The sequence below is a fragment of the Engraulis encrasicolus genome, chromosome 2 (genome assembly GCF_034702125.1).
Source record: "Engraulis encrasicolus isolate BLACKSEA-1 chromosome 2, IST_EnEncr_1.0, whole genome shotgun sequence".
In the NCBI taxonomy this organism is placed as follows: domain Eukaryota; kingdom Metazoa; phylum Chordata; class Actinopteri; order Clupeiformes; family Engraulidae; genus Engraulis; species Engraulis encrasicolus.
Genome location: NC_085858.1, coordinates 49,252,183 through 49,322,826, shown reverse-complemented (window position 1 = coordinate 49,322,826; position 70,644 = coordinate 49,252,183). Strand labels below are relative to the sequence as shown.

The window sequence follows — 70,644 nt, the reverse complement described above, 5'->3', positions numbered from 1 at the left end:
CCCCTCAGGGCAGGGGTGGGCGGAGGAGTTTGAGGCTCTAACCAGAAGTGACAGTAAACAAGTTATAGATTAGGCATTTATAAGAAATGCATTTGTTCTTAGATTTAAGAGTGTTTTTGTATGACTGATTTTAATTATTAAAAAGCTGACTTTTTATTTCCAATGGGCAATATGGATCTGAAGACATACCCTTGACTAATCATTTGTAGATCTGGTGCAAATATTAGGAATTCTGTCTCAGAAGTGCTTGCCTGCAGCAAAGAGATACAGTCAAGGTCGATGTGTTTTTGTTAACTACGTCATTTTATTCATTTTTAAACTGTGGCCTCAGACCGCTGATTTGCTTTCTGTCTGCAAGGTGCTTACAACTGAACTCTTTTGACCATGGACCCACAGTTAATCTTGATGGATAAGAATTTTGCACAGACCGTCTCTGCTTGAGAACTACATTCAAATAGGATTTGTTTTTGCAAACAGTGAACACTTGCACATACTCATGTCTATTTCTGGCCCTTCAAAGGTGGAGAAGACGCGCTCACGCTATCGACTAAATAGGCTAATTTAACAGTTCTTGACTGAGTGCTGAATCCCACAAAAAACATAAATGAATGAATGAAGCGAAGGACAGCACTCTTCAGGTTTCTTCTTTGTTTATTCGCCCGCGTGGTGCGAATAAACAAAGAAGAAATCTGAAGAGTGCCGTCCTTCGCTTCATTTATTTCTGGCCCTTCTCAGATAACATTGATGACTATCTGCATTATACTTATGAATCTTTATAATGAACGAGGGGCCTCTATGTTATTTCATTCACAGCCATGATCTTATTAAGAAGATGCACGCGCTGAAGGACTCCAACTCTGAGCTGGCTACACTTCTTCTAGACCAGGTACGGTGCCTCGCAGGGGACAAACTTAAGTGCTGCACTTATGTAATCAGGGAAGGTAGAAATATTGTCCACACCTTTGTCTTACTTGGGAAGTTTCGCTCGGTGCGTAATACAAATACTAATACTAATTTTCTCTGAAAATAAAGAGAAGCCAAAACAAAAAGTGGGTTACAAACCTTTCGGGTCTAGCCCATCATCAGTGTTCCCAAAATCAAAATATGTCACCAGTATTGGGAGAGCTATCCCAATACTGGTGACGTATATTGATTTTGGTAACTCTGATGATGGGCTAGACTTGAAACGTTTGTAACCCACTTTTTGTTTTGGCTTGTCTTTATTTTCGGCTTTTAATACAGTTTCACTAATGTAATCAGTTGCACGATCAATTGCTACAGCGCTAATTGTATTGTTTTAACTACCATTGAATTTGTTAGCATTGTTGTTGTTTTTTTACCAACGCTAAGATAAAGGTGTCACTGCAGAGTGCAGAAATTAAAATCCCTCTCGCAAATTTGAATCAGCTGCTCACAGAGCACTCAAGACAGGTGAAGCAGTTACCCAGGGAAGTCACGTGTGTTGAAAGTAAACTGTGGCAGGGTGTTCACTTCCTAACCCTTTTTGACACCTGAGATTAAGTCGACGTTCATTAGAATTTAATATCAGTATCGGAGCCGGTTTTACAAATACGCAGACTAGGCAATTGCCTAGGGCCCCAGGAAAACTGCCCTCTATTGGGGCCCCCAACAGTCAGCCCCGCCATGGTAAGTGACAGCAAATACAACGCAAGAGGGCCCTATGTTTATATTGTGCCTAGGGGCCCCAGATGGGTAGAACCTCCACTGATCAGTGTGCCTTGTTTTGTTCCGTAGATCTACGACAATGCCATGATTGCAGCAGGGCTGAACGATGACCCCAGGCCTATGATCGCACGGCTCAATGACCTGCTCACCAAGGCCCTGGAGAAGCACTGACCTTTAACCTGGGTCCTCTCGTCCCCCTCTTATCCCCGCTCCATCCAGCGACCCCTCAACCCCTCAACCTCACACCCGTCCAGTGTTCCGACAGACTTCTAGCCACCTGCCCATACTGTATGTGGTGCCCAATGAACTACTAGGCCTTTTCCATACCCTCGAATATGATTGGAGCCTCTGCAGTCGCCATCACCACCAAACACTGCTTACTTCCCTCCCTGACGACAGAAGAGGGGCCCCCGACTAGTGTGCGTGCGTGTGTGTGTGCGCGCGCGTTTGTGTGTGTGTGTGTGTGTGTGTGTGTGTGTGTGTGTGTGTGTGTGTGTGTGTGTGTGTGTGTGTGTGTGTGTGTGTGGGGGTGGGTGGGTGGTTGTGTGTGTGTGTGTGTGTGTGTTGCCTCAGTGTGTCAAGACTCTGAAAGAGAATGTGGGAGCCTGCATCTGGACGTGGTTGAATATCTGAACTGCTGGATCAACTGAGTAGTGTTGCTATGACTAAGAAGAGGAGTGTGTATGTCTGAAGGATGATGTTGTGAAATGGTCACTCTGTCTGTCTGAGTCTGATTTAGGGTTATGAAGAAAGAGCAGCATGGGCTATAATGTGGTGAAACGTTGGCACGTAGCCATACTGTGTGTACGCGCTAGAAACTCTCTTAAGATAGACTGGATATTTTTAATATTTATGAAGCTTTGTAAAGTAAGAGCACTAATCCAGTACATCGTTAAGAGCCATTCATAGCCACTTAATAGCTGCAAAACTCTGAGATAAGCGTGAAATGTTACAGCAGTATGTTGGATGTGAGTGAGAGGGTCGCAGTTCAGAAATTCAAATGCACTACTCTGTATTCTAAATGCTCCCAAGCAAACGGTTCCATCGTGACTTTATCTGTTGTGTGAATGTTGTCTGTTCAGTTTTGTTGAAATATAATTTCTTGCGTCATGACAAAACAAGGGAAAGAGGAAATGCTCTTTCAAATGTGAGGCATTTATTCCAGTGTTGGGCGTGAACATTGTGAACCTGGGTATAATGAAAATATATGAACATAACATTACACAAATTATTGTCTTGTAATTATATTCAAATGCCTAATTAAAGTTTTCTTACAAAATATTACAATTTTTTATCTTCAATATTTAATTGTTCAATTATTTCCTAAGTATAAAATCCTTTCAATGACTGCTTAATGGACTTCTTAATGGCGACTCAAAATGAATCCCGAGGGCATTATCCGTTCATGAAATAAAACTGGCCCACTGTGACGACATTACATCAATAAGCCCATTTTGTAGCGTGAGTAATGTCTTCTGTGAAGGTCCTTTCGAGTCACCCAAGGACACTGCTGTAAAACGAGACACACTATAGCAAGGCTTTAAACAACATGGAGATAACCTCACGATCTCTATGTGTTTATAGAAGCAGAAGACACAACAGTGACGAATGTTGGCGGCAAGCAAAATTACACAGGAAAAGCAGACATGGGAAACTCAAAGAAAACAATTCAAGGTCGAGTTTCTCGTAGTTAATTCCCAGAATTGATGCTGCCCATTCACGAACATTGTATTTTTCGCGAATATAAGTAACATACTCTGCCTTTAAAGGCTGGGATGGAGAATGTGAGTTTTCAACATACTTACTGCAATGCACCTGAAAATGGACAGGGAAGTATGTGAGTTGGGAACAGTGTGGTTGGTGTAATTAGTGGGCAAGGTCTGTCTGGCCATAGGGATGCCGTAGAGTCCAAATGTGCAGAACAGGCTTCATAACAAATCCCCTGAGCCACACAGTACATTCATATACTGGATAATGAGTTCTGTCCAGAATAAGAGCAGAGTGATCTTTTCTTTTGTCACATCTCTGCTGACATGTGTCAGTGGGGAAATACAATGTGCAAATATGAATGAGGCTCAGCAAGAGTGGGGGTGAGGTTGTCAACATGAATTGTTATTTGCTCCACACTCTTCAAAATAGCCACTGTAATCCTAGCAAGGCTTCTCATAATATATTTTTGCAGATATTGTCACCCATATATGATGCCCTTGAGACATACATGAGTGAGTGCATGTGGAAGGTCTCCCTCTGCTGGCCAAATGTATACCACACCTCAGTTGACCTTAGAGGGCACTCTTGAGGAATGTTTATACTGCATGATTCTACAAGAATGAGGTCATTTTTTTGATATGTCTGAGCCTTGTACGTGTGCAAGACAAATCTCCGCTTGTAGTGCGTAAATTCCCCTCTAGACAAGCTGCCTCACAAATCACAGGTTTTGTTCTCTTGAAGAAGCCTGCTTTGCTAGTGACTGCATAAGAAATTCCAATTATAGTATGTTACTTGATGGATGGATGAATAAAAACAGAGCTTGTTTAAATACTTAGAACAAATATAAGGCTGATTATTTTTTCACAAAAGCTGCACTAGATATACTCCTACCACATATTACAGTCTATTTAAAAGGTTCATTTAGTTTAGTTTTAGTTTACAGTAGTTTATTTGATAGGGACAGATACATAACATGTAGGTTGCATAACAACCAAACAGCAAGCATCATAGCATTTATAGCCAAAAGCTAATTTCCAATGCTCGTCCCTTGAAGGGCTTTTAAAACAATACAATAGCAGCAATAACAATAAAACAATATTATCATAAGAACAGCCTATGCACTCATTCAGTCCAATCATTCATTTTATTCATTTCATTTATTTATTTCATCCAATATATGCACTGCAAAAGCCAGGCTCCTGAGCTGGAATGTGTTATTAGTCTCATTCCTCTAACCATTTTCACATGCTGACTAAGACCTATCCTTCCTGTTCAGCTGCAGGCGTTTCCAACGCCAACAAACAGGCCATCCGCCTCTCCCAGCCGGCCGCCTCCTTGGCTTCCTTAGGAGTCCAACAGAACAGAAGCCCTGGAGGAGGCCAAAGCAAACCGGGCCGGCTACCCTGCTCTAGGACAGAAATAGAATACCGCTATACTGTATTTAAGCAATATGACCCGAGTGGTGGGAGGGATGATGTGCACTGACATCCTCCCTGGTGTGGTTCGAAGGCATAGGCACGAAGGCATAGGCATTCGAAGGCATAGGCACGAAGTGGAAGGCTGAGTGCCGTCGGCAATCTAACTATTGTATAATCTAACTATTAACTAACTATTAACTACTTACTACTAACTATCGGATCTAACTATTTTATAATTATTGGATTATATATTTATTATATTTATTCTGGTATTTTGTTGGCAATTGAACTATTGTATAAAAGCAATATGACCCTCGTGGTCGGGATGATGTGCACTGACATCCTCCCTGGTGTGATTGCCGACGGCACTCAGCCTTCGGCTTCGTGCCTATGGCCGAGCCACACCAGGGAGGATGTCAGTGCACATCATCCCTCCCACTCGGGTCATATTGCTTAATTATACAATAGTTAGATCCGATAGTTAGTCGTAAGCAGTTAATAGTTAGTAATTTGATATAATACATCAGGAAGCATTATGAGTGTAGCCGTAATGCATTGTGACTAATTATGATGCGCATTATAATTCTTTATAAATACGCTCATTATGCACTATAGAGTGGGCTTTAAGTTAAGCGTACGTAGGCTTACATTTATTCACTGCACCCCCAGCGTCAGGGACTGCACTGCATGGACCCCTTGTGTTTGTCATCATCATGGAAACTTTCCATATCCTGTTGCATAGTTGAGGACCACAGAGAATAACCAAAGATAAACAATACACTCCCATGCATGTATAGCTAATGTAAACACCACTGGTAAACATTTATGAAAGAGATACTGATATTGTACACCCATTGGTAAACAAATACCTTAGCGCAAAAAGGACATCGGACCAGTCTTTGAAATTGCCATGTAGCAGGAATACTGTACTCTAATTTAATCACTGACCTCTATTCATAGTAATATACGTCATTGAATTTAATCATTGCTAAAATTATCTGGCCTACTACGACCAACCCCCCCCCTTTAAATGTTTAGACAGGAGATGTACTGTATTTACTCACCCACCCATCTGTCAAAATATGTACCTTTGATGTTGTTTCCTAGTTCTGCAAGGGTTTCCTACCTATTGTTTATCTTGTTGTGCTGCACAGACATCACAACAAAGAGAGGGTGGGGGGGGGATGCTGCTGTGCATTTTTCCTTGAGTGGCATAACACCGTAGTTCTATACAGATATTGCACTAAACATAGTTGGTGTCTTCCTTTCTCGAGAAAAGCAAAACCCCCTTCATTTGAGCCCTGGGAAGTGTCCTTGAGTATCTTACTAATGTTATTAGTTGTTTAATCTATCATATTTTTCTTGTACATACATTCCAAATACAGTATCTGACAAATTAATAAACAGCATCAGGGTACATTAGTTATATGGGGCTAGTATGCTGTCATTGTGGTGTTCCTACAGTAAAACTGTCATTTTGAGTGCTAGTAAACTGTGCTAGTATGAGTTAGTATGTGGTTGGTTGTTGTTTGTTGCTGTAACTACAAACAATATAAAATAAAATAAGATAAAAAAAAAGCCAAACAGTGGCATATGGAGGTGGAGCTTGAGAATGCAGCTCTAATGCATTATTGAAGCTGAGCACTGCACAGGAGCATGCTGCGTGCTGCGTGCCTCAAGGCAGTCTGTCTACTAGTCTCAGCCTTAGCCTCAGTCCTGTGTGTCTGTCTGTCCACCACCGTCTGTTTTCTTCTCTAAGGACACGGTGTTCTCGTAGCCCGTGATTCGAGACAATGCATGCAGCAGGCTAGTGAGGGAGCTCGAGAGGGAGTTTGTGAGTGCAGCGTAGTGTAGTGTAGATGCGCGGACGGGCAGCCAGAGACAGACAGACAGACGGGCATGATGGGCCACGGCAGACTGCTGCAGAGCGATGCAGCACAGCACAGCACAGCCAGCCACACTCTTATGTAACACACACACGACAAGGGAACGCACACACACGCTGCCAAAGAGGGAAGTCTTTCTCTCTCTCTCTCTCTCTCTCTCTCTCTCTCTCTCTCTCTCTCTCTCTCTCTCTCTCTCTCTCTCTCTCTCTCTCTCCTCCCGCCCTACCTTCCTGCTCAGAAAGAATTTTTGCCCCCATCAGATAAGAACATGACTTAAAAGGTGGGGTTGCAGGTATGACATCACGTTTGGGGAACTCCCCCAGGGTTCTAAGGTTCTACATAGACTCCTATGAGCCTGCGGAACCCCCAACGTGATGTCATAATAGTACATTTTCTTAAAATGGTCAACCTGTAACCCCACCTTTAAAAGAGCCACATTATCCCTTTTTTCTGTGGGGCCATCTACAAGGGGTCGAACAAAATAACTGTGACACCTGTGATTTTAGTGTCTTTAAGTTCCTCTTGCGTCCACAGTTAATCCGGTTGGACGTGGTTCTTCATCCTTCTTGGTGGTATGCAGACATTACCTTGGATACTGTGGCTCTTGATACATCACAAAGACTTGCTGTCTCGGTCAAAGATGCAACAGTTACACACGTACCAAGAATTTCTCCTTTTTGAACTCTGACATGTCACCCATAATGTTGTGTGCATTGCAAAATTTTGAGGAAAACTGTGCTCTTACCCTGCTAATTGAACCTTCACACTTCACTTTACTGGTGCAATGTGCCATTAATGAAGATTGGCCAACAGGCTGGTCCACTTCAGCCATGAAACTTCCCCCACTAAAATGACAGGTGTCTCAGTTATTTTGTCCAACCCCTGTATCTATTGTAGGCACATGCTACATTTGCTACGTTTACATGAGACATTTACGTAATTCGGAATTAACTGACTTTAATTCTGAATTAAGTTTAATTCCGCTTTTAAAACGTCATGTAAACACCTCTTAATTCATAATTAAAGGAAAGATCAAAGTAAACTTGACGCAAATGTTTAATTCGGAATTATGAATTCGGAATTAAAAACATCAAGTAAACATAGTGACTGACACAAGACAAAAAAAAAGGTAGCTGCAATGATGTGTGAGTTTGTACTCGGGTGTTATTATTTGGCAACTTGTAAGACAAGATCATTAACAATGCATTGCCATTGTTACACTATTGTTACATTGTTGCAGTTAGTTAACTGTTACACTGCAAAAGCATTGTTCCTGCAGGATAATGAAACAGTGATATGATTGCTACACAAGTGCTACTACAGAGAGCATGAATGCAGATTATCCGCCCTGCAAGAGCACTGGTTTTCTGTGTTACAGTGACCTCTCTATGTTACTACAGAAGATGAATGCAGGTGACCCTGGCAAGCGCTGTCATGTACTAGTGTAGTAGGAGTAGTAGTGTGACCTCTATGTGACTACAGAGAATGTGAATGCACATTACCCTCTCTGCTAGAGCTGTCATATAATGTATGTAATAGTGACCCCTATGTTACTACAGAAGAAGAACACAAATTACCTGCAAGAGATATCATGTGGTGTATGTAGTAGTGACCCCTACTAGATGTGCTTGTGACCTCTATGTTACTACAGAGAACATGAATGCACATTACCCTCTCTGCAAGAGCTGTCATATAATGTATGTAATAGTGACCCCTATGTTATTATAGAAGAAGAATGCACCCCTGCAAGAGCTCTCATGTACTACTGTGTACTGTAGGCTATGTAGTGTGACCTCTATGTTACTACAGAGAACATGAATGCACATTACCCTCTCTGCTAGAGTGCTGATGTATTGTATGTAATACTGACCCCTATGTTACTTCAGAGCACGTGAGTGCAGATTACCCGCCCTGCAAGAGCTCTCGTGTGGTAGTGACCCCTCTCAGCCCTCCACGGCCTATAGCAGTGTTTCTCAACGGGGACCGTACAGCCCCCCAGGGGGCGTTGTGGAGCTCTAGGGGGGCGTTGAGAAGAATACAGCTGAGAGCGGGCGGTACTTAGTTGCCATTGGGTGGGCATTAATCCATTTATTTTTGTAATACCGGAGGGCATTGTCAGGCTTATGATGAGTTCAAAGGGGCGTTGGGAGGCTTACAATGAGGTCAAGGGGGCGTTTGTTCAACAAAGGTTGAGAACCACTGGCCTCTATAGCCTAGTTCCTGTGCTCGTCTCTGTCCAAACCAGCTCAGTTCAGGAAGCTGTTGCTGTTACAACACTAACACTAGCACAAGAATAAAAACTCTCCAGAGTCTTCCCTGACATCACGTGTTTTAATCACGACCATATGGGGCTATCTACTTATCTACCGTGAAAAAGCCCAGCAAGTTCGTCCAGCTGAGCGAGGCGAGCCTGTGTAGTGTTCTACCAGAGATTCTTTAAGTATATAGAGATATGCCAACATAATAGGTTGCTATGGGCACCTAACATGACCAGGTTCCGGTCTGCCTAAAGGGGCGTGTCATAATGCTCCTACAATGAATAGAATAGTCCTTAGGTCTCCCTAGGTCTGCCTAAGGGGGGCCATAATAGAACCAGGAAACAATGGGCCAATGGAACCTCTCTCTCTCTACTCTCTCTGGTTCTACTGTGGGCGAGACCACAACGAGACAGATGATGGTGAGCGAGGAGTTTCTTGCCTCTCTGGCGTGGCGAGGCCAGGCCAGGCCAGCGTGTGTAAACATGTGTACTGTATTTTTCCTCTCTAGTCTTTTAAGTAGACGTGTGTAGTCTGCCAAGAATACAGTTTTTAAATGGAGGCTTGTTCTGTAATGGCCCAGCCAGGGCTGGACTGGCCATCTGGCATACCAGGCATTTCCCGGCGGGCCCTGCACCCTCATGGGCCCCTATTTTCAGAAAGGTATAAAAATAAAATAAAAGATAAGCCCACAAGGGTGCGGGGCCCACCAGTGATTCAGTTCTGCGTCGCTAATTATGAGGGGTGCCCCTTTAAGCCGAAAGTGCCCGGGCCATACTTGTCGCCTGGTCCAGCCCCGGGCCCAGCCCTTTGTCTTTTGTCTCCCTCGGGTTGCTGTGTTTGTCCTTGCCCAACCTGGCAGCTACCCGGCAGGGAAGGACGACGACAAAGGGGTCAGTTGTCCCGGGCCCCGGACGAGAAGGGGCCCAGAATTGGGTCCCCATTACATTGTATATATTAGGTTGGGGGTGGGGGGTTGGGGGGGCTTTCAAATAACATTGTCCTGGGCCCAGCCAAAGCTGTCAGCGGCCCTGTGCCCAACATTCATGTTACGCTTAGCAAACACCCACACACGCATTACACAAACGCGCGTGCGCACACACACACACACACACACACACACACACACAAGCTCGTGCGCGCGCATTACACACACCACACACAGGTGACGGAAGCAGGCGTGGGCGCACTGTTGTGATGTGAGCTGAAAACTCAAAGGTCTTTTATAGGCAAGTGTTGCCGCTTCTGCGAAGGCCGAGGGAGAATTAAGGACACCCTCCCACCCGCTTCACTACTACATGACCCAGTTCTGCCTCCGTGTTTCTACCTCCGTGTTTCTGACTGTGCGGCCGGCTGTGTATTGACAGGCCTGCTGTAGACACCCAGTCAAAATAACATTCTTTCATGTCTTAACAGAGTTCCAAAACCCTTTGAGGCTTTGATGCCGCGTTACATACTTTCACACTCTCTCGCACACAGCTGATAACAGCTACTCTGACACAAGCCTCTGGCTTTCACCCCCGCCCCCAAACCCCTCCGCCCCAGCATCTTCAAGGCCCAATCTCAAATCACCCCTTGGCCCTACCCTGGTACACAGGTACACAGTTGGAGGGCTAGCAATGTAGCACTGCAAGACAAGTCATCCCAGGTAATGTACGCCTGAGCCCTGTTCGAACCTCATGTTAAGTCATCAGCCCCACCCGGCTACTCGTGCTGCTGGAAGTCAATTATAAAGCATATTTTAAGTGCACTTGAAATTCACCACTGCTAAGCCTTCAAAACACAAACATAACGGCTGTAGTAGGAGTCTTGCCAAACAGAATTAAATTAAGGTAAAAAGCAGGAAAAAATATTTGGATGAGGACTCATGCTACTCAGTACCAGTTCACACCTAGACTAATACTGGCCAACCCATTACCTATAATGTCTGTAACAGTGTAGGTACATTCCATTATCCAAATGAAACGGAGGCCAACTATAGGTAGCAAAAACCGTTAAGAACAGTCGGCCCAATCTTGGCAGAATGTCGGCACTGTCGGCTGAGAGTCGGCTCGGCTGGAACACTGGTTACCGTGACGCAGCCAACACTTCATAGAACACTGAAAATAACTGTCACTTCATGCAGTAACTGAGCCAACACTGAGCCGACACTGTCGGCCAGGGGCGTAGCACCAAATTTGGGGCCCTAGGAACAACCTCTTCCATGGGCCCCCCTACACACACCCCAACCTAAACAACCCTAAATCCCCCCCCCCCCCCCCGTGCGCGCGCCTACCTCCTGATATTGTCATCCTTCTTGCCTTCCTCAGAATACCCCTCTATGCTTTCCTCTCCTTCACTTGAATCGTTTCATCTTCAATCATATGACATAATAGACATACTAAAAATATAAAATGTCTTAATCTTTCACATTACCAGTTATGAAAAGTAGGCTATCATATTCATAGGGATGACATTTAATCACTTCATCACTATGGTGTGTGAGGGGGAGGAGAGAGACTGACAAATCTCTTTTCACAATGCTTCCAGCCTACTGTTTCGTGCACTATGGACACACGAGACATTGATATGTTGAACTGTACTTTCTTCAATGTGCATCGCTGAACAGAAACACAGGCGCTCGCGCGCACATTCGTTCACTCGCACTGCCCCGCACGCACGTCACGTTTGCCCGTATCAGTGTTTGGGAGAGCAAGGAAAAGAGAGTCAGCTGTGCCGGTAGAAGCTGACTTCGAAATGTCGCCTTAACCTGCGGTTAAAGCAGAGTAGCCTAAATAGAACAAAAGTATCGCTGTTTGGATTTGATGTCGCTCAACCTTTGAAAGTCAGGGCACCCCGAACCTAGTTAGGCTATAGCCTAGGCTATTTATTTCTTTGAAATCATTATTTATTAGGCTACTACATATACTTTCAGATTTAAATGGGCCAGTAACTATTTCACAGTAGTAGCTTGTAATTTTCATGAGCAACTCTATGCAGATAGGCTACCTGCTCAGCACGGAGGTAGGTAGGCTACTCTGCCTCTTTTCTTGCGCTATGCAAACAGGGTCATCTCTTGCGCTTTGCGCAGATTAGAATGGCGTCAGCAACATTCAAAACGCAGACTGGTGCCCCGTCAAAATCTCGTCATTTATTTTACCACACTTCATCTATAACGGGCGTTGTCAGATGGTCAGAGGACATGGCAAAGTAACCAGAGCTTTGAGACCGCAAAATAAAAGCAGAATGAAGGTTCAAGACTGACAGCTGTTCGCACCGCCACCTTGACATTGGCAACTGATGAATATGACGTCGACTAATATCGACAGAATCAATCTGCAAATTCGATGACCAGGGCGGGCAGCATTGCACCGGTTGAGAAACCGCTTTTCTTCAAGACTATGATATTAGCTAAAATAGGCTCACCTTCTCTCAAGTTCACACCATTTGCACCTGCTGCGACAGGGGGCATCTTCACGTTCGTGACATTTTCTGAAATTGAGTGGGATTCATTTTACAAATAGCCTTTGCTATAATTTGGATATTTGAACCAACATCGACCCATGTTGGTCTTTTGGGACACTTGTTATGAATATAGGCCAAAGACAAATATGGGTTCACAATGATAGCCAACAAAATGAGATTATTTTTTTCATTTGACATCGGCTATCACAGAAGGCCACACGGAATGGGAATGGGATAGGCTAGTTAGGTATCCTACTTTGTAGGCTGTAATTTTGACATTTGGGCTCACCTTTCTTGCAAGAAATCAGCTGCAGTTGCTTTCCTTCATTTTGTTTCCCCTGTCTCTCTTGCCTTTCTATTCTTTTTGTGAAAGCCTGGTGTTTTAGAAGTCTTTCATTGCTAACCGCCCGCGGCGTTTAATGCCTAATAATAATGACGTGAGTGAGTGTTGATTCCGCATATTGTACAATCAAAAGTCCGCGAGAGGGCGGACTAAACCAATGCGTGATAATGGGGGTGTCTGATATAGAATATAGCCGATTTGCAGGCTAGTATATCCAATTCAACAGATGTATTTCCAGAGAACCTTGGAATTACATAAATTACCAACATGTATTGACATTATTTTTAAAATAATGTTTAAAAAAATGAAAGAAGAAAAATATTTTCCATGGGAGGGCCCCCGGTGGGCCCCCCAAGTGGTCTGGGCTCTAAGAATGAGTCAGGGTTTTCCCCCCCTGTTCCACGCCGCTGCTGTCGGCATACAGTAATAGGACCATGATTGGGCCGCGGACAAAGCCAGAATCGGGCCGACTGTTATCACTCGCGAAAAAAGGATCGGGCCAACAATGGGCCAGATAAAATTTGCTATCTCAGAGTTCGGCATGAAACGTTAGTAAAACCTCCCTCCCGAAGCCTCAATATGGTGCGGTAGCCTTAGGCTACCGGACTGGCCCTTTAGCTCAGCGCGCTCGTACTGTGACTCCCATTGCCGAACCAATGTAGTTGATGAGGTGGCAGGTTCGCATCCCCGAGGGGGACGAACCGTGTGGGAACACCTCCGTCACACAAACTCCTGCTCTCATCTCAACTCAGCGCTTGTGGACTTCCACTTCGCTGACTCCCTGCCTCCGTGGAGGAAAAAAAACTAGGTTGCAAAGTCATCACAAGGCCAGACGAACAAGGAAGAACAGGAGTTTAGATAATGGAGTGTACCCTTATGCCTCTTTTCCACTGCCAGTTTTCTGGTAGGCCTACAGCTTGACACAGCACAACTTGGCCGCCACTTTTTGCTTTACGATTGAGCCGTTTTGTGCCTATTCGAAAAGCAAAAAGTGGCGGCCGAGTCACGCTTTGTCGAGCTGTAGGCCTATCAGATACCTGGCAATGGAAAAGAGGTATTAGTTTCACATTCAAGTCCATCTAGCAAACTGCATCTGCATGCACTCAGCTGTTCCTTTCCTAGAAATATGTGAAAAGCTATGCATATGCCATCAGAATCAGTGGCTTGACTGTGGAGCTTGGTGCGACTACCAAACAACACCCAGGCAGCTAAAAGCTCAAGATGGTTAAACCATAGTGTAAACAATGTCTGAGGAGGGACAAACTGAGTCTTTAAACCCCAGGACAGGACACAACATGTACAGTACAACACATTTCAAGGATTATTTAGGTTTTCCCCTACGCATGACGATTGGTGTCTTCATAACAACAGAAAGTTAGACAACACAGCAAGAGAGGATTTAAAGTGTCACGGTTCATGTATACCATTGTTTATTGTCACAAACAGAACATTGATAAATTAATGAAGGCCATCCACAAATATTGTGGAAAGTGGTGTCTATGATCAGACAAAAGCTGTCTCCTGTTTATCTGTCTTTACAACTTTGAATCATGAACAAATGCATACTGGGGAAAAAAAAAAAACATCGGAACCTTCGATGCTTGACGACTGCATCCAAACAGTGCTACAAATGAGAATTCATTTTTATACTTAAGATTTCTTGTTGCTATAAAAAAGAATTATTAATACAGGCCATCATACGTCATAAACCAACTTTATCAAAACCCTTACAGTAGCTCAGAGGTTTCTGACAACTTACAGAGATAACCAAGTCATTGTTATTGTTGAAAGTATTTTTTTGGGGTGACAAAGTTTCCAATGGCCCAGCCAATCAGATATCAGTATCAGTGGCCTTTGGTGCCATAGCAACTGAAGACATGGTCATGTTGGTGATATGAATGCCTCAAATTTACACACATGCACACACTCTCACACACACACACACACAGCGCATGATTTCACCTTGAAAAAAAGCCAAACTAAAAAAAAATTGTGTAAGGACACCCGGATCGGTCGACTGATGCAGTGTGCGCAGTAGTGAGAGAACTGTGAGGACAACAATGCATGAGTACACATATCCACGTGCCCGAAAAGTAGTCCACCAAGAAAAAAAATCCGACTTGCGCAATCAAGTCCATCACTTTTATTTTCTTACTAAGGAAAAAAATCTAAAAAAAACAAAACATGTTCTTCTATGCTTTGAGGCACCCTGTGTACGTCCTTATCAACCGTGCACATCTTGCCCCCTCCCGCCCGCCCCCAACCCCACCCCCTCAAAACCCTGCCCGCGTTGTCATTACCGGCGGCCATCTTTGTCTTCATCAGTGCTTATCCACATTGCAAGAAACCTCCATCCCATCATCACCAGCCCTCATCCTCTCCGCTGAACACCATTCCACTCCTCAAAAGAGGAGAACCGTCCCATCCTCACCCTCACCCCCAGTAGTGTGTGGCCCCTCACCCCCCGGGGCCCCCCTCATCTCTCCGCCTCCATCGCCATGGAGACCATCTGCCCTGGGCAGGCTTGTGTGGCGGCTGCTGCTGCGGCTGCTGCGGCTGCGGAGGCGGAGGTGGGCCATCCCGGCGGGCCTGCCTGGGGGGCGCAAGGCCCGGCTGAGGTCCACAGGCCCTGGGGAACGGGTGCTGCCGGGGGGCTCATGGCCCAGTTGACCTGAGGCGGCGGCGGCGGGGAGGTGGCCATCATGGAGGACATGGAGCCGCCGCGCGGGCTGCCGGCCGAGGAGAAGCTCTCCGAGGCCTTGAGGCGAGAGAACATGGTGAGCGCGTCCGGGAAGTTGGGGGGCGTCGCTGGCGTGTTCGCCGGAGTGCACATCTACAAGAGGGAGAAGAAGAGGAAGATTCAAGAGTTTGTCATTGTTAAAAATACTGAATTACCAAGGTAACCAATTAAAGTGCAACAAAGCGAAAAGTGGTACCAGTGCTTGATAGCCCCCTACCCAGTCCCACTTAAAAGTGCAACAAGTTAAAAGCACCTTCAAAAGTAAACCTCACCCACTAATACACACATTCCGAAGGATAAAGAAGACGAAGAAGAGGGGGAAGGTCATAAGGAGGATGTTTCATAGAGCGTTCCATGTATTTTGTGAATTATATACTTTTTGACTCAATATGGTGAAAGTCTGATCTGGCCATCTAGTACTTTTCCACAGCAAAGGTTGTGCTCATGTTACCACAGTGCTAACCACTGAATAAACTGACATCGGCCCCAGCTCCACAGTGGGAGTCTCTCCTCTCATACGAGGTGCAAATTACACAATGACGATGGAGATCCGAGGATAAAAGGAATTGAAGTAAAGTGCACTGCTGCAACCTCCCCTCAATTGCTATTTTTACCTCTTTCTTGAAATTGTAAGTCACCACAACCACTACACTTCAGTTATTTTAATTACCAACATGGACAAATAGCCACTAACTAACAAAGACTATTGATATGGAGGAGACTGTTTGGGGAATCTTGCAGAATCAATATGATGTAAGGCTCTAAGCTGTCACGTCTATGTGCGCTGTCACGCCCCTTTAGGAGACTAGCGTGCTTGAGAATGAATGGAGTTCAATGGGGAAAATTCGACCATTTAGGGATGCCCCACTCATCTCTTTTAAGAACACAGGAATGGATTGGACCTCGTAGCATTGGTGACATGTAGCACAATATATGAAGAGTTCAGATGCAAAACCCCCTGCAAAAAGTGCCATTTCAGAAAATAATGTTAATTCATTTTTATTTAATACAAAGCTATCAAAATTGCAATTTTTAAAATTTTATTTATGTAATATAACTATTTATATGTATTATCAAGTACATGAATGTAAACCAAACCAACAACGGGTTTCTCTAAAAATATAAAAGTGCAGGTCTTCAGAAATGGAGTTAGGGGGTTTTGCATCTGAACTCTTCATATCTTGATGCCATACAGAGAGTCTCTATCTATAGCAGGGGTTCCCAAACTTTACCACGTACAGACCCCCCTGTATCCTGGCAGAATCCAGCCAAGCCCCCCTTACATGGGTCCTGAAACTGTTTTTTTCTCTGGTCCCTCTTTCACAACCATCAGCTAGGTCTGTGAGTCAGTGTCCCACTGGGATGTAAAACAACGATAATAGTCATACTGTTAAAAGACGCAATAAAACATACTTCTTAGCTAATTGGAATACTGTAGTGTTTAGATTATGTTTGGGAGGCTATGTGTTGGTTATTGAATTTTTCAATTATTTATTTTGGTTTGCTATACTTTTTCTGCCCACCTGCTACGGCCCCCCTAGCAACATCTCTTTCCCCCCAGGGGTCCACGCCCCCCCATTGAAAACCGCTGGCCTAAAGCAATAGCAGCTGCTCCAATGGCATGCCCCTGGGTGCTGCTAGGAGACTCAGTTCTTCCTCTTCCTGCTCCCCGTCTCCTCACGGGGAATTTGGGCTAAATATGTTCCTGAAAGACGGTGCCCTCAAAGCAAAACAGGGTGCCACCATGCCAAAGCAAACACGACCCAGGGGAAACTCTCCATTCTCCCTTACAAACCAGCAGTCCAGTCCGGACTGGCACACACATCACATAACATAACCAAACACTCATGTTCCCTGTTTTTAGAACACAGGATATCCTTGAGTCTTTCGTACAGAACTTGCTTGCTTATGTAGGTGATCTATGACATGTTTTCTGTAAAGAACTACTAACGGGAAACAGGTGGTCCTTTTTTCTTTGCCAGGAGAGATATAACCAACAAAATCATTCGGGTACATGAAGAATATCAAAACATGGTTACAACACTAAGAAAACACTGGGCTTTGCTGGTGTTTTAAAGGAGAACTTGCGTGTGCTTCCGTTGTTCCCCATTTGTGCATGTATTACGTAGCCTTGGTTTATGTATATGACATGTCAACCAAAAAAAGGCTATCGACTGGAGGGGACAACCGTATTCCATAGAAAAGAGGCTCATTACTTCACTTTACTCATTCCCTTTTCCTGAAAACGTGCAATTGAAATTCCAGCCGTTTCACACTTCTCCTCTAACATCACATTTATGATCTTTGTAATCTATCAACAACTGCCGCTTTCACAAAGCAGTTTGCATTTCACCATCAAAACATGTTTGGCCAATTACGCAAGGTAAAACTTTCTAAATCCCATTGTAGAGTTAGTGGAAATACACCCACACTGTCACAGAGCACTGACTACAGAGCTAACACCTCCATACTGCATACTGTGATGTTAATTTTTTCAGGGACAGACATTTTCTCCTCTCCTTCATTTTCACACCAGTGGGTACGTTCCAATATGCAGACTCCTTTCTTCCACTTGTGCTTGTGGCCTTGCGTTTTGCTGATGCCCTGCCTCCGTGGAGAAAACAATGAAGTTGTCAGCCTAGCCACAACCATTTTTGGGGGACAATTCTTCATTCACCATCCAGTTTGCAAATGAGAAAATGACTTTACAATTGAACTTTTGCAAGATATTGAAAATACAACGCTGTTGTCAGTGATGTCATCACAACGTATTACTTCCTGGTACGAGGCCACAAGCACAAGTGGAGGACGCAAGTCTGCATATTGGAATGCACACAGTGTCTGTTTATCCCTGTGGAGTCGCTCTCAGGTGCAGAAGCTCTGCTACAAAGACACTAATCATAACGCTTGACATCACCAAGACACGGCCTTCAAAACACTAAACACTTGAGCCTCGAGCAAGAAAAAAAAGAAAAGCAGACATTTTGCCAAGAAAACACAGCCGGGGCTGTTCACCACCATGGACCTTTTTTTTCTCTCCTTGCATCTGTTTGAACAATGATGTTTTAGCACGGTTACAAATGCCCTCCATTTTGTTAGCCCAAAACAGTGTCTATTCACAACAAATGAACCATTGTTTTGTAAGCTGCCCACAACACCGTACAAAATTGGGTTTGTTTACACCTGCCTTATCATTACCAAATTTTGGAATGGTAGTGTAAATAAACAATGTGCTCTAAGGCCATACGCTGATTTACAACAAAAACATTGAGAGTAACAGTGTTTGTATTAACAATCCCCAATAGCAGTCACATACAGTACAATAAACTACTCTTCCCTTTCCACACACCCCTATGCTGACCTACAAATATTGTTTTTATTTTCTGTAAAGAAATCTCAGAGGACACAGGCATGTCATGCTGTTAAAGCACACGTCTGTCATGGTTGTGCAACACAAGCTCACACGATAGAAAAATACCATGAACAAAAACACAAGATGAACAATGGTACAATAGGTAGTGTTGAGCGTTCAGAAGGTCTATGCCAGTTCCGTACAGTATGTTTCTACACGAGCGCGCCCGCCCACACACGGCGCGAGGTCTGTGTAGTATCTAATAAATGAGAATGGCTGGGAGGTTTAACTGCACACAGCACAGCACAGCACAGCAGACCGAGGGGGAATACCCGCCATCACCCTGCATTCAGTGTCACATGCTAACTCTCCTCACTCCAGTTCCTCTTCGCATGAAGACTTCTATCGTAAAGACTTCCAGGTCAATGACTACACACACAAAGACACTGAATTAGCAACACATGACCTAGAAGTGACACGCAAGTTTCAAACCTATTAAGATGAATTCATGAATAAACACATAACATGATGGCATTTGTCTATGAATAATCTAAGTCTCTACCCATGTCAGGACCACAAGACCACATACACCTCTGGTAAAACTAAAGTCTTGCCAACAAGCCATCCTTTCATTGGGTCACAGCGTAATACTTAACTTAGCTTTGACACATTTTCCAAAATAAAGATCTATATGACCAGACAAGTACTTGCCAACAGGAACAGATGGCAAATAGTTTGTAAACAGTTTTGGGGTGTTTGTGTGGCTACGCTCCATGCATAATGAAGCACAAAGAAACAGGAAACAGTAATCCCATGACTAGAGTAGCAGATTCAAACTGTGTCACTCCACAAATCCTCCTCGTTTGTTGTGACAGGGACATTTTAAGCATGCATTGGTTTCCTTAAAGACCACCCTTTTTTCACTGATGCGGTCACTTTAAACTCTACTTGTTTGTCGCGTCTGATAATGAAAGTTATTGGCTCGAATGAGGTCGTCTCCCCATTTCACTCTATTATCATGCTATTCACTATGTTAGCAATAATCGGCTTCAACGGGAAAAGCCATAGATGGCTAGTTGCAACAGTACAGGTTGGTGTAATAACAGAAAAGGCAAAATATTGTTATTCTAGAAATATTTCTGACTGACCTGAAACAAGATGGGAGTCAAACAAGAGACCACTGATTGAAGGTGTAGTTTGATTTTTTTTAAGTGATAAGAGTCATCAGCAGACATGAAATACATAATTAGTTGGTTTCATTAGTCTATAACCACTTTGACAGTTGTTTGTATTCGCTTTTGTTTGGCTCAGGAGGACCTATGGCGTGAGCATCTGATAGCCACCGTCAGGCACAAGTCACACATTTAAGCTTATGCAGTTATGCATACTGTCGCTGCACTTTTCCTAAAGACTACAAAGGGAGGTATTCAATCAGTGCATATTAATCACAATGCATACTGATCATCCACCAGCGCACTGTTGGCCTCTTCAAAAACAGCTACTTTGCTTAACTTAAATGTCCGTTTTGCAGACCTATGAAGCCAACAAATCTGTATGACAGTGTTCTCTTCTGTCTGTTCATATTATTTTGACAGAAGTATCCATATTCTGCACAAAAAAACTATATTTACAACTTATTATTAATGGCACATGCTGGATTGTAAACACACAGTTCGTGGAAATTTTGTGGACCCAGTTCAACAATCCATGATGACTAGCCCATGAAATTGCAGTGTATTGTTCATGTGGTTTGCCTTGGATGGTTGTCGACAGTGTGCATCAGCTATGTGGACAGAACTTGCATCAGTTCTGGGATGTGAGTTGGAAAGAAGTGTGAGTCAATAGAAAAGACATACAGTGAGTCCAATATGTATTTGATCCCTTGCTGATTTTGTTGGTTTGCCTACTAACAAAGACATGATCAGTCAATAAATCTTATGATAATATGTATTCTAATATGGAGAGACAGAATATCAAAAAGAAAATCCAGAAATTAACTGAAGAGAATATATATTAATTTATTTCCATTTCATTGAGCAAAATAAGTATTTGATCCCCTGCCAACTGATTACAGTTCCGGGCCCACAGACCAGATGGGCACTTCCGATCAACTTGTCATCTGAATTAAAGACACCTGTACATACTAACATGCATAAAAGACACATTGAATCAGCAGAATCAGTCCATAGTATGAGTGAATCAGTCACACTCCAACCTCACCAGCATGGGAAAGACCAAAGAGTGGTCAAATGATATCAGGGACACGATTTTAGACCTAAACAAAGATTAAATGGGCTGCAAAACCACAAGAAAGAGACTGGGTATTAATGACCCAGCTGTTGATGCATTTCTTCCAAAATGTGAGGAATACAAAATGACTATCCATCAGCCTGTCTGGGGTTCTATACAAGATTTGACCTTTTGTAGGGATTTGATAATCATGAGAACAGAAATAAATCACCCTAGAGCTATACGGGATGAACTAGGCAATGATATCAAAGCTACTGGGACCAAAATCACTGAGAAAACTACTGGTAGCACTTAATGCCACAGAGGTTTAAAATCCTGTAGTGCACACATGGTACCTCTACTTCAGAAGGAACCTGCGCAGTCCCACTTGAGGTTTGCCAACGGACATCAGACTGATTTAGGATAACATAAGGAGGTGCTGTAGTCAGATGAAACCAAAATCAAGCTGTTTGGCCTTATCACAATTCAATGTGTTTTGAGAAAGAGTACTGCTGTCTATGATCCCAAGAACACCCTCCTCACCAGCATGCATGAGAGTGGTATCATTATGGTTTGAGGGTGTTTGTCTGGCCAAGGCACAGGACAACTTCACATCGTCAATGAATGGATGGAGGGAGACATGTAATGTGCAGTCCTGAGTGCAAACGTCCTTCGCTCCACCACTACACTGATGGGTGGGCCATTGTTGGATCTCCCAACATGACAATAATACACAACATACAGTCAAAGCAACGAAGGAGTGGCTCAATAAGAAGCATATTAAAGTCGTGAAGTGGCCTAGACAGTCTCCAAATATTAACCCTATAGTAATTCTATGGAGAGAACTGAACCTCCCATTTGCCAAGCTACAGCCACAAACTATTAATGTTTTAGAGATAATGTGCAAAGAGAAATGGGCAAAAATAGTTTCTACTATGCACAAACATTGTCATTAACTAAAAGAAGCATCTAACCTCAGTGCTAGAAAACTAGGGCTTTGCCACAAAGCACTTTATCTTCTTTAGCTAGAGGGGTCAAATACTTATTACCCTAAATTAAATACAAATAAATTAAAATATATTATTTTAAGTTATTTTCTGGAATTTCTTTTTGATATTCTGTCTCTCCATGTTTGAATACATATTATCATAAATTTATAGACTGATCATGTCTTTATTAGTGGGCAAACGGGCAAAATCAGCAAGGGATCAAATACATATTGGACTCACTGTATTGGTCTTGTCCAGTGAACACCCTATCCCTTGTGAAACTTTTCCCTAACTTTATCATTACTGACTTCTACCAATTTGGCTCCCAATGAGTAGTATAATTATGCTGCCAACAGTCTTGTTGGGCTGAACGTCAACACGAAATGTATTTTTTTTTAACGACGACCCATCTGTGCCTCATAAACCCCACAGCCCTTAATTATGGCGCAACCATCACAAAGGTCAACGTGTTCAAAAATGAGACAACACGCTACAGGCTCAGAACACATCTTTGATTAGAATGTTTTTGGCAGGCTGTTCTTCTTCAGAGAGGGTTTGCGGAGTTCCATTCATTGCGCTAAATGCAGCAGTAGCCGCGGCGGATGTAAACACTAGCAGTTTCAAATGTTCTCTTCGTTTTCCTGGAATCACCCTCCCCCACAAACCAGAACACGTATGACAGCTTGTACAGCCATTTAAACACCAAACGTGATAGCATAATGCAGATTCTTAGTCAATTGTTTGCTATTGATTCTCCGTTTTGAGAAGAAAGACGCGTTTAATGTTTTCGTTAGAATAAAACTCGGGAACCTTTTCAGAAAACGTGGTCGTGTCTGTGTTTATTTTTGTCTGACGCGTGCTCCGCAACATGGCGGACAGTGACGAGGGTTTTCATTTTTGGAAGAATGGGCTTTTACTACTTATTCGTGCTTGCAATCCCGAGCACGACTAACAACACTTACAAGCACCTACATAAAACACAAATAATACAAATGTTATGAGACAAGACTAAGATAAGCCATGCTCTTACCATTTGGTGGTGATTGTACGGTATATTCGTTTCTTGAAAGAATGTGCTAAGAGCAGTCTGCAAAATCCAAGAAAAAAATAATGTTAGAATAACATACTGCCGTTGCACCAATACAACAGGCCACTTAACCTGTAAGACAAAATACAATGTTGATCTACAGTTATAAACAATAGTTAAAATTACACCAATACCTGTACCACCATTTCTTCATGTTACAACGACTGTTATTTACATTACATAACATCAGCAGATCAACGTGTGACTGCCAGTCGCACGTTTAGTTAATGGTCGGGTTGATCAATTTTGCTTTTAAAATGGGAGTGGATCCAACTTTACTCTAACGTTAAACCGAAAACATGTTATTCCCAGTGTTTGTTAAAAAAAATGAAGCATTCCATGGAATGGATTCAGGCTTCCGGATTCTTCACAGTCAATGTAAACAGATAGAGCCAGCATAGCACGTTCTCACCTCAAACTGCCAATGTGCCGCTTGTAAAAGCTGCTTTGCTTGGTCTGCCGCACAACCAGCAGTTAGAACAAACTGATTAATCATGACTTGGTGTTTTAATTCGTCCATAATTCTTCTAATGTTGTATCAGCGTCAGGGCGTAGAATCGAAACTTGCAGCTCGTGCCTTTTCACCCATCCACCATTGCCGGTTGAAAACAGCGATATGTTTCAAGTAGGCTAGCAGCAGTGTCCTCGGCGCCCCCTGACTGACAACTGACTGCAGCGAACCGCAAGGACCATTGTGGTAGGGCAGGCTTGTCTAGATATTTAGAAGCCCTCCTTCCTTATCGGGTTAGGCACAAAGTAAAGCAACAACAAATGGGACCATTTGTGTTCTTAATTAGTAATTAATTAATTAGTAGACCTGTTACTTAAAAAATGTAGTAATTATAGAAAATGACAATGAAACCTTAAGCAGAACACAGTAGCCCAAATGCCACTACAAAAGCACAAGCTAATTATGAAGTATATCGTTAGCAGGAGCGCTACAATCCACAGCAGAAGTCCAATGTGCAGGTTTCAGAAAGAGTCGAAGACGAATAACTCGCGTCAGCCTCAAGGCATATTTATTTTAAGTATGATAAAACACACTGCTCAAGAGCGGTTGGGTCATGGCTCAAGGGCACTCAAGAGAATGATCGATCCCAGAACATTCCTTTATATAGGGGGTGTGACGTCACCAATCATACACATCTCATATTAAATAGGTAACACCCCCTTGTGGCGTGGAACAGATCAGTACTGGTACAGAATACACATTAGTCAATCATACATATGTCAACACTCCCACTTATGAGTGACTCGTATCCTGTACAGCTTTTAACAATCAGAATTAACACACAGAATTAAATCGAAAACATTTGTAGTACACACAGTACTCAACATATTTACAACTTGTCAGACGCTAGCACCAAACATGACTCCTGAAAACTACTGCAATTTCACCTTTGAGACAGGTTTAGTCATAGCACCTGCTACCATTTCATCTGTAGGACAGTACACAAGTGTCATCTTCTCATCTCTAGCTATACCCCTTCGCCACAAATCTGGCCTTGTACTGCTCACGTCCGTCACCACCCTCTTTAATTGAGTACACCCACCTACCTCCCACTGTCTTTCTGCCCTCTGGAAATTTGGTCAGGGTAAAGGTCTGGTTCTCTAGTGACTGCATTTCCTCGTCCATTGCCCTCTTCCATTTACCTGCTTGTGGTGATGCCATAGCCTGCTTAAAGGTCAGTGGCACACCACACACTGCTCGGTAACAGTAGTCGACACTGGTGAGTGTACTATCTCCATCACCATCACTGTCTTCCTGAGTTGAGTAAGCACTGAGGTAACTCTGGGGCTTACGCTCTCTAGTGGGGTACCTCCCACTGCTTGGGGCCTGTGGTGTCACCATGTGGTGCTCCTCACCATCATCCTCTGGGGATTGTGGACTGTCAGTCTGGGTGTCTGTGCTCTGAGCACTGGGCTGTGGTGCGTCTGTCTTGTCAGTAGTTACAATAGGGTGAAGCTCTAAGTCCTGCGTCTGAGTCTCACTGTCACATGTGGTTTTAGTGATAAACTTAACCAGTCTGTGCTTCTGCACTTTTCCCTTGGTGGGGTTGTAAACTAGATAGGCTGGGCTGCCCTTGTCGTGCCCTACAAAGAGCCCCTTCTCACACCTGGGATCTAGTTTACCCTTGTCTTGTTTGTACGCATAACACTCGGACCCGAATTTGTGCATCTGTGCTAGATCACACTTCTTCCCTGTCAGTGCTGTGTACGGTGTTGTGCCAATGTGCTTGTTAAAGCATCTGTTTCTGGTGTATGCAGCTTCCTGAACGGCATAATGCCATAAACTCTTAGGTAAGTTGCTGTCAATCAGTTTACACCTTGCCATTTCAAAGAGAGTACGTCCTTCCCTCTCGGCTATGCCGTTCTGGTGTGGGGAGTAAGGACAGGACGTCTCGTGTCTGATTTTGTTCTTTCGCAGGAGTGTCTTAAACTCTCTGCTGGTATACTCGGTCCCGTTGTCTGACCGGATGCATTTCACATCGCCATAAGGCGCTACATCTGCCAGGAATTTTTCAGTAGCCTGTACGGCATCACTCTTCGCTTTCAGAAAGTATGTGAAAACTACTCCTGTGCACACATCTGTGAATGACTGCATGTATTTGTAACCATCTATGGAACCATTGGTCACTGGACCAGCTAGATCAGTATTCACCAGCTCAAGTGGTGTTTTCACCTTTTCAGTTGCATTTCTGTTTCTCGACTGAGTAAACTTCCCCTCTATGCACACATGACATTCTTTGTCAGGCTTACGCTTTGCACCTTTTAATGTGCATGCCTACTGTAACATCTTGCAGTTTCAGTATGTCATCGTAATTACAATGCCCCATTATCTCATGCCAAGTTTGGATATCATGGCTAACATTGCACACATCACTCTCATCACATTCGGTCGGCAAGTAATACATTCTGTCACACACATCAATGTTAAACCTTGCACCATTAGGCGCCACAAGAACATTGTTACCTTCTTCGAAAAGTACCTTGGCACCGTGTGCAGTGGCACACTTCACGGAGAAGAGTTCCTGTGGGAACGAAGGGATGTACAGGGCGCTCTTCAGAGTCACTGTGCATATTCGTCCGTCGCTGTCAGTGAGACACACCTGTGCGTCTCCTCTGCCTTCCGCCAACCCGAATGTCCGCCTCCCGTCGGCCAGCTCCATGCTGTGGCTCTCCGGCTTGAACGAGCTGTCGAAGGACTTGAACCGGCTCCTGTCGTTCAGCATGTGGGATGTCGCGCCTGTGTCGACGATCAGCCCTCTCTCGATCTGCCGCTGCTGCGCTGGCTTGCAGGTGTCCACCCGGAATGTGAAGTCGTCTTTCGCGGGTCCCCGCGCCTCGATCCGACCACCACTCGCTGCCCGACCGCCACTGCTACCACCGCCGCCGCCGCCACGACTGCTGCCGCCGCCTCTGCTACTGTCACCACTGCCGCCGCCGCCACCACCGCCGCTTCTGCTGTTGCTGCCACCACCGCTGCCGTTGCCTCTGCTGTTGCCACCACCGCTGCCGCTGCTACCGTTGCCTCTGCTGTCGCCACCACCGCTGCTACCGTTGCCTCTGCTACTACTGCTACCACCGCCGCTGCCGTTGCCTCTCCTGTCGCCACCGCCGTGGTCTTCAGCGCGAGCACACCTGGACCTCTGTGTGCGCTCGGTCTTCCTGCAGGCTTTGTCGCTGTGGCTGGTGCTTTTACAGGAACCGCACCAAACTTTTCTTGCGCAGTCATCTTTCCGATGTCCCTTCTCTCCGCACCGCCAACACGCCATCTCTGTCGAAGATCCGCCGACGTTCTTTTTCCTCAGGGCTGCGCGAGCCTTCAGAACCCTTTCTCCCGCCAACTCGGCTACTGGCTCAGCATCCTCCGAAGCCTCGAAGTTTCGTAGCTTAGCCTTGAACTCTGCTAGCTTCATCTCCGCTACGCCGTGGGTTACCATCAGCGAAAAAGGTTTGTACATTTCTGGTAGTCCCCGCATAATCATTGCCATCATCAGCCCTTCACTCGGTGCCTCGCCTGCACCTCTGAGCGCTGTGAAGATCTGCTCTGCCCGGATAATGTACTCTGTCACAGTCTCTGTTTCAGCTTTCCTCAGCGATGTCAACGTTATGTACAATGAAACAATTCGTGGCCTACCTTTGCCAATGTAGTGCTCTCTCAGCACTTTCAGACTCTCACGTCCATTATTTTTACAGTCTCTGAATATCAGTCCAAGACTTACATTGTCGAGCAATGGCGCCAACGAGCAGTAAGCATCAGCGTTCAGCTCAGCATCCTTGGCTCGTTCCTCAGCCGTCAGCGGTTCACCAGGCTCGTGAAGAATAGTGTCTTTTAAACCGACACGATGCATACAGCACAGCATCCGTTCCTCCCAGAGCTCGTATTCTTCAGCCCTACCGTCAAACACCGGCCACTTTGTCTTTTGATGCGCCATTCTCCTCAGCTTTCCGTTAGCGTTCCCGGTTTTAGCGCGCTAACTAGCTACCACACTTTTAGCTGACTAGCTAACGTTCGCCACTTTCCGTTACTGCACATTGTCGTCGATACTGGGCCCATAACCTGTTAGCAGGAGCGCTACAATCACCAGGAGAAGTCCAATGTGCAGGTTTCAGAAAGAGTCGAAGACGAATACCTCACGTCAGCCTCAAGGCATATTTATTTTAAAGTATGATAAAACACACTTTTATCATACTCTAAAATAAATATGCCTTGAGGCTGACGCGAGGTATTCGTCTTCGACTCTTTCTGAAACCTGCACATTGAACTTCTCCTGGTAATTGTAGCGCTCCTGCTAACAATATCGTTTTAATGATGTAGTGACTATTTTTTTTCCAGCAACCAACATAAAATTTCGCTATCACATTGTTTGAAAAGCATCTGATTCGCCTGATCCATCAGGCTAACCAGTTGAACCATTTATTGACCCAACTTCATATCTTAGAAACTAGAAAAACTCGTAAAGTAATCCATAAAGTTGGATTAAAATCACACGAGTTAGATGTTTACAAAATCATAAACATTGAGACATTAAATGGGAGGTGCTCTGATGTGTGTTTTCTCTGGCGTTGGACTGGATTGGTCATCTTTTCCTACGTCCCCAACCTTTCAGCAAATCACATCGTGTCGTGTTGAAAATACGGCACTGGCTGCTCTAGCAGACTGGAGGAGTTGTTGGATAGCCCAGCAGGCTACTTAACATCACACAGACAGGACGAGTATTTTCTCCGGCTGACTTCCAAATTATATGGCATGAATTATAGTTTTGTGTCGATCAGTAACAGAAGCGCCCTGCTACGAACGACAGGTCGGGGTCTCGAGAAGCAGAGAACAATTTACGCATTTTGCCTCGTGCTAGTCTGCTCACTAGTTAGCCAATCCATTATCTGGCTAGCTGGCTAATTAGCTACTTACGTACCTAAATAATTATTGATGTACTGGTAACCAGCAGCACGTAAGTGGGTATTTCAGTCGTATTGTGGCCTAATTGTAAGCCATTAATACCTATTACAAGGCACTTACAGCTCGTGAGATTGTATGCGACTAGATCTCCGCATATAAGGTATAGCTGTTTAAGTGTTTATGCTCACGAATCAATACTTTGTGGTTATCCTGTTAGCCAAACAAGTTAGCTCTCGGATACTAGGCTAGCCTTGTGCTAACGTTTAAAGGTAACCAAAATCGCACTCCGCTCATAGTTTATCGTTGGCCTCGGGTTTCCTCCATTGCATTTGCAGTATTAACTAAAAATAAAACACAATGGGCTCAATACTAAGTCGGCGGATCGCTGGCGTTGAGGATATTGACATCCAGGCTAACTCTGCATACAGATTCCCACCCAAGTCTGGTAAGTATTCAGGCTAACGTTATTTTGGTACCCGTTACAAGCATGTCAACTGTATATTTTTCTCCGAATGCAAATCAATTACCCTTAATCGTTCATTCTGATTATCTCAGTGACTGTTGGTCGATGACTGTGTAGTTATTTGATCGTATGTGATGCAAGAAAACTACATTGCTAGTGCATCGCTAGCAATTTTGCTGTTTTCACCATTTTTAAACAGACCGTTCTTTGATATTGCATTCAATGACAACATGATTGGATGACTGACTTTAGCCTTCTCTCTAAAGAATAGGCTACTGCTGAAAACTACTCGATTGTGCTTTACCATTTCTGGTGTGTGTTCAATGTCCTCAAGGAAACTATTTTGCCAGTCACTTTTTCATGGGGGGAGAGAAGTTTGACACACCACATCCAGAGGGCTACCTGTTTGGGGAAAATATGGATTTAAACTTCCTTGGAAACCGTCCAGTCCAGGTGAGGACAGACTTCCACCTGCAGAATTATGAATATGCCAATTAGATTATCACTATTTTAAATGGCATGCTTAATTTTTGCCCTGTAGTTTCCATACGTCACACCAGCACCCCATGAGCCTGTTAAAACTTTGAGAAGTCTCGTCAACATCAGGAAAGACTCTCTGCGTCTTGTCAGGTGAGATTGGTATTTTTTGGCTGCTGTTTTACATATAGGTTTATCGTTAGTAACAGCCCTGGCTGCGCAGCCCTGACTGCACAACCCTGGCTGCACACTGTTGAACCTCTGATTGTTGGAAACAACTGTCAGTCAAAGAATGAGCTCACATGGTTGACTGCTTAGCATCTTGCCCCTCCTCACAACATGAATGTTTGTAAACGAAAAACCTATATAGAGTAGATGTGAAGGCAGCAGTGATTTCCAGAATTGGTCGAATGTTGTGATTTGGGGACTAAAGCTTGATGGTGTTTGTTTTTCTTTGGCTCTATTTATAATGTCAGGTACAAAGACGATGCAGACAGCCCCACAGAAGAGGGTGCTAAGCCCAAGGTCTTGTATGGAGTGGAGTTCACCTTCGATTCAGACGCCCGAGTGGCCATCACCATCCATTGCCAGGCTTTTGAAGAATTCAGCAATGGGATGGCTGTGTAAGTGTCACTTTAGTGAGTGTACATGTCTCATGTGAGGATGTGTTCTAGCCTGGTAAACCAGACTAAATGTGAGATTAAATGTGTAATTTAGTCTGACCCGGATGAATGACGCATCGGAAGATTGTCGATGAAAACAACCCGTTGTTTTTCAAACTGTGCCTGTGCCTATTGGCCAACGCTTTGTGTCGTCACACCCTCAAAACCCTGTCCGCTTAGCATCCAAAGATTCAAAACGAATCAAAAGGTGTTCTGCTATTATGTAGAGCTTCTTATGTATCCAAATAGTCAGTCTAGATGCCATGCTTGCATATGGGTCAGGCAAGGTCAGAGATAGAATGTGGAGGATAATGTAAATTTCTTGTTTCCTATGTTTGGTTTGAAGGAATAGTCGAATGATATGCAATGACATGGTTTCCGACAGGTATACTCCAAAGGTTCCCACCATGGCTTCTGAGACGGTGCACTACAAGAGAGGAGTGAGCCAGCAGTTCTCCTTACCGGCATTCAAAATTGATTTCTCTGAATGGAAAGAGGAAGATGTGAGTACACTTGTGTTTACAATAAGTTTACTCTCACTGACTAGTCATATGAATCTCTTATTGCTTCTGGTGCTGGATGGCAGTGCCTACATAGACAGTATGTCGCCATGTCACAATGGCCATGCATTTTCAGATTGGGGCCAATGTGGCGGATAATTCTATAATGGTGAGGTTGATGAAGTGGAAACCTTTTGTGTGTGTGTTTTCTTTATCAGCTGAATTTTGACCTTGATCGAGGTGTCTTCCCCATGGTCATCCAAGCAGTGGTGGATGAAGGAGATGGTAAGCATCACCAAACTGTGCTTTCCTCAGTATTTATTTACGATGACATCAGCATCACCGAACAGTGCTTTCTTCAGGATTTATCAGGGCTCTAAATTAACACCAGCCAACCGGCCAGATGCTGGTGAAAAGTCAGTTTGATTGGTAGAAAAGAAAACATACTAGCCACTTTAACTGAGGTTGAGTTTATGTTTCTCTGATAAGATTCAACATCTACTTGCCAAATTGGCTAGTGATGAAAAAGATTACATTTATAGCACTGGTATTTACTAGAGATGCACCGGATCCTGATTTTTAGGATCCTGCCGGATACCGGATCCACTGCTTAAGATCCTGCCGGATCCGGAACCGGGTACCGGATCCTACGAAAGGGTTGAAACACATAGCCTACTCACACACGTGGGCCCTTTTTATCACGTTGGCTCAAACTATTTTGACTGAAAAGCCTCGGCTACCGGATCCGGATCCTGTGAAATTAAATTATCCTGCCGGATCCGGAACCGGATCTTGGATCCGGTGCATCTCTAGTATTTACAGTATATCACGAAAGTGAGTACACCCCTCACAGTTCTTGCAGATTTGTGAGTATATCTTTTCATAGGAAAGCATTACAGAAGTTTTACTTTGACACAATGATTAGTGACCTTTTAACAACATATTTAACCACTTACATTTCTTGTTCACTCCGAACACTAAATACAGCCATTAATGTTTGAGCATGTACTCACAAAAGTGAGTACACCCCAGATTAAAATCCGGTACAGAAGGGGCTGTGTTGGCTTGAATTGTCTCAAAATGAAAAGGCATTAAAAGTGAGGTCATCAGTGTGTGTTTCAACCTGTCTTTGCATTGAACTTTTACATTTTGAGTGTGCACCTGGCTTAAATAGATTGGTGTGAGATTTGAATGCAATCCTATGGAGAATACCATGATCTGCTTCAGTAGTCACAGTCAGGGGTCTAAATTAACACACGCCAACCCGCCAAACACGGGTGAAAAATAATTTTGGCTAGTAGAAAAAAATACCTACCCGCCTATTTGGCTAGTGGCGCCCGAGTACGGTGAAGTATGAACGGTAAACCGCTGCTATGACAAACGTTAGACGGCGAGATTTCCTACATTACCCATGGACACTAGCGTCAAGACGTAGCCTCCCACCGTGGGCTTTCCAGTGCAGCGATCGGCAACTCCATGCCGTTGCGCGCGACAGGATTGAAAACATTTCAGATGACCAGCCTGTCAGCTACGCTCACACTATTCTGACAGGCAGCTCTCCTCCTATGCTCCCGTCACTTTCGCTGCAACCTTTTTAACGTCACTACTGCTGCTACTAGCATGAACCGTGCTGTATCAGGCTGCCTTTTTGAAGCTGCGAGGGCCTGGCCATTTCAATAACAGGACTAACGCAGATTATGCATAGAGCTACTTCTGTAGGCTATGTTTTGTGCGAGTGATGAGAATGTGGCGGGGGTTAGAGCAAGGTTCTCTGTGTTGGTGAATGCCAGTAGTAATTGTAACAGTAGTAGTAGTGGCGTTAAAAAAGTGGTTGTGGAACGAAATTGCGACAAGGGCAGAGGAGGACAGCTGACGTAGTGTGAGCGTAGCTGTCAGTTGTCTTCTGAAATGTTCCGAGTCCTGGCGCGCGCAACTAAGTTGGAAAGCCCACGCCATCGGAAAGAAAAATAATAACAAAAAAACCAACCAATGACGAAGCTATGGAAGTAACAAATGAAGCGAAGATTCCCGTGATATTATTTACTTTTAGTTAAACTAGGCTTCTTGTCATTTTGTTGCGCATGGTAGATAAGAGCTCCTCCTCTCTCCTCTCCTTTTTGTCTCATCTCTGCTCCTTCCTTGGGTGTGTGAGGTTTAGTGTTTGGCTGTGTTTGATTACTGTAGGCCTATGTTAAGGTCTGTTATGTGAGTGGCTTGTGATATGATTCACGGTTTTCAGAGGAATTGAATAAAAACGAATGAAATTGATCAGGCCTAAGTAATGAAAGTAAAAAATAATGCAGAAGTAAAAAAAAAATAATGAAAAAATAGCCTATAATATGCTTATTACATAGGCATAGTATTCATGCCTATAGTGTAGGCCTATCTGTGTTGTAGACAGTTGAACAAAATGACCATAATTTAAAAAAAAAATTAGCCTAAAGCATAGTTTATTTTGGCTAAAAAAAAATGGCTAGTTGAACTTCTGTTTGGCTGGTAAGAAAAAATGTCCACTAGCCAAATTGGCTGGTGGTGGAAAAAGTTAATTTAGAGCCCTGGTCACAGTGCATGTTGATATGCATGTTTCTTTTAGGTGTATTTCAGATTGCCAATGTTGACAGCATTCATGCATCCCCAAACCATGTCAGTCCCAATACCATGCTTGGCTATTGAGAGGATAAACTTTTTTGTAAAACTCACTTGTTTACCACAGCACATGCTTGACACCATCTAAAGTAAATTTGTTTATCTTGGTCTCTTCAGATCACACGACATGGTTCCAGTGATCCATATCCTTGGTCTGTTCATCTCTCTTGAGACCAAGATAAACAAATTTGCTTTAGATGGTGTCAAGCATGTGTGGTGGTAAACAAGTGAGTTTTACAAAAAAGTGTATCCTCTCAATAGCCAAGCATAAGGTCACTAATCATTGGGTCAAAGTGAAATTTCTGTAATGCTTTCCTATGAAAAGATATACTCACAAATCTGCAAAAACTGTGAGGGGTGTACTCACTTACGTGATCTACTGTATGATGACTACTTGTCGCAAGAGTGCTGCCTTTTTGGACATGCTGTGTAACAAGAGATTCTTTATTTACTGTGTTTGTGTTTTTTGTTTCCACAGATTGCCTAGGACATGCACACGTATTGCTCGCAGCTTTTGAAAGGGTGAGTTCGCTGTGGGGTTTGTCATGTGACATGCAGGGGCGGTTGTGTCTTGTAGTGTGGTTGTGGTTCATGTGGTGTTCTCTACTAAAAAGCACAGTTTGTTAGGAGGAATGGGTGTATCTACCCACATGTCCTGTTTCTGCAGAATTAGTATGTGGTGCATTTCCGATGTAAATATAGACCATTTGTTTTCTCACTCGTTAATTCAAAAAGACCACAAACGTCAGTGTTCATGATGTACATCTTTTCTGTGAGACATTAGCCTGACCACAAAAGCTGTTGTTTTCAGATGCTGGAATCTTGAAGTACTGAAAAAAACAAGGCATTTTAGTTGCATTGCTCCTGGTCAGAAGAATTGCACATTATGAAACATAGTATGACTCTTAAACATTCGGCTCTCCTCTCTGCATTTTGCTCTCCCCTCCATATCCTCTTTATCTATTTATAATAAGGTGACCCCCTTTTTAACCTACAACGAACGGTTTGAGCGCCTTACAAATTTACTGATTTAGATGTAGGTTCCCTCAAAGATGCTGCCACGCAGTGTAAAAATAGCTGCTTTACCAACGTGTCCCATTTTTGCTTGACAGCACATGGACGGGAGCTTCTCTGTGAAACCTTTGAAGCAGAAACAAATTGTGAGTATCTCAAAACAACCCCATTCATCGTTTGATGTGATGTGTGTGAAGTTTTTGAAGTTGTTAGTTTCATCACTGTTACCTGTCCTGTCTTGCACTTTATGTCAGTCTGTAAAATGTCAGTCTTGTATATGTCTATGTTCTGGCATGGCATAGAGAGAAGACGTAATTTAATTTTCCTTGTATGACTTGTGCATATGAAGAAAGTGACAATAAAAGCTGACTTGACTTTCACCCCTTAACTAACTGTATGTTTTGACAGGTGGACCGGGTGAGCTATCTGCTACAGGAGATCTATGGGATTGAGAACAAGAACAACCAGGAGACAAAGGTGAGCACACAATTACAGCTTGCAGCACAGGGGTTGGACAATGAAACGTGAAACGCCTGTCATTTTACACCATTTCCCAATGTTCTAGCTTTGGTAGTGCGTGAAACACCCATTGATGAACTCTGCGGCGTATCCAATCACTAGCCTTTCACGCACTACCAAGGCGAGAACACTTTACATTGGGAAATGGTGTTGGTGTGGGTGGTTTCATGGCTAAATTGGACCAGCCCAGGTGGCCAGGCCAAGTTTCATTAATTGCACATTTCACCAGTAAGAACAGAGTGTAAAAGTTCAATTGGCCTGTTGTCTGCCTTTTTAGTTCAAGTTTAAGTCAGTTTATTTAAAAAAGGACAATTTGCATTGAAATGCATATTTGGGAATAATGACAATAGGCCATCTTCCGTACAGTATGTCAGAAAAACGGCCTAGATTGACATGCACAATGTCTCATTGCAGCCCTCGGATGACGAGAACAACGATAACAGCAACGAGTGTGTGGTGTGTCTGTCGGACCTGCGGGACACCCTGATCCTCCCCTGCAGACACCTGTGTCTCTGCAACTCCTGTGCCGACACGCTGCGCTACCAGGCCAACAACTGCCCCATCTGCCGCTTACGTATGTCAAGTCAAGTCGGCTTTATTGTCAATTTCTTTACATGCACTGGTCATACAATGAATTTGAAATTACGTTTCTTACTTCCCCTGCAGACATAGACTTTAGGTGTGGACATAGACAATTAGACATAGACAGTAAGCATACATTCCACCTAGAGTACCTATACAATACCCATACAGACATAAAGTGCAAGACTGGGCAACAACAGACATGCATAGCACGTACATTAAAAAGAGGTAGTGTTGTAAGACAGAGAATTTACACACAGAATCCCTTTGGCATTTATTCAACATGGGAAAAAAAACGTTGGTAGATTTTATTTGCTTCTGACATGTTAATGATCCTTTACTAAACGCAAATGATAATTAATTACTTGATTTTTCCCCAAGAAGATGTATTGAACGTAGTACATTTATGAGAAAAAAAAAATCATTTTCTTGTCTACACTGGAATGGCAGACATGCAGTGACTAAAAGTGAGTTTCATCTTCTGTGTCTCTCAGCGTTCAGAGCGCTTCTGCAGATCCGGGCGGTCAGGAAGAAGCCTGGAACCATGTCTCCGGTGTCCTTCAGCCCCGTGCTAGCTCAGACCATGGACCACGACGAGCACTCGGTAAGGAGACCTGCACAATTCTTACTAAAGGATTTTAATTGGTGTACTTGTTTTTAATTTAATTTATATTGGGATTTTCGTGTATTGGCAACTTAGTCAGTGGTGTTATTTCACTTGTGATCTGTGGTGTTATTTCACTTGCACAAGAAAACGCTTGAGCATATGTATCCAGTTACCTCGGTATATAATCAGTGTGTTTACTCCATGTGCTCAAAGCTCCGACTCGGTTTTAATTTAATTTATATTAGGATTTCTGGGTAATGGCAACTTGTTTAAGTGAAATAACACCACATATAACCAATAAAACGCTTGAGCATACGTATCCTGTCACCTCTGTATATAATCTGCTTGTGTTTACCCTATGTGCCTCCTCCTCAGAGCTCGGACTCGGTTCCTCCCGGCTTCGAGCCCATCTCTCTGCTAGAGGCCATGAACGGTCTTCGGCCCGTGTCCCCCGGGATCCCCTCCGCCCCTCTCTACGATGAGATCAACTTCTCCTCTGCAGGGGGAGTAGGTGCGGACGGACGGCCAGTCAGCCCCACAGAGCTGCCCGGGGACGGTGCTCTGCCGAAGGGCAAAGTCAGCAAGTCTCCGGACAGGTAATGTGTCCCCACACACGGTTGAAGGTGAAGATTGTGCAGGACAAAGGCTGACGGTAGTTTCGGAGAAAGCGGTCCGCACACGTAAAATCCTTTTTTGTTTTCTTTTATTATTTCATGGCTGGATTACGTTTCGACTTCAACAGTCTTCATGAAATAATAAAAAGGATTTCAATTGTGTGGACATCTCTCTGGAACTAATGTCCCCACGCAGCTCTGCGATACCTCATCTAACCTCCCTGGCTCGGCTCCAAAACTGAAACGGCTCTTTTTTTTAACAGGGCTAAATTGCCCTCTTCTAGCAGCACACTGACATAGTGTTTTGTGGGGGAATTTAAAGGTGTGTATGTTTTTAAAACAGTTATAAAAAGTTAAATTTGTGTGTCTTCCATAACTGTGCTGGTACATTTCTATAGTAGGGACACATTCATGACATCAATAACCCAATCTGAATAGGTACAGGGGGTGGACAAAATATCTGAGACACCTGTCATTTTAGTGTGGGAAGTTTCATGGCTCCAGTGGACCAGCCTGTTGGTCAATCTTCATTAATTTCACATTGCATCAGTGAAGTGAAGTGTGAAGGTTCAATGAGCAGGGTAAGAGCACAGTTTTGCTCAAAATGTTGCAATGCACACAACATTATGGGTGACGTATCAGAGCTCAACAATGAGATGTTCTCGGTGTCCGTGTAACTCTTGCATCTTTGACCGAGACAGCAAGTCATTGTGATGTATCAAGAGCCACAGTATCTAAGGTAATGCCTGCATACCACCAAGAGGGATGAATCATACCCAACAAGATTAACTAATGGATGCAAGAGGAACTAAATGACACTAAAATGGCAAGTGTCTCGGATATTTTGTCCACTATGAATAACGAATTGTGATATTCCCATTCTGACAGTCCAACGCTGGGGCTCAGTACCCAGGAGCTGTTTTGCTTTTTGCACTGTAAATCAAGAAGTCTGGTTCCTGCAGTAGGCCCCTAGCTTGACTGAAGGTGATTAGATAGAGAGCATGAGGCGGAGAGTAGGTACAGTATGTGTGCTGCTAGGGGATATATGATGACACTGCTGTTGGGGGTTGTCACCTTCTCTGCCTGCCTCCCACCCCTGTGGTCAGCCCTCTGGCCTGTGTCCAGTTGAGTGGAGCTTTGCTACCCCAAGGTGTGCATTCCAATATGCGCACTCCTCCCCCTCCCTCCTCGGTCTGTGCTTGTGGCCTCGCATTTCGCGGACGCCACTCCTCCGTGGTGAAAGCAATTAAGTTTCCCCTCTCTCTGCCCAGCCACAACAATTTTGGCAGACTATTCTTCATTCACCGTACCGTTTGCAAATGAGAAAATGAACATTAGAGCTGAGCTTTTGCGAGGTGTTGAAATACAATTCTGTTGTCGCGGTCGGTGACTTATTACTTCCTGCTACGAGGCCACAAGCACAAGTGGAGGATGGGAGTCCGCACATTGGAATGCAGGACACCAAGGTGTGTTTGAGAGCTCCTGCCCAGAGTCAGAGGACAGCACATCCTGTATTCATCAGATTGATGACTCTGCACCCGGCCGGTGACTCATCCTCATCCACATGACACTGCAGAGCCACGTCCTTGTGCTTTTGGAAGTGTTGTTGTACTGGTGTCACAATTCTCTTTCTTTCTTTCTCTTTCTTTCTTTCTTTCTTTCTCTCTCTCTCTCTCTCTCTCTCTCTCTCTCTCTCTCTCTCTCTCTCTCTCTCTCTCTCTCTCTCTCTCTGTTCTCTGTTCTCTGGTCCTTGTCCCCCTCTGCAGCACCCTGCGGTCCCCTTCCTCGCCCATCCAGGAGGAGGATGAGGAGAAGCTGTCTGAGCTGTCCGATGCCCAGCCCCAGGCCACCCTGTCCAGCTGCAGCCCTGTGCCCATAGAAGTAGGCAGTGCATCTCTCTCTCTCACACACACACACACACCCCTCTACTCTCTCTCTCTCTCTCTCTCTCTCTCTCTCTCTCTCTCTCTCTCACTCTCTCGCTCTCTCTCTCGCTCTCTCTCTCTCGCTCTCTCTCTCTCTCTCTCTCTCTCTCTCTCTCTCTCTCTCTCTCTCTCTCTCTCTCTGACACTTGCTCGCTCGCACACAGACACACACACACACACCACTAAAACTGGGTTGAGGAGTGTGTGTGTGTGTATTACAATCTGTCTTAATTCTGTAGATGTTTTATTTATTATCACTATGATATTGACAATTAGCATACTCTTCCCCAAAGGATATTGGCCCTTGTTTGTAGATTTCAAGGTCCTAATTCTCACCATGTTGTCACCCCATTTTCCTTGTTGTAATTAATGTGTGGTGTCTATCGCTTTGCTATTTCACAGTGATTAAACTGGATAGCAATGGCAGACCACCTACATGAGGAACTCGTGTTCCCTGATTAAAAAGGTGTTCCCAAAGCAGACCAAATTGGAAACTCTGTGCCACCGTTTGGTACCCTATTTGTTCTGGGCATGCAGCAAACAGGGTTGCGCTCTGTGATGAATTGGTCTGTCATTGCTGTTATTACAACCCACCACCCTCCACCCCTCCTATTATACTAGCTGGGATGAATGGCTGCATTCGTGATGGCGCATTACTGTTTTTGCTGTGCATCGCGCATGCACACTTTGCCATTTCAATGCATTCTGGTTAACCCATTTTAGCCTAAGCCCTTTTTGGGAAAAGTTGCCTCTCCCTATTAAAACCTAAATATCTCAGCCTCCGAAGCACATACAAACATGATATAAGTTGCATTTAAAAGCTAGAACCTTCATTTCGCACTAGAATATGTTCATTCAGCTCTAACATACCCACATTTTTTATAACACAACACAAATCTCAAGAACCTGAATGCGGCGTATATGTCGCTCCATCACACAATGGGCTCCATCACACAATGCGCGGCACTGCAAAAGCAACAATGCACCATCACAAATGCGCCCTATGCTTACACGCACCACATTGCCAGGTGTGCTATCTTTATGCCGTGGTGTCTCGTTGCAATTAAAGAGACACAGATACTGCATGTGGTATATAATATAAGGCCAAATTAGCTAGCTAGGCTCGTGCATACACCTCCATCTCCATGAAGTGATGCCTCCGCCTGACTGTGTCCTGTTCTCCCTAGCTAGCTCCTGGCAATGTCTGTTCCAGAATCAGTTGCCTGATGTCTGATGAAGATCCAGTGTGATCGAAACGTTGCATTTTAAATAATAAAGTTTATTTTTGGAGCTTATCGGCAGTGTGCAGACCTACCTTTTTCAACTATCTGATTTTTTTGTCTGGCACCTGCAACAAGTGTTTTTGGATGTGCGCACCCTACCCAAAACTGTTCCAGAATCAGCTCATGAATTTGCTATAGTTCACATAATGGGATGAGCCGTTCTGACTGCTGTTAAGTGCAGTATGTGCTGTTGACGTGTAGTGCTGACTCTCAACGCCTGTCTCCTTTGGTCCTGCAGGATGCCGCAATAGAGGACGACCCAGAGTCCCTCACACCTGAGGATGGTTAGTGCATTATCGTTTGTGTCTGTCTGTCTGTATATGTGAGCATGTTGGTCCATTCATGCATTTACCATAGTGAAGAAGTGGAAGAGTATGTTTGTGATGGGTTTGTGTTGCTCTATCCGTTTGTTCTAGTGATTTAATTGTGTCCTTATCAATATATCCGTGGACATAGATTCTCTTCCACTGCTCTTCTCTGACACTGTCGTCGTACCCCCCCCTCCGTTGTAGCATCAGCCAGCCCATCCACGCCACATGTTGTATATATGGCATGACGTTGTGCATATTGTCAGTGTTGTTGTAGTGTGTAAAACATGGAGGACTGTAGTGAACTGGAGAGGTGATGTTCGCGTCTACTGTTCATCTTGCAGAGGTTCTTCTGTCGGATCGGGAACGAGAGATTCTGGAGGATAGTTGCAGCGAGCACAACAGCCTGTCCAAGGCAGAGAGCGACCCTACAGAAGAAGACCTCTCTCTCCCAGGTAAACAAGCGTGCATGCACACACACACACAGACACACACGTGCATGCACACACACACACACACACACACACACACACACACACACACACACACACACACACACACACACACACACACACACACACACACACACACACACACACACACACAATACAAACACCCCTGTGCTATGGGGAACAGTTACCCTTGTGCACTTATTGTGAAAATAACATTGTGGTTGAATTTTAATGTTGCAAGAACAGGTGGCCATACAGCTGGTTATGTAATGGGGGGGAAGGGGATTTGAGAGTGCGGGCTACAGTGTGTGTGTGGCTCATTTACCAGGAAGACTTCCTACTCTTGTCTCATTTCGCTTTAGTGATCCTACATCACTGCGCTACTCGTAAAGGTTTTTTCACTCTCCCCTCTTGCAGTTTTCTCTTCTCTGCTCAGCATCTCTCTTGACTCCTTGTGTGCGTTCCAATATGTGACCTTGCGTCCTCCACTTGGGCTTATGGCCTTGTACCAGGAAGTAATATGTCATGATGACATCACTGACATCAGCATTATATTTCAATATCTCGCAAAGGCTAATTTGTTAAGTCATTTTCTCATTTGCAAACTGGATGGTGAATGAAAGATGGTCCACCAAAACATTTTTTGGCTAGGCTGACGGCGGGGAAACTTAGTTGTTTTCTCCACGGAGGTGGGGCCAGAAGGCGGGGCGAGGCCACAAGCAGAAGTGGAGGACGCAAGGTCGCATATTGGAATGCAACCCTTGTTTGGCAGTGTGCTGTTGTTGTTAAGCTGCGTTTCCTCACTGAACCTCTTGCCGTGCTTTCCTTCCCTGTCTCCACGCCTCTTCTTTCCCCCTCCTGCTCTTGCTTTGGGCAGCTCTAGGTCCTGAGGCCTGCTCTATTGGTATGGAAGAGTAACTCTGGTAGGTAGTGGACTCTGCTCTAGCCTTCTTCTCTTGCTTTCTTTTCTTTTTGCTTCCTTTAGTCTCAAGCTTAAAAAAAAAAAGTGTGTGTATATATATATATATATATATATATATATATATATATATATATATATATATATATATATATATATATTGTTAAACCACATGGTGTGTTGAAATCTATTTGTATCGCTGTATTATTCCATGGATGAGGGTTAGTGCCTCCTTGTAATGCCTCTATAATGCCTACAATAAAATTGATTTTTGTTCTCCCATAGTATTTCAGAATGTTCACATGCCGCATATGCTGTTTAAATTATTGGAGATAATTTAAGAGAAATTGAAGAGTGCATACACTGTTTTGGTGTATTGTTATTAAAAAGTCAGTCACTGCGACTGTCTGTTTCTATGGGTGGTTTTTCACTTTTTTCCGGTTTCGCTTGTCTCCTGCAGGGTCGTCCGAGTCCACGGAGAGTCTGAAAAGCGAGGGCACCAACTGCTCCAGCCAGCCTCTCCTGAGTGCCCACAGCAGTTTGCACATGGAGGATGATTAGCTTGACAAACCCCCCACACGCCCTCCTTCCAAACCAACCCCACTTAACCCTGCACAACCCTCCACCTAGGGTTGCCAACCGTCCCTTGAAATACAGAATCGTCCCGTATTTAGAGATAAAAGTACGGGTTCCGTATTGAACTGAAACGGGACACGTTAAAATTCCGGAAAAATACATCTAAGAAATGCTACATTTTCTGGGGGACGACCCCCAGACCCCCCCGCCACGAAGTGTCCCGTATTTTTTTCATTGACAGTTGGCAACCTTACCTCCACCCTCTTTGGTCTCCCCCCCCCCAAAGCCTTCAGCCTCCATCCTCAGCTTCTTCATCCTCGCCTGAGGCTGTCTGTGAAGATTCTCATTCAGCCGGGTTACCAGTTGTTGTTGTTGTTGTTGTGTAAGCAAAATCGAATTTGAAGATGTTTCAACTCTTATCTAAATGGCTTCTTCCTCTTCAGTGATCGTCTGGCATGATAATGGGGAACTAGTAGCATCCGTATCCCAAGATCCTGGTCCTGCTATGAATTGGAATTACAGTCACAGATTCTCACAGTGGTGGGACCAGGGTTGCCATCTGATTGTGCGCTTGTTGTCACAGCTTTGAGAGAAACAGCACTGCTGTGATGATGCAGAGAATGGTTAAATATCTTAAGGATGAAAACGTAAAGCTGAAGGCAGTGATATTGTGTAAAGTATTACTTCCCCCTTCCATTTTTATGAAGGACTGAGGGGCGTGTGATCTATAGCCCCACCCCTAGTGCTCTGGATGTAGTCTCTTGTTCCCCATCATCACGTCAGAATGGAAGAAGAACTTTGGATGTAAGGGGAGCTGCTTGCAAATTCTTTTCACTTGCCTGAGGTAGTTCAGCCTCCCACCCGAGGTCCGTACCTCCCGACCCCCACCTCTCTATGTACAGTATGTTTCCACCGCACTCTCTACCGTCAATACTACGTATATCGAGCATGAGCCGCCTGAGTCTGGATCTTGCTATTGCCCACGTCAACAAGCTAAGTTACCGCCACAGCCACACTAAGACTATGGAGGGCCCTGTACATGTCTGCCTGTTGCCATGGCTTATTTGGTTGGAGATGGTCAGCGGATGGTTGTGCTGGAACCCCCCCCCCCCCTCTTTTTTTTTTGTTTTTTTGTTTTTGGTACCCCTTGAAAGATCACTGGACTGACTGTGTGAGGACCCTTCAGTATGAGTTCTGAAAGCTCCATTGACACTAACTAAAGCCGTCTGTCCTTCACTAATCAAATGGCATTATGCAAGTGTAAAAATCTGTGAGGTGAAGGCAAAAAAAAAAACAATTTGGTCATGTTCTCTTTTCTGTGCTATGAACAAACTTTTCATAACGTGCACTTAGTGAATTTATGAAGGTCTTATCTGTTGTTACTCAAAGAAGTAAGGATGCATTCATGTCTGTTTCACCTAATGAACTGTGCTACTGCTCATATTTTGGGGTTGTAACAGGTGTTCCTTGCATATAGTGAATTTGCATACTACTCATTATTCTGTTATTGTGCTCAATTGAACTCGAAGATTCCAAACTTTTTCTGTTTAACGATGTGTAAAGGTAATCTAGTGGAATTTGTATGTATTTCCTTGTAAATGTGTACATTTTAACTGTTTATAACTGAGGAAACGGTGCAGCAGACTGTGCAGCTGAATTTTTGTATTATTATTATTATTATTTATATTAGGTATGCTTGTATATTCTTGAAATGATGTTGACTTCCCTGCACAAGTGAAGTGGCGTCGGTGCTGGTTGCAAACTATTTCATGCCCCTCTATTGCCCTAGCTGCCTGGCGGATACATATTGGCAGTGTCGTGTAGCATTACTTGTACCCGTTTTTGGTATACACAGTCCGGATTTTGCTAACTGCTTTGCTTTCATTCAGAAGTAAACTTATTGAATGATTGGTTTTACGGGACATGATGGCGATGCTGGGATGGTACGTCTAGGTATTGATAGATGTTTTGACGCGCAGAGTCCTGTACAGAAAGCATTTTTTTTTACATCTAGGTATATGTGCCTTTCTGTAGAGCAAATATAGCTAATTGTTGCTTGGGGCTTTTGTGTTCTTGTGAAAGGATCACTGTTAAGCACAAGACAGGGAGCCTTTTGGTTATGTACCTAACAGTATGTGTAAACTTAAAAGTGGGTATCGTTGAAATAATCTTACAGCAGTGTTTTTAAGGTTATAAATATAGTTATCACTCATCTGTAACAGCCCAGGTATAATGTGCTTTTTAATGTTAAGCTTTGTGTACTATATTAATGAAGTATTATCTGCTTTTTGGATTATCTGAAAAGTGCATCTCACAAAGTTCTAATGGTAATATAGCTTGTGTACCTGCTTTCTCTTGCCATTCTCCATATTGACCAGAAGCCTCCTGGGTTTCAACTTCACCAGATAGACGTCAAGAACCAGGAAATTCTTGTTTTGTGGGCTAATTCATAGTTCATTTTACACTCTGTTAACAAACTAATCTGACGCGACTACTGCAAAGTAACTAGGGGCGTATTTCAAGAACATGGTTAAGTGATAAACCTGGCTAGGTTAACCTGCCTGAAGTGGTAAATCTGCTAATGGGCAGCCCACAGCTGTCATTTTGTTAGGAGAAATCAGGACTCCAGGCTCTTGTATTACATGATTAATGACGACCTCAAGGTTAACATAACATGGATTACTACCTAGCCAGATTCTTGGCATAGCCTCTAGGTTCTTCTGATGTGCCATCTCAGTGTACTGATACACCGTGCCTTCTTGCTCCTGTTTTGAATATTATTGACCTGGTATCCAGGACTGCTTTTGGTCGTTCATTGTTTAAGCGCAAGCTCAAGATACTTTGGTCCTTATGGGTATTATAGAGGCATGTTAAAAAAATAACTTAATAAAGATAAACATTTCATTATTTATTTGGATATTGAGTGTTCATTCTACTATAGGAAGCCTATGACTGAAATAACAACTGTCAATCGTGTAGCCAAAGTGATGGTCCTATACAATCAAAAATCAATCAATGGAAATGTACTATCTACATGGCACAATGTCACAACTATATAGTTGAATCAAAGTACTTTCAAATAGACCTACACAAATGCACATTCCTGCTTTCACACAACGGCTCTGGATGCTGCCACATGAAAGTGCTCACACACACAGTAATAACAGTCCTAATTAGCATACACAATAGTAAGTAAAATAAGTGTGCAGGCAAAGTAAGCACATAAAGAATAAGAATGCAGCCTTCGTTGACCATGATTTTAATGTTTTTGTTGTCAAATTTCCCCAAGTTTCTTCAAATTCTTCATCTCCATCTGATGGCAGTGCATGTGCTGTTTACCAAATGATTCTGGAACACACACACACACACACACACTTTAGGTCTTTCCTTACCTATGGTCTTTCCTCCCTTACATTTACTTTTGCATGTGGCAGACTATGTACATTAATGTTCACACGTTCATTTGCCAATAACCTAATTATGGAAAGGGTGATAAGTTCTAAAAGCTTTTTTTTTCATCTGAAGCATGGAACACGTGTCCAGGACTAACTCACTAGTCACCACTAGATGTCGCACGAGGCTGTTACTTGGAAAGCGCGCGCTCGCCGCACACTGTTCAGAAGATGAGCTACATGTAATGGAAGTTAATTGCCTCTTTTTAAATTATTTTCGAAGGGGGTAGCGACATTTCTAATCAACTAATGTAAGTGAATGTTTCACACGTTGCTTAAATAAACGACACGTTATACATTGTGTGAATTTAGTCATAATAATAACCTAAACTTTTGCTAGAAAACCACTGTTTACTGCTGCAAGTGTTCAGTTCACAGAGAATGCTGTCCGGATGACTGGCTAGGCCAGACTTTAACAATATTTTTTACCGGTAAATTAGCAGCTACCTTTATTAAACATTAGTCGTTTCCTACACCGGGAAAGGGCTTGTTTCCGGAATCTTTGTATCTCTCTACTCTTGTTAGAAGCACCCCTGGCTTGGTTACCATGGAGCCTAGCGATCAGGCGTTCTGTTATAAATTTTGTCCTGAATGTTTTCTCTGTGCAGTGGTGACTAGGCTACAGACCGTTTTGTTTGTTTTTCTGTCCTGTTCCAGAATAGGGACATCAGAATACTTCAGCACTTATTTAGTTCAACAACCATTCGAAGACACAAGCAAACTTTAATTCCAAAGTAACGGTGAACCGTTGCCTAGCATCGAACAGAATATCAGCCCCAACATCAGCCCAGTCACTGTGTTCAACTAGAAGTAACTACTGCTAATTGACTACGGATATCCAGAGGTAAGTAGGCTAAGGAGGTTTTGCCCTTGTTGACATTTTGGTAGACTTCAGACTTTCTGAGGAAATGTAGGCTAACAATAGTTTTCAACGCTTTTGTCCATTTGCCACTTAAAAGCCAAAGCTACGTCATGGCCACCAAGTTCAAGACGAAATGGATGATGCTTCACCAGGAGGAGATGAGTGCCAACCCGACGCACAAGGATGACAGTCTAACTAGTCTGCAGTGGCTACAGGGCTTTTCCATCCCCGGTTCTGATGCAGAAAATGCCACCGGCTCCGGATGTAAACAACAACAGCTGGTCCATGTGCAGCCTCAGGGTACCGGGGAGTCGCCGGCCAGCCCCACTGCCACTAGCTCGTCTCCAGGGACAGCGTGTTCTACCCCAAGTAGCAACAGCTGCTCACCCCTGCAGATGGAGAGCCCAGGTGATTCCCCAAGCTTCTCCCTAGCTGATAGAAGGAGTGGGAAGATTGACTACAAGACCAACCAAAGCGCAAAACCGCCATACTCTTATGTCTCGCTCATCTTCATGGCCATGCAAGAAAGCAGAGATGGAAAAGTCACCCTCTCGACTATTTACAACTGGATCTCTGAGAACTTCTGCTATTACAGGCATGCAGACCCAAGCTGGCAGGTCAGTGGTCATTACATAAGATCAGAATACTTTGTTACTGTTACATAGATCTTACAGGAAACTGACATTCACACAGACATGCATAAGCATATTATTTAAATAGCCAAATGGCTGTTTAACATAAGAAAGAAAAGAAAACATGTAAGTGTATTCAAGCTTTTCATATTCTCATAGCCTACACCAGAGATTTATGGTGTGGATTATGTGGAACTGTAGGCTTATAGCTGTTACCACTATGATGGGTGCTTAAATGCAAACTCGTATAGGCCCAGGGCTGGACTGGGGGAGAAATAGGGCCGGGCACTTTTTGCTAAAAGGGGCCCCTCATAATTAGCAGCGCACTCATCGGTGGGCCTCACACCCTCATGGGCCCTTATTTTCAGGAATGTTGGAAAAAAAATGAGGGAGCAGGGTCCACCGGGAAATGCCTGCTATGCCAGATGGCCATCCCAGCCCTGTAGGCCTAGAGTAGTTCATAATATTACTAATGTTATGAACTACTCTATACCATCCATTGCTTTATGTGTTGTTAAATTTTTGAGCACACCAAAATACATTCATAGCAACTGTACTGTATGTTATACTGTTGATTTGGCTATAATTTAGCACCAAAGAAAAACTAAAAAAGTGGTGAACTGTGAAGAAGCAGTGTCGCGCTCTTCCTTAGTGTGAACTGAAGACTGAAGAACCTTGAAAAGCTGCACCTGCTGAAAAAGAAACCTTTGAGGTGTGCGGGCTCTCACAAAAAGATTTGGCTATAATAAACTTGAACTTGAACTTTATATGCTGATAACATCAGCTTCATTGGAGGTACATATAGATCTGGCTAAAGATTGATCTGATGGGTTTATGTGGTATGAACAGTTAGCCCTACCCACATCATATAAAAACACATTTCTCTAATTTAGTGTCGTGGCAGAGTAAGGTAGCTGTATTGATTCCAAAGGAAATGAAGGTGTCCAGAAGCATACACAACTTGTAATACACATTGCATAACAGATTTAACAAATACCATAGCACACAATTGCATAAAGTCAGACATTGGGCAGATCACCACAGAGGGGCAAAAATCAGCAATACACAGGCCCTACAGTAAACCAACATGAATTTTCCAATAAGTTCTATAATGCTTTTAAGTGACTTTGGGTCCAAGTGTAGTTATTTTTTATCTCTGCCTCTTTCACATAACAAAACATTGTCATTTCAGAATTCCATTCGGCACAACCTCTCCCTGAACAAGTGTTTCATGAAGGTGCCAAGGCAGATGGATGATGAGCCAGGAAAAGGAGGCTTCTGGCAGCTTGATCCCGAACACGCTGACATGTTCGCCAACGGCACCTTCAAGCGCAGACGAGCTCCTGTATACGGCACGGCCCCAAAACTGAGCAAATCTTTACCGAATGCCCAAGAATCCCGGGGAATGGGGTACATATGGAAGCGCAATCCCAGAAAACCCAGTAAAAGCCAAACAAAGGTTGAGAAATCTCCGCTCGGTACACAGGAGACAACAACAACAACAACAACGCCGGCTGCTTTAGCCCCTTGGGCATCTTCAGACACCTGCGATGATGACAGGCGGAGGCAGGCCTACGATGACCTGGAACTGAACGCTGCTCTGCATTCGCTCAGCAAGGAGATGGAGGACTTCCAGCAGCCCCAGCAGCAGCAGCCCCAGCCCCAGCAGCAGCAGGGCTGGCAGGTGGCGGGCCATGGTGCGAACTGGTATGTGGCCAGCCCAGCAGAGGTCAGCCCCATGGTGGAGGTCAGCCCAGTGGCCATGGCCGAGTACCCGGCTGTCTATCACCACCAGCATCAACAGCAGCTGTACGGAGTGCAGATCTCCGGCACCCCGCAACAGTACTACGGGGAGCTCACTCTGCTTGCAGATCAGCAGCAGCAGCAGCAGCAGCATTACTGGAACTATATGCGAGAGGAGATGCAGGCGGTACCTGTCACAGTGCCTACTAGTGTCAGTCTTGTTGAGGGTGTTTACTATGACATGCAGTCTTGGGACAGGGTGAACCCGTATGTGTCTGTGTAAACCGTCTGCACAGCAACACAGGGGTGACATCTATGGGGGGCTGCATGTTGTTGCTTTATTTATAAAGTTATTTATGTATTGACTGGTAAAGAATACAAAGTACAAAGTTGTTGGTAGCAAGGGATTGCTGATCTGTTTAAATATATTCCCATAAATAAGTTATTAAACAAGAAATGTTCAATACTTGGGAAGATTTTGAACCCATTGGGATTCCAAGAGCAAGTATGTGAAGTACATCATCAGAAAGTTTCCTATTAATGTTTTTAAAGCTTCCAAAATGCCCCTTTATCCCAACTTTACGTGTACTGTTTTTTCTGTATGTTAATTGTTTATTTATATTTAAAGAAAAGAAAATGGTGCAAGCTTTCTGTCTTGTTATAGGCCTAAAGAACAATAGGCAATAAAATCACCAATGACCCATGAAAGCTGTAGAATACAACTTTTTTTTAACCTTCAAATTCACAAGTGAAATTCATTGAACTTGTCATATTTTATACGTATATATACTGCTTATATTATGTACAGTGCATCGTTAATAAGACTATTTTATTTTTTCATCTTTGGCTGATTATTTCTAGAATATTTCCATACAGTTGAAGGTGGCATTTTGCACTTTTGTAGACGCAACAAAATGTAAGTGCTACATTAAACATTTCTTCTATATTTGACTGAAGACGAATTGAGGAATAAAATGATAACTAAAAGGAGTTTTCGCAGGAAACAGAGTATCATGTGACTCCCTCTCGCACGGGCGCTCGCGCGGTTGGGTCACCAAAGCTTACAATGGTAAAAATATGGGTCCCTGAAGAAAAAGGTTGGGAACTACAATGTAATTCCATCATATGGACAACTAGGTGATAACATGACCGGCTTGTGGTCAATAGGCTACCTGACACATTTTAAGCACGAAAGGAAAACATTACAAAACACAATGAAGAATACACATACCATTTGAGCTGCTGAAATCATATCCAAGACAGGAATTAACAAATTAACACTATTTTTATATAATAATGCAACCAACCCAACAATGATCTTGTTGCTTAATGAACTAGCAAGTGTTGTCCTTTGTTTTGTTTTTAGTCCTCTCTTCAACATTTGCTTCCTTTCATTGCCCCCATCCCAACTCTTTTGAGATGTCTTGTTTTTTTCATATTCATGAATATCCCCCAAAACAAACATTTTTGACCGTTTGACAGCTGATATGTTTTCTTTGCACTGTTCTGTTGTTGGAATCAGATGCTTTGAGATGTACCTAGTCCCAACTTCAAAAGAGTTGGGGGTTGTAGATTATACGTGATATTATGAAAACAACTACACATTTATAATTGCTTATTAATTTTCATATCTTTATTTCATGAATCTTTCCACATTTAAAAAGTGGCCAGATTTACCCTAATGCACCCAACTGCACATTTTGTGAATACAATGAAGGGTTGCTCATGACTAGGCCTATGGTGGTAGGCCTACAACAAACACCTACCACCATGACTAAGATCATCAAGGAGGAAAATAAAGAAGCAATAACATAAAATATGAAAGGTGAAAAGTTAATAATTCATCTAATTCATTCAAGCTCATTAATCTTCAGATGGAGTGAATACCAGGAGGAACTAAAATCAGTGAAAAGTTAATAATTCATCTAATTCATTCAAGTTCATTAATCTTCAGATGGAGTGAATACCAGGAGGAACTAAAATCAGTTAGCCTAACTCAGGCTCAGCCAATCACCTGAATAGTGTGAAAGATAAAACCAAGTCAATTGGAATATGTGGCACTCGACTGTAGTAAGTAATGAATCACACCATCTCAGTTGTGTTTCTAATAAGTATATGCCTGAGGCGAAGAGGTTTTACCACCCCAAATGTATTAGGAAGGGATGATAAAGCCAGATGTGAAGAGCCTATGTACTACATCTGTACTACATCTCAGAAGTGATGGTGCAGGGCTCCCTCTAGTGGTAATATCACAGGTGAAAACAATACGAAACCAGACCTTACCAGAATATAAACCTGTCACCAAAGGACATTGTCTTGTCTTCTCACCCAACAGCATTGTAACAAGTATTTGTACTAAGAATGTTGGTCTTTGTTTGGAATTCTCCAGGCACAACTGTTAGCATGATGATCATTATGCAACATAGGGAATGATGCGGATATGGATATGCCTGGCTAATTTGGAAAGGATGCTAGATTCTGTGCCATTCTAAATAGATGCCAACTATACTTCCGGATGTATAGCCCAGCAGCAAGCAAACAGTAGGCCTACAGTAGCCTGCCATAGCCTATAGAGCAGGAGAGGAAAGATCATGAATCACAGAATGAGCAAAACTGCAACAATGAGTTGTGTTGATTGATTTATTTAGTACATAGGCCTACATTTCACAATGTGACACAAACTGTTTTTCATCATCATTCTTTTTTTCAAACGTAGGGATCTCGTATAGTAACATCTACTTCAAATGCCTTCAGATTCTGACTGAGACAGTTGTAGCCATCTTCTCTGTTTTAGTTCAGAGTGATTTCTGCACCAGGAGGGAGCCAGAGAAGGTAATAGTGCGGGAGCTGTCAATTGCCCAAGCATACCCTGAAGCTTCGCTCACAGTGACCTCATCGTTCTCTACTAACTCACCCATGTAAGTGCATGTGGTAGCAACAGTGTTCTCCGAGCTTAATTGAGAAGCACATGAAACTTTGGGCACTTGATTGACATTCAGCCACCAGACATTGTTGGCGTTATTTCTGCCACTCTGGGTTGTGAAGAAAAACTGGTAGATTCCATGAACTGGGGCGGTGAAGATACCAGTGAAGCCGTTGAATGCATCTCCTTCATTCAGAGTGACAGCCGAGAAAGGGATGGGGTCGACGTTGCCACTAATTGAAGATGGTTTTGAAGCATAGAAATAGACAGCTCTGGGACCTTAAGGTAAACAGAAACGTTTCAAACACTGTCAACACAAGCATTCAGAGCAGCCAAGGCTCAAAAGTAATCAAAGTAATGGTGAGTAATAAGTGACAACATTATTACCTGAACATGCGGTAGTAGTGGCACCCTGGTTTGAAAATAGGAGATTTTAAAATGTACATGGTTACAAATGTGAATTATTTTGTCGTAGCAAGTTCATGTTACTGCAAATTTTACCTTTAATCTAAAGAAGAATGTAATTTGGCATACTCACATTGGAAGGGATCGGTGTGCTATAGCATAGTTGTATGAGTGGAATAACCACAAGTAGAACTTGAGTTTTGAGCTCCATGTATGCTTGAAATAAAATGTCAGAATTGAGCATTACATATTAGCAACTGTCATACAAAGAGCATGCTTTGCAAACCCAAACATTTTATATTTCAAATATATTTACAATACCTGTTAACCTCTGTCGCCAGTAGTATCTTTGTGAACTCCTTTTTAAAAATGCCCCAGCTGACTACAGAAGTCAAGATTAGCTTGGCCTTAAATAGGCCTACAGAAATTGTTAATAGGTGGGGTCAGAGTAGTCATACAAGCTTAGATTAGAAAGATTAATTGTCTTTATTCAAATGAAATCAATATATTGAAAAGACATTTCATACTAGCCTGCCTTGATAAAGAAACACTCTTTTCTCTTTTCCTTTTTCTGTAATCTACAAACCTTGGACAAAGAAGCTGACCTTTTTATGGATTTAGGAGTTGGGGGTTGTAGATTATATATACGTGATATTATGAAAACAACTACACATTTATAATTGCTTATTAATTTTCATATCTTTATTTCATGAATCTTTCCACATTTAAAAAGTGGCCAGATTTACCCTAATGCACCCAACTGCACATTTTGTGAATACAATGAAGGGTTGCTCATGACTAAATGGAGATAGGCCTGAGTTCCTGAGGCGAAGAGGCTGAGTTTTACCACCCCAAATGTATTAGGAAGGGGTGATAAAGCCAGATGTGAAGAGCCTATGTAGGGCTACTAGTCATCTCAAAAGTGATGGTGCAGGGCTCCCTCTAGTGGTAATATCACAGGTGAAAACAATACGAAACCAGACCTTACCAGAATATAAACATGTCACCAAAGGACATTGTCTTCTCACAAAACAGCATTGTAGCAAGTATTTGTACTAAGAATGTCAGTCTTTGTTTGGAATTCTCCAGGCACAACTGTTAGCATGATGATCATTATGCAACATAGGGAATGATGCGGATATGGATATGCCTGGCTAATTTGGAAAGGATGCTAGATTCTGTGCCATTCTAAATAGATGCCAACTATAACTTCTGGATGTATCGCCCATAAGCAAGCAAACAGTACAGTAGCCTGCCTGTATAGTGCAGGAGAGGAAAGATCATGAATCACAGAATGAGCAAAACTGCAACAATGAGTTGTGTTGATTGATTTATTTAGTAGATAGGCCTACATTTCGCAATGTGACACAAGCTGTTTTTCATCATCATCCTTTTTTTTTCAAACGTAGAGATCTCGTATGTGTAACATCTACTTCAAATGCCTTCAGATTCTGACTGAGACAATTGTAACCATCTTCTCTGTTTTAGTTCAGAGTGATTTCTGCAACAGGAGGGAGCCAGAGAAGGTAATAGTGCGGGAGCTGTCAATTGCAAAAGCAAACCCTGAAGCTTCGCTCACAGTGACCTCATCGTTCTCTACTAACTCACCCATGTAAGTGCATGTGGTAACAACAGTGTTCCCCGAGCTTAATTGAGAAGCACATGAAACTTTGGGCACTTGATTGACATTCAGCCACCAGACATTGTTGCCGTTATTTCTGCCGCTCTGGGTTGTGAAGAAAAACTGGTAGATTCCATGAACTGGGGCGGTGAAGATACCAGTGAAGCCGTTGAATGCATCTCCTTCATTCAGAGTGACAGCCGAGAAAGGGATGGGGTTGACGTTGCCACTAATTGAAGATGGTTTTGAAGCATAGAAATAGACAGCTCTGGGACCTTAAGGTAAACAGAAACGTTTCAAACACTGTCAACACAAGCATTCAGAGCAGCCAAGGCTCAAAAGTAATCAAAGTAATGGTGAGTAATAAGTGACAACATTATTACCTGAACATGCGGTAGTAGTGGCACCCTGGTTTGAAAATAAGAGATTTTAAAATGTACATGGTTACAAATGTGAATTATTTTGTCGTAGCAAGTTCATGTTACTGCAAGTTTTCCCTTTAATCTAAAGAAGAATGTAATTTGGCATACTCACATTGGAAGGGATCGGTGTGCTATAGCATAGTTGTATGAGTGGAATAACCACAAGTAGAACTTGAGTTTTGATCTCCATGTATGCTTGAAATAAAATGTCAGAATTGAGCATTACATATTAGCAAATGTCATACAAAGAGCATGCTTTGCAAACCCAAACATTTTATATTTCAAATATATTTACAATACCTGTTAACCTCTGTCGCCAGTAGTATCTTTGTGAACTCCTTTTTAAAAATGCCCCAGCTGACTACAGAAGTCAAGATTAGCTTGGCCTTAAATAGGCCTACAGAAATTCTTAATAGGTGGGGTCAGAGTAGTCATACAAGGTTAGATTAGAAAGATTAATTGTCTTTGGGGGCAGTCGTGGCTCAGTGGTTAGAGCACTGGACTGGCAACCCAAGGGTTCCCGGTTCAATGCCCATCCGGACCACTGAAGTGCCCGTGAGCAAGGCACCCAAACCCCACACTGCTCCCCGGCCGCGCTCAGCAGGCAGCCCACTGCTACGGACTAGTGTGTGTACTTCAATGTGATTCACTAGTCCAAATGGGATAAATGCAGAGAAAGAATTTCCCCTAGGGCAGTGGTTCTTAACCTTTTTCTTAAGGGATCCATGTTTTTACTATTGTAAGCTTTGGTGACCCAACCACGCGAGCGCCCGCACGAGACGGAGCCACAAGATGCCCTCCGTTTCCTGCGAAAACTTATTTTAGTTATTTTATTCCTCAATTTGTCTTTGGTCAAATATAGAATAAATGTTTAATGTAGCACTTACAATTTGTTGCGTCTATGCATGTATTAGTTAAATGCTTTGTCTTTTATTCAACATGGGCTATATATATTTAAAACGAAACCCCTTAAAATCAAGAGGGCTCCGCGACCCCCTGTGGATCTTTGGCGACCCATAAGGGGGGTCCCGACCCATAGGTTGGGAACCACTGCCCTAGGGGACCAAAATTGGCTCCAATTGGCTACTTTATTCGAATGAAATCAATATATTGAAAAGACATTTCATACTAGCCTGCCTTGATAAAGAAAAAATGTTTTCTCTCTTCCTTTTTCCTTGATCTACAAACCTTGGACCAAGAAGCTGGCCTTTTTATGGATTTAGGAGTTGGGGGTTGTAGATTATACGTGATATTATGAAAACAACTACACATTTATAATTGCTTATTAATTTTCATATCTTTATTTCATGAATCTTTCCACATTTAAAAAGTGGCCAGATTTACCCTAATACAACCAACTGCACATTTTGTGAATAAAATGAAGGGTTGCTCATGACTAAATGGTGATAGGCCTGAGTTCCTGAGGCGAAGAGGCCGAGTTTTACCACCCCAAATGTATTAGGAAGGGATGATAAAGCCAGATGTGAAGAGCCTATGTAGCCCTACTAGTCATCTCAGAAGTGATGGTGCAGGGCTCCCTCTAGTGGTAATATCACAGGTGAAAACAATACGAAACCAGACCTTACCAGAATATAAACATGTCACCAAAGGACATTGTCTTCTCACAAAACAGCATTGTAGCAAGTATTTGTACTAAGAATGTCAGTCTTTGTTTGGAATTCTCCAGGCACAACTGTTAGCATGATGATCATTATGCAATAATTACAACATAGGGAATGATGCGGATGGATATGCCTGGCTAATTTGGAAAGGATGCTAGATTCTGTGCCATTCTAAATAAATGCCAACTATACTTCCGGATGTATCGCCCATAAGCAAGCAAACAGTACAGTAGCCTGCCTGTATAGTGCAGGAGAGGAAAGATCATGAATCACAGAATGAGCAAAACTGCAACAATGAGTTGTGTTGATTGATTTATTTAGTAGATAGGCCTACATTTCGCAATGTGACACAAGCTGTTTTTCATCATCATTCTTTTTTTTCCAAACGTAGAGATCTCGGATGTGTAACATCTACTTCAAATGCCTTCAGATTCTGACTGAGACAATTGTAACCATCTTCTCTGTTTTAGTTCAGAGTGATTTCTGCAACAGGAGGGAGCCAGAGAAGGTAATAGTGCGGGAACTGTCAATTGCAAAAGCAAACCCTGAAGCTCACAGTGACCTCATCGTTCTCTACTAACTCACCCATGTAAGTGCATGTGGTAACAACAGTGTTCCCCGAGCTTAATTGAGAAGCACATGAAACTTTGGGCACTTGATTGACATTCAGCCACCAGACATTGTTGCCGTTATTTCTGCCGCTCTGGGTTGTGAAGAAAAACTGGTAGATTCCATGAACTGGGGCGGTGAAGATACCAGTGAAGCCGTTGAATGCATCTCCTTCATTCAGAGTGACAGCCGAGAAAGGGATGGGGTCGACGTTGCCACTAATTGAAGATGGTTTTGAAGCATAGAAATAGACAGCTCTGGGAGCTTAAGGTAAACAGAAACATTTCAAACACTGTCAACACAAGCATTCAGAGCAGCCAAGGCTCAAAAGTAATCAAAGTAATGGTGAGTAATAAGTGACAACATTATTACCTGAACATGCGGTAGTAGTGGCACCCTGGTTTGAAAATAAGAGATTTTAAAATGTACATGGTTACAAATGTGAATTATTTTGTCGTAGCAAGTTCATGTTACTGCAAGTTTTCCCTTTAATCTAAAGAAGAATGTAATTTGGCATACTCACATTGGAAGGGATCGGTGTGCTATAGCATAGTTGTATGAGTGGAATAACCACAAGTAGAACTTGAGTTTTGATCTCCATGTATGCTTGAAATAAAATGTCAGAATTGAGCATTACATATTAGCAAATGTCATACAAAGAGCATGCTTTGCAAACCCAAACATTTTATATTTCAAATATATTTACAATACCTGTTAACCTCTGTCGCCAGTAGTATCTTTGTGAACTCCTTTTTAAAAATGCCCCAGCTGACTACAGAAGTCAAGATTAGCTTGGCCTTAAATAGGCCTACAGAAATTCTTAATAGGTGGGGTCAGAGTAGTCATACAAGGTTAGATTAGAAAGATTAATTGTCTTTGGGGGCAGTCGTGGCTCAGTGGTTAGAGCACTGGACTGGCAACCCAAGGGTTCCCGGTTCAATGCCCGACTGGACCACGGCTGAAGTGCCCTTGAGCAAGGCACCTAACCCCCACACTGCTCCCCGGGCGCCGCTCAGCAGGCAGCCCACTGCTACGGACTAGTGGGTGTACTTCAATGTGATTCACTAGTCCAAATGGGATAAAGTGCAGAGAAAGAATTTCCCCTAGGGCAGTGGTTCTTAACCTTTTTCTTAAGGGATCCATGTTTTTACTATTGTAAGCTTTGGTGACCCAACCACGCGAGCGCCCGCACGAGACGGAGCCACAAGATGCCCTCCGTTTCCTGCGAAAACTTATTTTAGTTATTTTATTCCTCAATTTGTCTTTGGTCAAATATAGAATAAATGTTTAATGTAGCACTTACAATTTGTTGCGTCTATGCATGTATTAGTTAAATGCTTTGTCTTTTATTCAACATGGGCTATATATATTTAAAACGAAACCCCTTAAAATCAAGAGGGCTCCGCGACCCCCTGTGGATCTTTGGCGACCCATAAGGGGGGTCCCGACCCATAGGTTGGGAACCACTGCCCTAGGGGACCAAAAATGGCTCCAATTGGCTACTTTATTCGAATGAAATCAATATATTGAAAAGACATTTCATACTAGCCTGCCTTGATAAAGAAAAAATGTTTTCTCTCTTCCTTTTTCCTTGATCTACAAACCTTGGACCAAGAAGCTGGCCTTTTTATGGATTTAGGAGTTGGGGGTTGTAGATTATACGTGATATTATGAAAACAACTACACATTTATAATTGCTTATTAATTTTCATATCTTTATTTCATGAATCTTTCCACATTTAAAAAGTGGCCAGATTTACCCTAATACAACCAACTGCACATTTTGTGAATAAAATGAAGGGTTGCTCATGACTAAATGGTGATAGGCCTGCACCATGTTTGAACAGAATGAAAAGAAAAGTAAAAATGACACACACATTTACTTTTGTCATTCATTGACATTGCCAGAAGTATTCTAAGGTGAACATGAAGGCACACATTCAATCATGCAGAAACTCGTTTCAAGGAAGTCAACAAGTATTAACCAACTGGGAATACCCCCAGCACTATCTTGTTAAGGCGGTCACCTTGACAACAAACACCTACCACCATGACTAAGATCATCAAGGAGGAAAATAAAGAAGCAATAACATAAAATATGAAAGGTGAAAAGTTAATAATTCATCTAATTCATTCAAGCTCATTAATCTTCAGATGGAGTGAATACCAGGAGGAACATTTTCACCTTACTAAAATCAGTGGGATTAGCCTAACTCCATGGCTCAGCCAATCACCTGAATGAGTGTGAAAGGTAAAACCAAGTCAATTGGAATATGTGGCACTCGACTGTAGTAAGTAATGAATCACACCACCTCAGTTGTGTTTCTAATACGTATATGCCTGAGGCGAAGAGGCCGAGTTTTACCACCCCAAATGTATTAGGAAGGGATGATAAAGCCAGATGTGAAGAGCCTATGTAGCCTACTAGTCATCTCAGAAGTGATGGTGCAGGGCTCCCTCTAGTGGTAATATCACAGGTGAAAACAATACGAAACCAGACCTTATCAGAATATAAACCTGTCACCAAAGGACATTGTCTTCTCACCCAACAGCATTGTAACAAGTATTTGTACTAAGAATGTCGGTCTTTGTTTGGAATTCTCCAGGCACAACTGTTAGCATGATGATCATTATGCAATAATTACAACATATGATCTCTCTCCACGTATACTCCAACATAATGCTTGCTTACAACCTGCTTCAGCAATATATCTTACTTTATGTTTACTGTGTTGTCTGTTGGTAAACTCTCAAGACATGGTCCCTGTTATGAATTTGGTGTCACTGGAATGCAGTAATATAGTACTATGATCATTAAGTCTTCTCTATAACTAGCACATAATAATAATAATAATAATAATAATAATAATAATAACAATAATAATAATAATAATAATTACAATTACTTACTTTTATATAGCGCCTTTCAAGGAACCCAAGGTCGCTTTACAAAAGAAGATGGGGCTAGGGAATAGAGGGGAGAAGAGAAGAGGGGGTAGAGGTGGAGTTGGGCGGCAGGGTGGTTAAGGACCATAGTCCTCAATGAATGAATGTGATTTCAGGAGCTTTTTGAATGTAGCCAGTGTGGGGGCTTGGCGGATATGGATATGCCTGGCTAATTTGGAAAGGATGCTAGATTCTGTGCCATTCTAAATAAATGCCAACTATACTTCTGGATGTATCGCCCATCAGCAAGCAAACAGTACAGTAGCCTGCCTGTATAGTGCAGGAGAGGAAAGATCATGAATCACAGAATGAGCAAAACTGCAACAATGAGTTGTGTTGATTGATTTATTTAGTAGATACATTTTTCATCATCATCCTTTTTTTTTCAAACGTAGAGATCTCGTATGTGTAACATCTACTTCAAATGCCTTCAGATTCTGACTGAGACAATTGTAACCATCTTCTCTGTTTTAGTTCAGAGTGATTTCTGCAACAGGAGGGAGCCAGAGAAGGTAATAGTGCGGGAGCTGTCAATTGCAAAAGCAAACCCTGAAGCTTCGCTCACAGTGACCTCATCGTTCTCTACTAACTCACCCATGTAAGTGCATGTGGTAACAACAGTGTTCCCCGAGCTTAATTGAGAAGCACATGAAACTTTGGGCACTTGATTGACATTCAGCCACCAGACATTGTTGGCGTTATTTCTGCCACTCTGGGTTGTGAAGAAAAACTGGTAGATTCCATGAACTGGGGCGGTGAAGATACCAGTGAAGCCGTTGAATGCATCTCCTTCATTCAGAGTGACAGCCGAGAAAGGGATGGGGTTGACGTTGCCACTAATTGAAGATGGTTTTGAAGCATAGAAATAGACAGCTCTGGGAGCTTAAGGTAAACAGAAACATTTCAAACACTGTCAACACAAGCATTCAGAGCAGCCAAGGCTCAAAAGTAATCAAAGTAATGGTGAGTAATAAGTGACAACATTATTACCTGAACATGCGGTAGTAGTGGCACCCTGGTTTGAAAATAAGAGATTTTAAAATGTACATGGTTACAAATGTGAATTATTTTGTCGTAGCAAGTTCATGTTACTGCAAATTTTACCTTTAATCTAAAGAATGTAATTTGGCATACTCACATTGGAAGGGATCGGTGTGCTATAGCATAGTTGTATGAGTGGAATAACCACAAGTAGAACTTGAGTTTTGAGCTCCATGTATGCTTGAAATAAAATGTCAGAATTGAGCATTACATATTAGCAACTGTCATACAAAGAGCATGCTTTGCAAACCCAAACATTTTATATTTCAAATATATTTACAATACCTGTTAACCTCTGTCGCCAGTAGTATCTTTGTGAACTCCTTTTTAAAAATGCCCCAGCTTACTACAGAAGTCAAGATTAGCTTGGCCTTAAATACAGAAATTCATGTTGAACATAGAGGGTATCAAGCAAGATTAGATTAGAAAGATAAGTTGAAAGATTAGATTTTTAATTTAAAAAAGAACAACTGGAACTCTTAGAGGTCATTACCTCCGCCAAGGAGATTATATTTTCGGTCGTGTTGGTTTGTTTGTGTGTTTGTCTGTCTGTCTGTCTGTCTGTTTGTTTGTCAGCAGGACAACTCAAAAACTCATGAATGGATTTGGATGAAACTTTGTGGAGTTGTTGGGAATGACCTAAAGAAAAAGTTGTTTCATTTTTGTAGTGATCCGGATCACAAACTGGAACCAGGATATTTATTAAAAAGATTCTTCAGCATTGCTAGCCAAGAATCTAGATGCCTGACCGCAAATTGAACTGCAGGACAGGGCACATTTTGTCAGCAAAAGAAGGCAGAAGGCACAAAAAGAAGACAAAAAGACTTAAACAATTAGAAAAAATAGAGTTTAACATAGTCACATGTTCTATCAAACAGCTACCTTGGCGGAGGTCTGCACTCTCTGAGTGCATTTCTAATATATATATAATATATAAACTTTATTACAGGCTCAGGGCTCACATTGGACACATTACAATACACACATCAACAATACAATAAAAAATACATACAATAAAAGGAAGTTAGTGAAGGCATTCATGCCAGTGTTCCCAGATAGTAGACATATATCTTACAGAGCTACGACTTGGATCAACCAATTGAGCGATAAGCTCATTTTTTGCACAATCAAGCCTGCTCATGAACTTAAAGGTAAGATTTCTTAACAGTGCCATAAAAGTGGTTAGACCAAATTTGCAGAATAACCCACTTGCTCTAGTATAATCAGAGCAGGCTATTTTTAAGCATTAAGATAATACTTGTCTTAAGGTGTTACTGGTACCATTGTTTTCATTAGTGTGATTCTCCAATTAAGGTACTTTTTATGTCCCTTGCGAATATTTTGAAAATGAACTATATAGTACAGTATAAACTCATATAGTATAGTATAAAACGTTTTGAAAACATTTTAAAATCATTGTAACCCCACTCACACACGTTTGAAAAGGGTGTTTACTCATTTGATACGATGGCATCTGTGAAGCATACGCGTAGATTACTTACCCAGTTTACTTACAGGTTATGTCCACATTAAGTGCACAGTTTTACTTTTCATGGTGCTAGCTTGAAGTGTCGAGTGTGTTTGCATTATAATAGCCTTTCACAAGAGTATACTGAGTCATTGTTTGAACCAGCCTTGTGAGAATAGAGGTCTTGTAACGGAGTGACCTTGTAATGGTTATGTTACATTGCATTGGAATTTAAGATGCTTTTCCGCCTTCGAAATGACTCATATAACACTATTATATATAATGCCATTTCTTTTCCCTCTGGTGAAGTTCAGTAGGGAGAAGGTCCATTGCAGAGCAGATATTACAACACATCTTTACTACACCACTAGAGGGCGAAGTGGATGAGTTGAACAACGCCATGAGCAACTGAAGGCCCGGGGAGCTACATGCAGCCTACCGCCGTCCTCACTCAGTGAGTGTAGCCCGTAGTTACACACTGATTAAAAAAAATAATGACCAGATATTTTCTAAAAAAAACATTAATGAAAGAATCCGTTGTTATACGGTTGGCCAATAGTACACTTCAATTCCTTTCAAACATGCAGTCAGTGACCAACCAACTGCACCAAATCTGCGAGCCACACGGGGCAGGTCACAAAATGTACCATGTTAGCAGGGTGGTTAGGAGGATTTGGACTTGATATTGAACATAATAATAAAACGCTTCCTACTACTTCATTGTAGTTCTAGAGCCCTATCCAGTGGCTTCTACATGGTAGCCTACTATGTGTGGTCAGAATGAATATTGTGTGTGTCACATCAGTAGCTCAGTTCACATTCCCTCTGTGCTTGCAGTAGCCATGATCAGCATCAGCAGGAAAGGATTGAGAGCAGAACACAGAACACCTCTGAGACTGTGTGTGTGTGTGTGTGTGTGTGTGTGTGTGTGTGTGTGTGTGTGTGTGTGTGTGTGTGTGTGTGTGTGTGTGCGTGTGTGTGCGTGTGTGGAGGTAGGCGTACCATCTAGCTGTGTGTAGGAGATGAAAAAAGAGTGAAAACGTGTGAAACGAGATGAAACCAGATGGTGGGATTCTGGAGCAGGTGCTGAGAACATAAGAGAGGTTTAAAGCCTTAGAATGGGAGATTTTGGCACACTTGCATTAAATTGTCCATCCTGGCCAACTCAACTCAACACCCTCTTTCGCTAGGTTGTCTGACGCTGCTGATGACGCAGTCGTGAGGAAAGAAAGAGGCCATGTTTTCTCTCCTGGTAAGCCTATGATCTCTGATGTGAGTGTGCCTCTGCTGTGATTGCACTTCTCTCTGTGAGAGCCGGGAGGGTGACTTATCCAGATGTCCTTGGGGCAGGGCTGGACTGGGGAGAAACAGGGCCCAGGCTCTTTTGGCTTAAAGGGGCCCCTCATAATTAGCGGCGCAGAATTGATATACCGATGGGCCCCTATTTTAAGGAAAAAAAAGTTGTAATTAAAAAAATATATATTTCTGAAAATAGGGGCCCACGAGGGTGCAGGGCCCACCGCGAAAGGTCCGCTATGCCAGGTGGCCAGTCCAGCCCTGCCATGGGGGACTTGAGAGGAGTGTGGAAGCTTGCATACATATATAAAGACAGTGAGCAAATGCTGCACCCATGACAGCCCTTCTTATCAATCCTTGCTGTGCAAAATGGTAGGGACCAATGCTAATGCTACTACTATGATAATGAAGTCTTCTCTACAACTAGTACACTACATTGTGAGGCTATGTGGTCTATTGCATGTGGAAATATGTACGTTGAAGTAGTATGTGAAGTTCAGCCTATTACAACAAAGGGATACTTTCATTTCTGTAGGCTGTTTTAAGAGGAGTATTTATTTGAGCAGGCATTTTTAAACACACTGAAATAAGCCAATGAAGGGGTGTGATGATGTGACTATCACGAGAGTTGAGAATGTGCTCTGGGGGGCAGTGTGCTAAGCACCCCACATTTGGGCTTACATTTCCCACAGGGACCCCGGTTCGAGTACGAACAATCATTTCCTGCCTACTCTCACACTTATCTGTAATAAATAAGGGCCTTAAAGCCCCAAAAAATACTTTTAAAAAAAGAGAGAATGTGCTCTTACTGCCAGCCCGATGAGCCTGGTTCTTTGGTGTGTTTAAAGTGACCGTAAGTCAGAGATTTTCCTTTTGTAAATTGACAATGTGGAGACAGAGGCCTAAATGAATTGTGTTCCACAAAGTAACAACAAAGCAGTTTTTTGATATAATAAAAAACACTCTGCTATTGTTCAAGATACTACTAATCGAAACTCAGCTCACCCTTTAATTACCTGGGTTGTGGATTAAGAACAGCACTTAGAAGGAAATCATTTAGAAGAATCTTGCGCGAAATGAGTCTTTCATGGTTTCCCACAAAAACTGTAATTTTATCCAACAACTCTCAGAAACATCTCACAACAACAACATCAAAGCTGTAAATTTAGTATACAGTATATTCAGGTACTGGGCTATTGGTGTGGGGTGCCAAGGGTTAATTGTTTTCCCTGGCGTGGCAAGTGACCTCAGTACTTTGTTTTGTGTGTGCGTGTGTGTGCACGTGTGTGTGACTGTGCACGTGTGTGTGTGCATGCATGTGAACGTTGGTTAATGTGTGCGTACGTGCGCGTGTGTTTGTGTGTGTGTGCGTGTGTGCGTGTGTGCGTGTGTGCGCGTGCGTGCCTGTGCGTGCCTGCGTGTGCCTGCGTGTGCATGCGTGTGTGTTTAAAGTGGGTATTAGCATGGTGAGATGGCGTGGAGCAGAGCTGGTGGTCACCTGCCACCTTGAGAGATTTGCGAGGTGCCTGCGTGCGCACGTGCACAAGCTGTGCGTTATCCCCCCTGGGCCTGCATGGGCCACTTTAACAGATCACAAGCAGGGTCAATAAAGGGCACCCCGCACCCCCACACCGTATTGAGGAGCAGGATAGAGCCGAGATAAAGACCCATCAACCAGATAGAGAGAGCAGAGAGAAAGAGAGAGAGAGAGAGAGAAGGAGAAGGGGAGGGTAAATGGAAAAGAGTGAGCAGGAGAGATAGAGAGAGATGAAAGGGTAGAGAACTGAAGCAGAAGAGTTGAATCCTGAGAGCATCGGCTGAAGGAGGTTGTCCAGAGAAGAGGCTTCACCAGACCGCTGGCTGCGTTGTCCATGTTCTTCTACTGTGTGCCTGAAGAGTCAAAGCAGGAGACATCCTAACTAGCAGAGAACTACGAGAACCCTCACAGAACAGAGCTAGAGTTGCTCCCTAGTTGACCTATAGAGCAGACCGAGAGTTGGCTCCTAGAGTACGACAAGTAAAGTAGTGCGAGTACACCAAGAAAGGATCGACGAAAACCACAAGAGACCGTTTGTTGAGACGCGACAGGTTGTTGAGGCAAGACAGGTCGTTGACTGAAAGCTCGTTCTTCGTCGCCCGCGGCCATGACTCACCAGGTGAGCAGCTCGCCCTTTCTGAAGCCGTTCTTCCTCAAGAGGCCGCTCAGCGTGTCCAGTCCCAGGACGCAGAGGCGACACACGCTCCCGGCCAGCGAGTTCCGCAACCTCACCCCTCAGGACGCCATCAGTGTCTTCGAAATCGAGAGAGAAGGTAAGCAAGTGTTCAGTCAGTAAGTTTACACCGGACATTTCATTCAGAATTAATTCAATTTAATTCAGAATAAAACTTAATTCCACTTAAAAAAACATCACGTATACACCTCCAGAACCTGAATTAAGTTTGTTCGGAATTAAATGAAAATTTGGAATAAAAACAATCATTTAAACACAGCCAATGTCCCACTTACTGTGTGAGGTTGCAGTATGAAATGGAAATAATTTTGTCAACATGACTGAAGGTGAAGTAAAGAGGTCAAGTTTTGACAGTCATAGTCAGGAAGTGGGAGTTTTTTTAGTGGGAGGAAGATTTATATTCATGGTTTATAATGATAGATTATATTTATTTTTAAAGAATGGATAGAAATGTTAGTAGTAACAGGAAACTATTACATTTCTTTACACACTCATTATCTTCCAAATGTTCGTTGATGCTATAAGATTAAGTGCATTATTGTCATAAACTGTGGAAGTCTCCTACAATTAGTTTTTTTTGGTGATAAAACCATCCATCATATTTTTTTTTTTACAGCTACCAGTCTTTCAAGTGAAGTACTAGGAATTTAATTTTTAATCTAAATTCGGAAAATGTGCAGTTGAATGTAATATTGAGATTGTGCTGAAATGACTAAGTAAGTAATTAGAGATTATCTGCAACACTTGGGGATGAGTGTCACGGGGGCGTGGGGCGGGGGGTGGGGCGGATGTGGGGGGGTTGCCAAACTCAGTAAACATGTACGTTCTTGCACATAATCCCACTGTTTGTGTACTGAAAGCAGAACAGTGAGTCATGGTAAACGTCCTGTTTGTCCACCAAATCCCAGTTGGGACACCACGTGTCCCAGGCATCCCCAAGTGTCCCAGGTGTCATGGGCCCAGGGAAGGGGGGGGGGGGGGGGGCAGGAATTAAGTCCTCATTACATTGTATGTAATGTGGGCCTTTTCACATGACTTTGTCTCAGGCCTGGCCTAAACCAGTGCTTGAAGTGGAAAAAAGAGGTGCAGGAACCCTGATGGTCCAAAAATACCATCCAAAAAGAGGTGCAGGAACCTTAATTTTCCGACATTCCTTACCAAATAGAGTGACCATGTCCGTGACAGCAAAAAGGAGGACGTATTTTTGGTGGGCGGGTTTGGGGGTCCTCCCCCAAGAAAATGTGCATTTCTTAGATGCAATTCAATGCATTTTAATGCATTTTAATCAATTAGGCATCCGGCTTTAAGCTGTGCCTTATGCCGGTCAAGGTACTGAAAAGATTAGTGCAGGAACTTTGATGAAGAAAATCAAATCACTTCAAGCACTGGCCTAAACTGTCAGCAGCCCTGTCTACACTATATCTTACCCCTTTTCCTCCCCCTTTCCTTTCCACAGCGTTTGTGTCTGTATCGGGGAAATGTCCTCTGACTCTGGACGAAGTGCTGGTATTTCTGGAACAGTGTCCTGAGCTGTCCATGGGCTGGTTTGAGGAGGGGCAACTGGTGGCCTTCATCATCGGATCTGGCTGGGACAAGGAGAAGCTCTCACAGGTGAGGAGGGCACACTCACACTCACCTTTATGCTGTCCTTTAAACAGACATACAACACACTCACAAACACTCACCATTATGCTGTCCTTTAAACAGACATCTACATTGTCATTATTATACACATCTGATCAAGTACACTCATATATCTGAACTGGATCTCACACAGGAAATCACACAGGAAATCCAAATACCGAATACTAATATTAATAAATAAAAACATCATACAGTATATAAAATAATAAATATACCATAGTAAAAAAAATAAAAATAATAAATGCTGGTGATGAATTAGAAATTAGTAGGCCTACTAATTAGCAAAACACAGAAATTATGCTGCAAGATTTCCGAAAATGACTTCCCTGTAGCAGATCTGTAGTAAAATCTCAGATATTGCACAGGGCTAGAGACAGATATTGTATGAGGGCTAGACACTGTCTATACTGTCTGCCTTTGTCAACAACACTCACTTCAATTAATGGGTTTGTGCAAGAGTATTAGTAACGCCTCTTAATAGCTTGAAGAGTTGCCTATAGCTGTGAAGTGTATTAGTCTGCCTGTATAGCTGTCTGCATATAAGTCCTCTATCTGTCTGTCTGTCTGTCTGTCTGTCTGTCTGTCTATCTATCTATCTATCTATCTATCTATCTATCTATCTATCTATCTATCTATCTATCTATCTATCTTTGACAGACACCCAGACAGACAGAGAGCCAACCAGATAGACAAGACAGGTGCATCATTGTCGTCATACCTGTCTGTCTTATGTCATACAGTCATACAGTTTGTTAGTCTCCCACTAATGGCACTGTTTATGTTAGATAATAACATTTAGCCAGAAGGTCCTTGTCATGGACTGGTGACCTACAGAGACACTGTATGTAGGACCCTGATGCAAAGCGGAGCGGAGTGCTCTTGATCTCTTGAGCTATTTAGAAAGATCAGATGTGCGATTGTTGGGAAGTGAACCGCAGACGAGCCATGTAATATTAATAATAATGATAATAATAATAATAACAATAATAATAATAATGATAATGATAATAATGATAATGATAATAATAATAATAATAATAATAATAATAATAATAATAATAATAATAATAATAATAATAATAGATCCGTTTCATATGGCGATTTCCTTGGTACTCAAAGCCGCTTTACAGAAAAAAATCACACATGATCGCGCACACCCACACACACTCACACGCACGCACGCACCCACTCACACACGCACACACACAGGAAAAAAGCAGATAGATGTAATCAGTGTGACCTGAGGAAGGCCGACAGGCCGAAACGTTGTCTCATTAAAAACTTGTTTATTTAACTCGAGAGTGTGCGGCACTTCTCTCAACCTTCAAGACGTAATAAGCGTGTTCTCTTTTGCCCCCCTCTCCCCACCCTAGGAGGCCATGAGCACCCACGTGCCCGGCACGCCCACGGTCCACATCCACGTGCTGTCGGTGCACCGCCACTGTCGGCAGCAGGGCAAAGGCTCGGTGGTGCTGTGGCGCTACCTGCAGTACCTGCGCTGCCTGCCCGGCCTGCGGCGCGCCCTGCTCATCTGCGAGGGCTTCCTGGTGCCTTTCTACCGCAAGGCCGGCTTCAAGGACAAGGGCCCCTCCGCCATCTCCGTCGGGGCCATGCACTTCCAGGAGATGGAGTACCAGCTGGGAGGGCTCGCCTACGCACGACGGAACAGCGGATGCTGAAGAGGAGGGCAGGGGACGGGGCGGGGGTGTCAGGATGGATGGATGGATGGATGGATGGATGGATGATGGACGGACAGTACCACCTCCCTTTTCTCCCCCGCATCCTCTCTATCCGTGCCCCAAATCTGCTGTCATCAATAGAATGCTAGAGGAGGGTGGGCGGTGTCAGGGTGGAAGATGGACATGGACAGAACTTGATTCTATTGTACTGCCTCCCTTTCCCCCCCACATCACCCCTATCCACACGCAATGCTGTTATCTATGGTGAAGAGTGCCAGGAGGATGGATGGATGGATGACGGACACTAACATATTGTACCACCTCCCCGTGGCTGCACACGTCACGCACCACATCCCGCACAAGACAAAGGCACAGGACTGGTCGCTACAGTAACAAAGGCACAAAAATACTGTAGATGTCTTATGATAACTATTGAGTCATGAAAGGCAGACTATCAGCAAGTGTCACCATCACCATTGCAAGTGTGATACACCTAGGGCAGGGATGTCAAACTCAGGCCCGGGGGCCAAATCTGGCCCGCGAAGTCATTTTATTTGGCCCGCGAGATCATTTCAAATGTGTATTACAGTTGGCCCTCATGCATCATTATATTTCATTACATGAAATTTGGTGTTTCTCAGTAGTATGAGCGGGCCCAGGCCACTGACTCAGCTCACACTCCTATGCAACACAATATGTGCCAGTGTGTGTGAAATTAAATTATGAGTATTAAGTGCGTGCCTGAACGATTTTAGTAAATGTATTAAAAATAAATCTCCTTTCCATATGAAGGGTTTATTTGCAAAACGATGTATCTCCATTTTGTAGAATGTTGGGAAATTGCCTTTTTTGTATTGAGCATTCCATTGAATTGCATTGCAAAATGCATTTTATATTGGTCAAAAAAGTGTGTTCCCAAAATATTTGAATGGTAAGAATTCACACATAGGTAATAGGACCTCTGAACAGTCATTTCCAATAATAAAATGCAAAAGTCAAAAAATGGAGATACACCGTTTTGCAAATAAACCCTTCATATTTTCATTTTGGCCCTCGGTCAATTTGAGTTTGACACCCCTCACCTAGGGGATGTAAAAATGTAGATGATGAACGTTCAGTTGAAGCGATACTGTCCCATTTTTGGAAATAAGCTTATTTTACACCTCCCCTTGAGTTAAATAATAGACTCTTACCTTTCTCCTGTACTTCCAACCGTTTTCTAGTTATGGCAGTGCACATTTTACCTTCAAGCTAACAGTAAACATTGAGTCCTATGAGACCAGTTAGCCGCGAGCGGGTCTCATAGGACTCGATGTTAACTGCTAGCATGGAGGTAAAATTTACACTGCCATAGCCAGAGAACGGTTCAAAGTACAGGAGAACGGTAAAACCCTGTTATTTAACTCAAGGGTAGGTGTAAAATAAGCTTATTTCCAAAAATGGGACAGTATCACTTTAAGCTAAGTGATAAAGTGTGTATAAAGATGTACATAATGAATACTCTTGTTATACTGTACTAGTGCACCAAAGCAGGTTGTGTTGTATCATGTGTCCCTTTGATTAAAATGCTTCACTTATGACCAAATCACTTTATTTTTTATAATGATGACCGTGTTCTTCGATCTGGCTTGTATAAAAGTCAAGTAAAAGTTATGAATGAAAAATGTATGAAACAAATAATGTGACAAATAATCTTTCAACATCTCTTGACTACACTTAATACATTTAAAAGTTGTTTTTTTCTGTGTTTGTTTTGCTATTGTATTCAATAAACATGTAAGAGTACCTATAGAGATATTGTCATCATTTCTATACCATGGACAACACTATTTCATAACCAATGCTGCTACTGAAATTTCCAGAGAATGCAGTCTACAGTTCCTGACCATCCCATAATACTACCATTTCATTTCGTATTCATGGTCTGGAGCTTGTGTGATCTGACGCGATTGCAGGAA

At 43.0% G+C, this 70,644-nt stretch overlaps 5 protein-coding genes and 4 long non-coding RNA genes across 10 annotated transcripts in view; 4 read left to right on the top strand and 5 right to left on the bottom strand.

Annotated features, from left to right (window-relative positions):
• trap1 (TNF receptor-associated protein 1) overlaps nt 1–2,967 on the top strand; it is a 25,034-nt gene extending 22,067 nt beyond the window's left edge. Inside the window, exons 17-18 of the mRNA XM_063190219.1 lie at nt 814–886; nt 1,756–2,967. Coding sequence (XP_063046289.1) covers nt 814–886; nt 1,756–1,857 — 175 coding nt within the window. The 3' untranslated portion in view covers nt 1,858–2,967. The remainder of the gene's footprint in view (nt 1–813; nt 887–1,755) is intronic.
• Nucleotides 2,968–15,028: 12,061 nt separating this feature from the next.
• On the bottom strand, nt 15,029–23,806 carry ubald1b (UBA-like domain containing 1b). Its single transcript, XM_063216487.1, has 3 exons — nt 23,552–23,806; nt 23,083–23,139; nt 15,029–15,575 (listed from the first exon to the last, which is right to left on the bottom strand). The coding sequence occupies exons 1-3, from the start codon at nt 23,657–23,659 to the stop codon at nt 15,219–15,221; spliced, it is 522 nt and encodes a 173-aa protein (XP_063072557.1). The 5' UTR covers nt 23,660–23,806; the 3' UTR covers nt 15,029–15,218.
• A 4,498-nt stretch (nt 23,807–28,304) lies between these two features.
• mgrn1b (mahogunin, ring finger 1b) lies at nt 28,305–44,311 on the top strand. 2 transcript variants are annotated; one of them, XM_063190209.1, is made up of 17 exons: nt 28,305–28,988; nt 29,341–29,459; nt 29,548–29,636; nt 29,960–30,106; nt 30,531–30,648; nt 30,864–30,930; nt 33,770–33,813; nt 34,404–34,451; nt 34,714–34,782; nt 35,239–35,398; nt 35,901–36,010; nt 36,389–36,609; nt 38,394–38,508; nt 40,074–40,119; nt 40,488–40,598; nt 41,473–41,518; nt 41,975–42,060. In XM_063190209.1, exons 1-16 carry the CDS (start codon nt 28,901–28,903, stop codon nt 41,511–41,513), a joined length of 1,593 nt encoding a protein of 530 aa, XP_063046279.1. In that variant the 5' UTR covers nt 28,305–28,900; the 3' UTR covers nt 41,514–41,518; nt 41,975–42,060. The 2 variants fall into 2 exon arrangements, with proteins under 2 accessions (XP_063046279.1, XP_063046271.1); XM_063190201.1 differs by lacking the exon at nt 41,473–41,518 and having other exon boundaries at nt 41,975–44,311.
• A 1,396-nt stretch (nt 44,312–45,707) lies between these two features.
• Nucleotides 45,708–49,735, top strand: LOC134463262 (forkhead box protein J1-B-like). Its single transcript, XM_063216476.1, has 4 exons — nt 45,708–45,793; nt 46,200–46,386; nt 46,502–47,021; nt 48,229–49,735. Exons 3-4 carry the CDS (start codon nt 46,515–46,517, stop codon nt 49,060–49,062), a joined length of 1,341 nt encoding a protein of 446 aa, XP_063072546.1. The 5' UTR covers nt 45,708–45,793; nt 46,200–46,386; nt 46,502–46,514; the 3' UTR covers nt 49,063–49,735.
• Nucleotides 49,736–51,415: 1,680 nt separating this feature from the next.
• Nucleotides 51,416–52,520, bottom strand: LOC134463255 (uncharacterized). Its single transcript, XR_010037698.1, has 4 exons — nt 52,429–52,520; nt 52,241–52,323; nt 52,090–52,114; nt 51,416–51,981 (listed from the first exon to the last, which is right to left on the bottom strand). It is a non-coding gene; the product is annotated as an uncharacterized LOC134463255 (long non-coding RNA).
• A 942-nt stretch (nt 52,521–53,462) lies between these two features.
• On the bottom strand, nt 53,463–54,503 carry LOC134463249 (uncharacterized). The gene is made up of 4 exons (XR_010037696.1): nt 54,451–54,503; nt 54,263–54,345; nt 54,112–54,136; nt 53,463–54,003 (listed from the first exon to the last, which is right to left on the bottom strand). It is a non-coding gene; the product is annotated as an uncharacterized LOC134463249 (long non-coding RNA).
• A 1,827-nt stretch (nt 54,504–56,330) lies between these two features.
• On the bottom strand, nt 56,331–57,141 carry LOC134463242 (uncharacterized). Its single transcript, XR_010037692.1, has 4 exons — nt 57,093–57,141; nt 56,905–56,987; nt 56,754–56,778; nt 56,331–56,645 (listed from the first exon to the last, which is right to left on the bottom strand). It is a non-coding gene; the product is annotated as an uncharacterized LOC134463242 (long non-coding RNA).
• Nucleotides 57,142–59,667: 2,526 nt separating this feature from the next.
• On the bottom strand, nt 59,668–60,711 carry LOC134463235 (uncharacterized). The gene is made up of 4 exons (XR_010037688.1): nt 60,654–60,711; nt 60,466–60,548; nt 60,318–60,342; nt 59,668–60,209 (listed from the first exon to the last, which is right to left on the bottom strand). It is a non-coding gene; the product is annotated as an uncharacterized LOC134463235 (long non-coding RNA).
• Nucleotides 60,712–65,276: 4,565 nt separating this feature from the next.
• aanat2 (arylalkylamine N-acetyltransferase 2) lies at nt 65,277–68,686 on the top strand. The gene is made up of 3 exons (XM_063216447.1): nt 65,277–65,442; nt 66,820–66,974; nt 68,381–68,686. The coding sequence occupies exons 1-3, from the start codon at nt 65,277–65,279 to the stop codon at nt 68,684–68,686; spliced, it is 627 nt and encodes a 208-aa protein (XP_063072517.1).
• Nucleotides 68,687–70,644: the final 1,958 nt, after the last annotated feature.

Coding starts and splice junctions, on each gene's coding strand:
- ubald1b (XM_063216487.1), bottom strand. CDS start 23,659: ATGGACGAATTAAAACACCAAGTCATGATTAATCAGTTTGTTCTAACT. Junction 23,140..23,551: donor CGGCACATTGGCAGTTTGAG/GTGAGAACGTGC, acceptor TGGATTTTGCAG/ACTGCTCTTAGCACATTCTT. Junction 15,576..23,082: donor CGTACAATCACCACCAAATG/GTAAGAGCATGG, acceptor TCCCTCTTGTAG/ATGTGCACTCCGGCGAACAC.
- mgrn1b (XM_063190201.1), top strand. CDS start 28,901: ATGGGCTCAATACTAAGTCGGCGGATCGCTGGCGTTGAGGATATTGAC. Junction 36,011..36,388: donor TGGACCACGACGAGCACTCG/GTAAGGAGACCT, acceptor CCTCCTCCTCAG/AGCTCGGACTCGGTTCCTCC. Junction 36,610..38,393: donor GTCAGCAAGTCTCCGGACAG/GTAATGTGTCCC, acceptor CCCCCTCTGCAG/CACCCTGCGGTCCCCTTCCT.
- LOC134463262 (XM_063216476.1), top strand. CDS start 46,515: ATGGCCACCAAGTTCAAGACGAAATGGATGATGCTTCACCAGGAGGAG. Junction 47,022..48,228: donor ATGCAGACCCAAGCTGGCAG/GTCAGTGGTCAT, acceptor TTGTCATTTCAG/AATTCCATTCGGCACAACCT.
- aanat2 (XM_063216447.1), top strand. CDS start 65,277: ATGACTCACCAGGTGAGCAGCTCGCCCTTTCTGAAGCCGTTCTTCCTC. Junction 65,443..66,819: donor CTTCGAAATCGAGAGAGAAG/GTAAGCAAGTGT, acceptor TCCTTTCCACAG/CGTTTGTGTCTGTATCGGGG. Junction 66,975..68,380: donor ACAAGGAGAAGCTCTCACAG/GTGAGGAGGGCA, acceptor TCCCCACCCTAG/GAGGCCATGAGCACCCACGT.